Genomic DNA, 72,089 nt, shown 5'->3' with positions numbered 1-72,089 from the left:
GGTAATTTTTCGTTTTTTGCAATTTTCGGCCATTTCTGATGAAAATTTTAATATAACGCCAATAGAACTTTTTGTTCAGAAGGTAATGCAATGTTCTTCCTATGGTGTTTTCGAGTCGATCAGAATTACGCTCGCGGAGATATTCGCGCATGTTTTTTAAGTGCTGTTTTGCTGCGCAGGGCTAACCGTAAGGCGAAATCTGGCATGTTTGGTATCGTTGGACTCGGCGACTATTCAGGACTCCTAAAAATCAAGTCCCGTCAAAATACGTTGATCACAGCCAAAGTTATAGGTGTAAAAAACATCTGTCTGGCCACTAGGTGGCGCTGCAACGAAACTGTGCATGCACACTCAGTTCCTGACTGGCATCACAACTACCAAGTGTCGTGTCAATAGGCCTAAGTTTGACGAAGATACAGCCTAAAATCTGTTTTTTTGCACTCTACGTAAAATTTGTTAACGCGCTATACGACAACGGATTGGTTTATCGAAATTCTTTTGATAACTTTTTGCCGTGAGGGTCTCTAGATGCTACATACCAATTTTCGCGACAATCGGGTAAAAACTCTAGGACGAGTTCGCAAAAGTAGGTTTTACGAATAATTCAAAATGGCGGAAAAATTTTCATGACGGAAAATGACGTCATAGGGTCCAATCGAATCGTCTTGAGCCAAGGAATCAGAGGAAACAAGAATTTCGTTTCTAGGACTTACGGATCAGAAGTTATAAGCAAAAACATAAGTTCAACTTTGGACTGTTGGTGGCGCTAGCGGGTTAGAGATAGAGACTCCAAATTTGCTGTGGGGACACATTGGACTGTCCTTTATCAGTGTGCCAAATTTCATAACTTTCCTACGTACGGTTCTATGGGCTGCCATAGACCGCAATGGCGGAAGAAGAATAACTAATAATAATAATAAAAAGAAAACTAACGGATACAATAGGGGTCTTCGCCCCTTCGGGGCTTGACCCCTAATAATAATAAGAAAACTAACAATAACAATAGGGTTCTACGCCCCTTCGGGGCTTGACCCCTAAATATAGCTGCAAGCAGCAATGCCGGGGTCAAGCCAAAAAGGGCACATAAGAAAGTAAAGTTGAATTCGGATGAGCAGTTTAAAGAACCTGGGAAAATCTCTTGATTTCAGACTAAATAATATAACAGTTATCAGCAAAAAAGCTGTGTTTTCATTCAGTGTCATCTCTCCCTCTCTTTTCGAGGAGCATTGACAACTAGAACACTGAAGAAAATGTGAGTGGTGCTTGCAGTGGCAATTCTCAGCTCACAAAATGTTACAGTGGTGTTAATGAGTCAAAAGAGACCACCCCCATGTCTCTACGATGTTCTCATGCAGAGATATAGCTCTTGTAAAAAGGATTGATAAGGTATCCTAATTGGTTGCTAAGGAGTTAATTGGCATGCATCAATGATCTCCAAGCCATGAAAGGAATAATACATGATGACCCAAGATTTTAGATGTACTGTTGGAGTAGTTTTAGGCAAAAATGCCATATTCTATCTCAAAACCAGTAGGTGGCGCAATGACAAAATTCGTGCATGCAACCTCAGGTCATAACTGTGTTACATCTAGCTAGTTTTATGACTATACACTTTAGTTTAGTGAAGAAACAGTTGTATGACCATAGGGTGGCTTGATTTCAAAGGTTTTGTTCAATTATAAGGCCAACTAGTGGTGCAACCATACAATTTTTTTTGTGTAGCCTCAGACTGTGGTCGTACATCAGCGTATCAAATATGGTGAAAAAATCTCTTTGCGTTACGAAGTTATAAGCATTTATGTGTAAAAACAGAAAATTTAAAGGTAATTTTTCGTTTTTTGCAATTTTCGGCCATTTCTGATGAAAATTTTAATACAACGCCAATAGAACTTTTTGTTCAGAAGGTAATGCAATATTCTTCCTATGATGTTTTCGAGTCGATCAGAATTACGCTCGCGGAGATATTCGCGCGTGTTTTTTAAGTGCTGTTTTGCTGCGCAGGGCTAACCGTAAGGCGAAATCTGGCATGTTTGGTATCATTGGACTCGGCGACTATTCAGGACTCCTAAAAATCAAGTCCCGTCAAAATACGTTGATCACAGCCAAAGTTATAGGTGTAAAAAACATCTGTCTGGCCACTAGGTGGCGCTGCGACGAAACTGTGCATGCACACTCAGTTCCTGACTGGCATCACAAGTACCGAGTGTCGTGTCAATAGGCCTAAGTTTGACGAAGATACAGCCTAAAATCTGTTTTTTTGCGCTCTACGAAAATTTTGTTGACGCGCTATACGACAACGGATTGGTTTATCGAAATTCTTTTGATAACTTTTTGCCGTGAGGGTCTCTAGATGCTACATACCAATTTTCGTGGAAATCGGGTAAAAGCTCTAGGACGAGTTCGCAAAAGTAGGTTTTACGAATAATTCAAAATGGCGGAAAAAATTTCATGACGGAAAATGACGTCATAGGGTCTATTCGAATCGTCTTGAGCCAAGGAATCAGACGAAACAAGAATTTCGTTTCTAGGACCTACGGATCAGAAGTTATAAGCAAAAACATAAGTGCAACTTTGGACTGTTGGTGGCGCTAGAGGGTTAGAGATAGAGACTCCAAATTTGCTGTGGGGACACATTGGACTGTCCTTTATCAGTGTGCCAAATTTCATAACTTTCCTACGTACGGTTCTATGGGCTGCCATTGACTTTCGGCGGAAGAACGAGGAAGAAAAATAATAATAATAATAATAATAATAATAATAATAATAATAAGAAAACTAACAATAACAATAGGGTTCTACGCCCCTTCGGGGCTTGACCCCTAAATATAGCTGCAAGCAGCGATACCGGGGTCAAGCCGAAAAGGGCACAGAAGGGTGTAAAGTTGAGTTTGGATAAGCAGACCAAAGAACCTAAGTAAACCTAATGATTTCAGATGAAAAAACGCAAAAGTAATCAACAAAAATAATCTATGTTCTAATCCACTGCAATCGTCCTTCTGTTATTGACAGTCATGGAACATTAGAGCACAGAAGGATATGTGAGTGATGTTTGCAGTGGCATAACATGGGTCACAACATGTTACAACAAGTTAAATCAGTCAAAAGAGACCATCCCCATGTCTCTACGATGTTCTGATGCAGAGAAAAAGCTCTTTCAAAAACGGTTGATAAGGTATTCTCATTGGTTGCTAAAGAGTAAATTCACATCCACCAGTAATTACAGACCAAGCCATATGAAATGAAGAATCCATGATGATTCATGGTTTTAGATGTGTTGTTGCAGTAGTTTTAGGCAAATATAGCTATTTTCTATCTCCAAACCACTAGGTTGCGCTATGACAGAATCGTGCATGCAACCTCGGGTCATATCTGCCTTACATCTAGCTAGTTTCATGACTATACACTTTAGTTCAGCAAAGAAATAGTTGTATGACCATAGGGCTTGCTTGATATGAAAGATTTTGTTCAATTATAGGGCCACCTAGTGGTTCAGGCATACCAATTTTTTTGTGTGGCCTCAGACTCTGCTCATACATCAGCGTATCAAATCTGGTGAAAAAATCTCTTTTCGTTACGAAGTTATAACCATTTATGTGTAAAAAACACAAAATGTAAAGGTAATTTTTCGTTTTTTGCAATTTTCGGCCATTTCTGATGAAAATTTTAATATAACGCTAATAGAGTTTTTTGTTCAGAAGGTAATGCAATGTTCTTCCTATGGCATTTTCGAGTCGATCGGAATAACGCTCGCGGAGATATTCGCGCATGTTTTTTAAGTGCTATTTTGCCGCGCAGGGTTAACCGTAAGTCGAATTCTGGCATGTTTGGTATCGTTGGACTCGGCAACTATTCAGAACTCCAAAGAAACAAGTCCCGTGAAAATACGTCAATCGGAGCCAAAGTTATAGGCGTGTAAAGCATAAGTCTGACCACTAGGTGGCACTGTGACGAAACTCTGCATGCACTCGTAGTTCCTGACTGGCATCACAAGTACCAAGTATCGTGTCAATAGGCTTAAGTTTGCCGAAGATACAGCCTCAAATCCGATTTTTTACGCTCTACGTAAAATTTGTTGACGCGGCTTACGAAAACAAATTGACGAATTGACATGAATTCCATAACTTTTTGCCGTGAGGGTCTGTAGATGCTACATACCGATTTTCGTGGAAATCGGGCAAAAGCTCTAGGACGAGTTCGCAAAAGTAGGTTTTACGAATAAATCAAAATGGCGGAAAAATTTTCATGACGGAAAATGACGTAATAGGGTTCAATCGAATCGTCTTGAGCCAAGGAATCATAGGAAGCAAGAATTTTGTTTCTAGGACTTACGAATCAGAAGTTATAAGCAAAAACATAAGTGCAACTTTGGACTGTTGGTGGCGCTAGCGGGTTAGAGATAGAGACTCCAATTTTGCTATGGGGACACATTGGACTGTCCTCTATCAGTGTGCCAAATTTCATAACTTTCCTACGTACGGTTCTATGGGCTGCCATAGACCGCAATGGCGGAAGAAGAAGCAGAATAATAATAATAAATATAGCTGCAAGCAGCGATACCGGGGTCAAGCCAAACATGGCAAAAAATGATTCATATGTGATGACTGTCATGGTTTAAGATCTAAGTTTGCATTATTTTTTTGAAAAAAAGCATTTTTTTCGTATCTTGAGACCACTAGGTGGCACTGTGCCGAAAGAATAGATGGTGCCTCAGGTCATGACTGTGATGACACATACCAAATTTAGTGTAAATACAATAAAGCGATACGGAGATATAGCCTTAAATGACTTGACCACTAGGGGGCACTGACCAAAAAATAAATTGTGAGTCAGATCTTGATTGTGATGACACCCACCAAATTTGGTGTAAATACAATAAAGAGATGCAGAGATATAGCCTTAAATGACTTGACCACTAGGGGGCACTGACCAAAAAATTAATTGTGACTCAGGTCTTGATTGTGATGACACCCACCAAATTTGGTGTAAATACGATAAAGAGATGCAGAGATATAGCTTCAAAACTCTTGACCACTAGGGGGCACCGGAAAGTTTACAAGTCCTCCCAGAACATGTTGCTGATGAACCATACCAAGTTTCATAACAATACGCAATTGCGTTTCTGAAATACTTTTAATTCTGAAAAATTCTAAGTGGCCGACACACAAAATGGCCGACCAAAAAACATTTGGTATCGTTTGACTCGCCATGCCTCACGAAATCTAACAAGACCAGTCTTATAATTTTACATTCAAATTTGCAGTAGTTATAAGCAAAAATAGACATTTTTTATATCTCGTGACCAGTAGGGGGCAGTGTGACGAAATGGTGCATGCACCCTCAGGTCATCACTGTTATGACATATACCAAGTCTCATATTAATACGCAAAAGTTTTGCGAAGATACAGGCTCAAACACATTTTGGCGTGCTCGCCCTCGCATTCTTTGATGCGTTATACGACAACGGATAGGTCTCCCGAAAATCTTTTGATAACTTTTTGTCTAGAGTGTCTCTAGATGATGCATACCAAAAATCAAGCCAATCACACAAGCGCTCTAGGAGGAGTTCGAAAAAGTAGGTGTTCAATATAATTCAAAATGGCCGACAGGAAGTAGGTTTGACTCAGACGTATTTGGTACAGTCGGACTCAGCATGAGCCAAGGAATCAATAGAGTGAAGTCTTATGTCATAGTGGCAATTTAATCAAATGATATAAAGATTTAAAAAATTTTTTTTACATATCCTGACCACTAGGTGGCGCCGTCCTAAAGATTTATAGGTGCGCTCAGAACATGTCACTGATGAACCATGCCAAATTTCGTAGCGATACGCCATTCTGTTTGTGAAATACTGAACTTAATGAGAAAATTCAAAATGGCCGACACCCAAAATGGCCGACCGAAAACCGTTTGGTATCGTTTGACTCGGCATGCTTCAAGGAATCTAACAAGACCACCTCGATGATTTTAGACTCAAGTTTGAAGTAGTTATAAGCGAAAATAGGCATTTTTCGAATCTCGTGACCACTAGGTGGCGCTGTGACGAAACGTTGCAGGCACCCTCAGGTCATGACTGTTATGACATATACCAAGTTTCGTGTCGATACAATAAAGTTTTGTGAAGATAAGGCCTCACGTCCGTTTTGGCGTGCTCGCCGCCATATATGTTGTCAATTTATACGAGAACGCATTGGTCTATCAAAAAGCTTTTGATAACTTTTTGTCTTGGGTGTCTCTAGATGCTACATACCAAAGGACATGCAAATCGGACAAACGGTTTAGGAGGAGTTCGAAAAAGTAGGTTTTACGAAAAATTCAAAATGGCGGAAAGATGTGCATGACACAAATGACATCAATGTGTGCATTTGAATCATCATGAGCCAAGGATTCAGAGGAAACAAGAATTTAGTTTCTAGGACTCACGGGTCAGAAGTTATGAGCATGAACATAAGTGGATTTTTGGACTGTTGGTGGCGCTAGAGGGTTTTAGTCAGATACACCAATGTTGCTATAGTAACTTCTAAGACCGTCCTCTACATGTGTGCCAAATTTCATAACTTTCCTATGTACGGTTCTATGGGCTGCCATTGACTTCAATGGCGGAAGAACTAGGATGAATAATAATAAGAAAACTAACAATAACAATAGGTGTCTACGCCACTTCGTGGCTTGACCCCTAATAATAAGAAAACTAACAAATACAATAGGGGTCTTCGCCCCTTCGGGGCTTGACCCCTAATAATAATAATAATAAGAAAACTAACAATAACAATAGGGTTCTACGCCCCTTCGGGGCTTGACCCCTAAATATAGCTGCAAGCAGCAATACCGGGGTCAAGCCGAAAAGGGCACAGAAGGATGTAAAGTTGCGTTTGGATAAGCAGACTGAAGAACCTAGGTAAACCTAATGATTTCAGATGAAAAAATGCAAAGGTAATCAACAAAAATAATCTATATTCTTGTCTACTGCAACTGTCCTTCGGTTATTGACAATCATGGAACATTAGAGCACTGAAGGACATGTATGTGATGCTTACAGTGGGCAAACATGGGTCACAACATGTTACAACAAGTTAAAAGAGTCAAAAGAGACCATCCCCATGTCTCTGTGATGTTCTGATACAGAGAAAAAGCTCTTGCAAAAACAGTTGATAACGTATTCTCATTGGTTGCTAGAGAGTAAATGGACATCCTCTAGTGATTATAGTCAAAGCCATGAAAGGAATAATCCATGATGACTCATGGTTTTAGATGTGTTGTTGCAGTAGTTTTAGGCAAAAAATGCCATATTCTATCTCAAAACCAGTAGGTGGCGCAATGACAAAATTCGTGCATGCAACCTCAGGTCATAAATGTGTTACATCTAGCTAGTTTTATGACTATACACTTTAGTTTAGTGAAGAAACAGTTGTATGACCATAGGGTGGCTTGATTTCAAAGGTTTTGTTCAATTATAAGGCCAACTAGTGGTGCAACCATACAATTTTTTTTGTGTAGCCTCAGACTGTGGTCGTACATCAGAGTATCAAATATGGTGAAAAAATCTCTTTGCGTTACGAAGTTATAACCAATTTTGTTATTAAAACACAAAATTTAAAGGTAATTTTTCGTTTTTTGCAATTTTCGGCCATTTCTGATGAAAATTTTAAAATAGTGCCAATAGAACTTTTTGTTCAGAAGGTAATGCAATATTCTTCCTATGATGTTTTCGAGTCGATCAGAATAACGCTCGCGGAGATATTCGCGCGTGTTTTTTAAGTGCTGTTTTGCTGCACAGGGCTAACCTTAAGGCGAAATCTGGCATGTTTGGTATCGTTGGACTCGGCGACTATTCAGGACTCCTAAAAATCAAGTCCCGTCAAAATACGTTGATCACAGCCAAAGTTATAGGTGTAAAAAACATCTGTCTGGCCACTAGGTGGCGCTGCGACGAAACTGTGCATGCACACTCAGTTCCTGACTGGCATCACAAGTACCAAGTGTCGTGTCAATAGGCCTAAGTTTGACGAAGATACAGCCTAAAATCTGTTTTTTTGCGCTCTACGTAAAATTTGTTAACGCGCTATACGACAACGGATTGGTTTATCGAAATTCTTTTGATAACTTTTTGCCGAGAGGGTCTCTAGATGCTACATACCAAATTTCGCGACAATCGGGTAAAAACTCTAGGACGAGTTCGCAAAAGTAGGTTTTACGAATAATTCAAAATGGCGGAAAAATTTTCATGACGGAAAATGACGTCATAGGGTCCAGTCGAATCGTCTTGAGCCAAGGAATCAGAGGAAACAAGAATTTCGTTTCTAGGACTTACGGATCAGAAGTTATAAGCAAAAACATAAGTTCAACTTTGGACTGTTGGTGGCGCTAGCGGGTTAGAGATAGAGACTCCAAATTTGCTGTGGGGACACATTGGACTGTCCTTTATCAGTGTGCCAAATTTCATAACTTTCCTACATACGGTTATATGGGCTGCCATAGACCGCAATGGCGGAAGAAGAATAATAATAAATATAGCTGCAAGCAGCAATACCGGGGTCAAGCCGAAAAGGGCACAGAAGGATGTAAAGTTGCATTTGGATAAGCAGACTGAAGAACCTAGGTAAACCTAATGATTTCAGATGAAAAAATGCAAAGGTAATCAACAAAAATAATCTATATTCTTGTCTACTGCAACTGTCCTTCGGTTATTGACAATCATGGAACATTAGAGCACTGAAGGACATGTATGTGATGCTTACAGTGGGCAAACATGGGTCACAACATGTTACAACAAGTTAAAAGAGTCAAAAGAGACCATCCCCATGTCTCTGTGATGTTCTGATGCAGAGAAAAAGCTCTTGCAAAAACAGTTGATAACGTATTCTCATCGGTTGCTAGAGAGTAAATGGACATCCTCTAGTGATTATAGTCAAAGCCATGAAAGGAATAATCCATGATGACTCATGGTTTTAGATGTGTTGTTGCAGTAGTTTTAGGCAAAAAATGCCATATTCTATCTCAAAACCAGTAGGTGGCGCAATGACAAAATTCGTGCATGCAACCTCAGGTCATAAATGTGTTACATCTAGCTAGTTTTATGACTATACACTTTAGTTTAGTGAAGAAACAGTTGTATGACCATAGGGTGGCTTGATTTCAAAGGTTTTGTTCAATTATAAGGCCAACTAGTGGTGCAACCATACAATTTTTTTTGTGTAGCCTCAGACTGTGGTCGTACATCAGCGTATCAAATATGGTGAATAAATCTCTTTGCGTTACGAAGTTATAACCATTTATGTGTAAAAACAGAAAATTTAAAGGTAATTTTTCGTTTTTTGCAATTTTCGGCCATTTCTGATGAAAATTTTAATATAGTGCCAATAGAACTTTTTGTTCAGAAGGTAATGCAATATTCTTCCTATGATGTTTTCGAGTCGATCAGAATTACGCTCGCGGAGATATTCGCGCGTGTTTTTTAAGTGCTGTTTTGCTGCGCAGGGCTAACCGTAAGGCGAAATCTGGCATGTTTGGTATCGTTGGACTCGGCGACTATTCAGGACTCCTAAAAATCAAGTCCCGTCAAAATACGTTGATCACACCCAAAGTTATAGGTGTAAAAAACATCTGTCTGGCCACTAGGTGGCGCTGCGACGAAACTGTGCATGCACACTCAGTTCCTGACTGGCATCACAAGTACCAAGTGTCGTGTCAATAGGCCTAAGTTTGACGAAGATACAGCCTAAAATCTGTTTTTTTGCGCTCTACGTAAAATTTGTTAACGCGCTATACGACAACGGATTGGTTTATCGAAATTCTTTTGATAACTTTTTGCCGTGAGGGTCTCCAGATGCTACATACCAAATTTCGCGACAATCGGGTAAAAACTCTAGGACGAGTTCGCAAAAGTAGGTTTTACGAATAATTCAAAATGGCGGAAAATTTTTCATGACGGAAAATGACTTCATAGGGTCCAATCGAATCGTCTTGAGCCAAGGAATCAGAGGAAACAAGAATTTCGTTTCTAGGACTTACGGATCAGAAGTTATAAGCAAAAACATAAGTTCAACTTTGGACTGTTGGTGGCGCTAGCGGGTTAGAGATAGAGACTCCAAATTTGCTGTGGGGACACATTGGACTGTCCTTTATCAGTGTGCCAAATTTCATAACTTTCCTACGTACGGTTCTATGGGCTGCCATAGACCGCAATGGCGGAAGAAGAATAATAATAATAAATATAGCTGCAAGCAGCAATACCGGGGTCAAGCCGAAAAGGGCCCAAAAGGATGTAAAATTGAGATTGGATAAGCAGACTGAAGAACCTAGTTAAACCAAGTTTAATTAGTGAAAAGAGCACACCCCCATGTCTCTACGGTGTTCCGATGCAGAGATATAGCTTTTGCAAAAACGGTTGATAAGGTATTCTCATTGGTTGCTAGGGAGTGAATTGGCAACCATCAGTGATTATAGTCAAAGCCATGAAAGGAATAATCCATGATGACTCATGGTTTTAGAAGTGTTGTTGCAGTAGTTTTAGGCAAAAAATGCGTTATTCTATCTCAAAACCAGTAGGTGGCGCAATGACAAAATTGTGCATGCAACCTCAGGTCATAACTGTGTTACATCTAGCTAGTTTTATGACTATACACTTTAGTTTAGTGAAGAAACAGTTGTATGACCATAGGGCTGGCTTGATATCAAAGGTTTTGTTCAATTATAGGGCCACCTAGTGGTGCAAGCATACAATTTTTTTTGTGTGGCCTCAAAATATGCTCATACATCAGGGAATCAAATATGGTAAAAAAATCTCTTTGCGTTACAAAGTTATAGCCATTTATGTGTAAAAACACAAAATTTAAAGGTAATTTTTAGTTTTTTGCAATTTTCAGCCATTTCTGATGAAAATTTTAATACAATGCCAATAGAACTTTTTGTTCAGAAGGTAATGCAATATTCTTCCTATGATGTTTTCGAGTCGATCAGAATTACGCTCGCGGAGATATTCGCGCGTGTTTTTTAAGTGCTATTTTGCCGCGCAGGGTTAACCGTAAGGCCAATTCTGGCATGTTTGGTATCGTTGGACTCGGCAACTATTCAGGACTCCAAGGAAACAAGTCCCATGAAAATACGTCGATCACAGCCAAAGTTATAGGTGTGTAAAACATTCGTCTTACCACTAGGTGGCGCTGCGACGAAACTGGGCATGCGCTCTCAGTTCCTGACTGGCATCACAAGTACCAAGTGTCGTTTCAATAGGCTTAAGTTTGGCGAAGATACAGCCTCAAATCCGTTTTTTTGCACTCTACGTAAAATTTGTTGACGCGGTTTACGCAAACAGATTGGCGAATCGACATGAATTCCATAACTTTTTGCCGTGAGGGTCTGTAGATGCTACATACCGATTTTCGTGGAAATCGGGCAAAAGCTCTAGGACGAGTTCGCAAAAGTAGGTTTTACGAATAATTCAAAATGGCGGAAAAAATTTCATGACGGAAAATGACGTCATAGGGTCCAGTCGAATCGTCTTGAGCCAAGGAATCAGAGGAAACAAGAATTTCGTTTCTAGGACGTACGGGTCAGAAGTTATAAACAAAAACGTAAGTGCAACTTTAGACTGTTGGTGGCGCTAGAGGGTTGGAGTTAGAGACTCCAAATTTGCTGTGGGGACACATTGGACTGTCCTTTATCAGTGTGCCAAATTTCATAACTTTCCTACGTACGGTTCTATGGGCTGCCATAGACCGCAATGGCGGAAGAAGAAGAAGAAGAAGAATAATAATAATAATAATAATAAGAAAACTAACAAATACAATAGGGGTCTTCGCCCCTTCGGGGCTTGACCCCTAACAAGCCAAACATGGCAAAAAATGATTCATACGTGATGACTGCCATGATTTAACATCTAAGTTTGCATTAGTTTTATGAAAAAAACAATTTATTCGTATCTTGAGACCACTAGGTGGCACTGTGCTGAAAGAATAGATGGTGCCTCAGGTCATGACTGTGATGACACAAACCAAATTTAGTGTAAATACAATAAAGCGATACGGAGATATAGCCTTAAATGACTTGACCACTAGGGGGCACTGCCCAAAAATAAATTGTGACTCAGGTCTTGATTGTGATGACACCCACCAAATTTGGTGTGAATACAATAAAGAGATGCAGAGATATAGCCTTAAATGACTTGACCACTAGGGGGCACTGACCAAAAAATAAATTGTGACTCAGGTCTTGTTTGTGATGACACCCACCAAATTTGGTGTAAATACGATAAAGAGATGCAGAGATATAGCTTCAAATCTCTTGACCACTAGGGGGCACCGAAAAGTTTACAAGTCCTCCCAGAACATGTTGCTGATGAACCATACCAAGTTTCATAACAATACGCAATTGCGTTTCTGAAATACTTAAACTTAAAGAAAAATTCAAAATGGCCGACACACAAAATGGCCGACCAAAAACCATTTGGTATCGTTTGACTCGGCATGCCTCATGAAATCTAACAAGACCAGTCTCATAATTTTACATTCAAATTTGCAGTAGTTATAAGCAAAAATAGACATTTTTTTATATATCGTGACCAGTAGGGGGCAGTGTGGCGAAATGGTGCATGCACCCTCAGGGCATCACTGTTATGACATTTACCAAGTCTCATATTAATACGCATAAGTTTTGCGAAGATACAGGCTCAAACACATTTTGACGTGCTCGCTCTCGCATTCTTTGATGCGTTATACGACAACGGATAGGTCTACCGAAAATCTTTTGATAACTTTTTGTATAGAGTGTCTATAGACGATGCATACCAAAAATCAAGCCAATCACACGAGCGCTCTAGAAGGAGTTCGAAAAAGTAGCTGTTCAATATAATTCAAAATGGCCGACAGGAAGTAGGTTTGACTCAGACATATTTGGTACAGTCGGACTCAGCATGAGCCAAGGAATCAATAGAGTGAAGTCTTATGTCATAGTGGCAATTTAATCAAATGATATAAAGATTTAAAAAAATTGTTTTACATATCCTGACCACTAGGTGGCGCCGTCCTAAAGATTTATAGGTGCGCTCAGAACATGTCACTGATGAACCATGCCAAATTTCGTAGCGATACGCCATTCTGTTTGTGAAATACTGAGCTTAATGAGAAAATTCAAAATGGCCGACACCCAAAATGGCCGAGCGAAAACCGTTTGGTATCGTTTGACTCGGCATGCCTCAAGGAATCTAACAAGACCACCTTCATGATTTTAGACTCAAGTTTGAAGTAGTTATAAGCGAAAATAAGCATTTTTCGAATCTCGTAACCACTAGGTGGCGCTGTGACGAAACGTTGCAGGCACCCTCAGGTCATGACTGTTATGACATATACCAATTTTCGTGTCGATACAATAAAGTTTTGCGAAGATAAGGCCTCACGTCCGTTTTGGCGTGCTCGCCGCCATATATTTTGTCAATTTATATGAGAACGCATTGGTCTATCAAAAAGCTTTTGATAACTTTTTGTCTTGGGTGTCTCTAGATGCTACATACCAAAGGACATGCAAATCGGACAAACGGTCTAGGAGGAGTTCGAAAAAGTAGGTTTTTCAAAAAATTCAAAATGGCGGAAAGATGTGCATGACACAAATGACATCAATGTGTGCATTTGAATCACCATGAGTCAAGGATTCAGAGGAAACAAGAATTTTGTTTCTAGGACTCATGGGTCAGAAGTTATGAGCATGAACATAAGTGGATTTTTGGACTGTTGGTGGCGCTAGAGGGTTTGAGTCAGACACACCAATGTTGCTATAGTAACTTCTGAGACTGTCCTCTACATGTGTGCCAAAATTCATAACTTTCCTATGTACGGTTCTATGGGCTGCCATTGACTTTCGGCGGAAGAACGAGGAAGAAAAATAATAATAATAATAATAATAATAATAATAAGAAAACTAACAATAACAATAGGGTTCTACGCCCCTTCGGGGCTTGACCCCTAATAATAAAAAGAAAAAGAAAACTAACGGATACAATAGGGGTCTTCGCCCCTTCGGGGCTTGACCCCTAAATATAGCTGCAAGCAGCAATCACCGGGGTCAAGCCAAAAAGGCACAGCAGAAAGTAAAGTTGACTTCGGATGAGCAGTTTAAAAAACCTAGGAAAATCTCTTGATTTCAGACAAAACAATATAACAGTTATCAGCAAAAAAGCTGTGTTCTCATTTAGTGACATTTCTCCCTCTCTTTCAACGAGCATTGATAACTAGAACACTGAAGTAAAAATGAGTGGTGCTTGCAGTGGCAATACTCAGCTCACAAAATGTTACAGTGGTGTTAATGAGTCAAAAGAGCCCACCCCCATGTCTCTACGATGTTCTGACGCAGAGATATAGCTCTTGCAAAAACGGTTGATAAGGTATTCTCATTGGTTGCTAGGGAGTGAATTGGCAACAACAAGTGATTATAGTCAAAGCCATGAAAGGAATAATCCATGATGACTCATGGTTTTAGATGTGTTGTTGCAGTAGTTTTAGGCAAAAAATGCCATATTTCTATCTCAAAACCAGTAGGTGGCGCTATGACAAAATTGTGCATGCAACCTCAGGTCATAACTGTGTTACATCTAGCTAGTTTAATGACTATACACTTTAGTTTATTGAAGAAACAGTTGTATTACCATAGGGTGGCTTGATTTCAAATGTTTTGTTTAATTATAAGGCCAACTAGTGGTGCAAGCATACATTTTTTTTGTGTAGCCTCAGACTGTGGTCGTACATCAGCGTATCAAATCTGGTGAAAAAATCTCTTTTTGTTGCGAAGTTATAACCATTTATGTGTAAAAAATGCAAAATTTAAAGGTAATTTTTCGTTTTTTGCATTTTTCGGCCATTTCTGATGAAAATTTTAATATAACGCCAATAGAACTTTTTGTTCAGAAGGTAATGCAATGTTCTTCCTATGGTGTTTTCGAGTCGATCGGAATAACGCTCGCAGAGATATTCGCACGTGTTTTTTAAGTGCTATTTTGCTGCACAGGGCTAACCGTATAACAAAACCTGGCATGTTTGGTATCGTTGGACTCGACGCCTACTCAGGACTCCAAAAAATCAAGTCCCGTGAAAATACTTTTATCGCAGCCAAAGTTATAGGCGTATAGAACATTCGTCTGGCCACTAGGTGGCGCTGCAACGAAACTGTGCATGCACCCTCCGTTCCTGACTGGCATCTCAAGTACCAAGTGTCGTGTCAATAGGCCTAAGTTTGGCGAAGATACAGCCTAAAATCTGTTATTGTGCGCTCTACCTAAAATTCGTTGACGCGCTATACGACAACGGATTGGTTTATCGAAATTCTTTTAATAACTTTTTGCCTTGAGTGTCTCTAGATGCTGCATACCGATTTTTGAGGCAAACGGGCAAAAACTCTAGGACGAGTTTGCAAAAGTAGGTTTAACGAATAATTCAAAATGGCGGAAAAATTTTCATGACGGAAAATGACGTCATAGGGTCCTATCGAATCGGCTTGAACCAAGGAATCAGACGAAACAAGAATTTCGTTTCTAGGACCTACGGTTCAGAAGTTATAAGACAAAACGTAAGTGCAAATTTGGACTGTTGGTGGCGCTAGTGGGCTTGAGATAGAGACTCCAAATTTGCTGTGGATATTATTTGGACTGTCCTCTATCAGTGTGCCAAATTTCATAACTTTCCTACGTACGGTTCTATGGGCTGCCATAGACCGCAATGGCGGAAGAAGAAAAATTTACTAACAGAAACAATTGCCAATATAGCTGCTAGCAGCGATTACCGGGGTTCAAGCCATTTAGATCACAAGACGTTTAAGGACATGGCCATATAGATATTCTGCATTGTATATTGTACACACACACGTTTATCTGAGAAAGGAGAAACAAGACTGTTAAAGAACAAGACTTAATATTGACATGGTTACACACTCATTTGGTATGTTTTTTTTATAAAAAACTAAAAATATATAATTCTTACTGCAAATGTCGTGTAAGTGCCTCCAAAATTATGTTCACGTTTCACAGCTTTCATAAAATGACATGAGTGTTAAAACCGATAACTCAGAACAATTGAAGTGGTAGTCTTTAACTAAATGTGATTTTAATATTATAACAGTAAAATCATGAAGTTAAAAGTGCAGTGTGTACATTTTAGCGGCGTCTAGTGGTGAGGTCACGAATTGCAACCAATGGCTTAGTCCACTGCTCACCCCTCGCTTTTGAAACACATAGAGAAGCTACGGTAGCCGCCACCAGACAAACATGTCATCGTCGGAGACAACTTAGTAAAAAAAATGTCCGTTAGGGGCTTCTGTAGAAAAATGGCGCCACAAAATGGTGACTTCCATGTAAGGGGACACTCGGTGTATGTAGATAAAAAGGTCTCGTTCTAAGGTAATAAACACATACCGGTTCATTATGAAAGGTCTTTATACACCCCTGATAATATAGTTTTTTATATCATTTTGCATTTCTGTCAAGAGATCCTTCTAAAATTTACACACTGCACCTTTAAATGTGAACAGATTTCTATTAATAGTAAACTTAGTTAAAGAGTAATCATCATCTGTGTTTTCTGTGAGTGCAAATGTCAGCCAGTGATTGATCCTCTTCTACCATCTAGTGGACATAACGGAAAATTGCACCTAAAAACCACAATAAGGAATTTGAGTATATTGCCTGATCTCAATAATACATTGTATGCTTTGTCATAAGCTTTAGGGGCCGTTCGTCAGAGCCGTTTTCAAAATGACTGTGTGATAGCTATACTTCTGCAAAGTTGTTTTTGTATTTGATATATATATATATTTATACAGTGTAGAGAAAATTGTACTGCACTGGCTTTACTGTTGTTGAGTGTAAGAACTGAAACAATTTAATAAAACATAACCAGATACTTTATCTGAATGGTGGATGATGTTATTAAATCGTGTCAATAACAAATATCATTTCATTTAGCAGATTCATGTTCATGTCCTTTAATCGAGTACCATGAAGGCTTTCTGTTTTAATTAGGTAAATAAAGTGAGGTATGCAAGTTATTAAACCGTATATATTTTTATGGACAAAAGGAACATATACACAAACATGCTCTGCACATTTTGTATGTTTCTCTCATCTGAAACAGTCATTTTAGTTCATAGAGATATATTCTGTAGGTCTTACTAAATGGTTGCTTGTTTAAATCTTTTAGACTATTTTTTTATTAACAAACGTAATTGTTCTTATAGAACATATATATTCTTTGACATAAATATTATGTGCAAACATACAAGTATTTCAGATGACAGCCTCTGTCATATTATAGTAGGCCTAAACATAACAAATCCAGATGTGTTGTTTATATCAAATGGAGTTAATAACAAATATGATGTCATTAAGCAAATGTCAGTCAGATTTGCTATTAAGCACTTATTTGTGTTCACACATGTGCTGTGCTAGAGTAAGTTTTCAGTAAATCATTTACATTTAAAACAACCAATTGTATCATTACATTACAATTTCATTGCAATAATTCTTTAAACAATTATTAAAAACTTTATAAGACACATCATGACATGTTTATGTCATGGAAAATAGATTAGAATACTAAAGCTACTGATAACCAAATATATATTCTCTTTATGTATGATTATTAGTTATTATTTCTAATGTTGGCCTGTTCTTTAAGGATCCACATATTTACAGCAATCTTTTTCATACCTTTAGGATTTGAAGAATTCTAAGACAACATTTGAAGCTTTATAACTTTATTGGGTTGTTTCCCACAGGTTTAAATTGATGCATGACTAGCCATTAGTTATGTATTGACATTAAAAAGTCAATTATAAGCAATCCAGTTGAGGAAGGAGGTTAAAATGTACTAGATTTTAAAAACTGTTTTTAAAAATAAGTGGATAAAAAGTAACTGAAGTTGGAAAGGTAGTATATGGAACATCATACTAGAAATGATTTTTAAGAAATTGGGTGGTTTGGAATTTTTTTTGCGATTCAATTTTGATATAAACAAGGTTCCCATAAAACTGTCAGGTTTCCATAAACAGGTTTGTTTATCTTGGATGCTCATATATAAACATAACTTTTCTCCACATAGATCTGTTATTTGGAATAACAAGAATATTCTATACAAAAACAAATCCTTATTTTATAGAAATTGGTATGATAATAATATAATATTAGTGAGGCAGTTATTTAAAGATGATGGTCACCTCTTTAATTATTGTGAAATTCCTCAATCACTATAAGATTCCAGTAACTGCTAAGGAATTTGCAGTTGTATTTGATGTCATACCTAGTGGACTTATTCAACTCTTTCAAGGTTATACATCTTATGATTGTAACTCCTTACATAATGCTCAGTTATGTATTAATGGAGTAAATATTCTAGAAAAAAAATGTAATAACTTATAAGAACACTATGTAGAAATGAATATTTGCCTAGATGTAAACCATACTGGAACTCCTTATATAGTCAACTTGTATGGAAAGAGGTTTGGAGTTTATTAAATATATACTGTCTCACGAATAAGGTTAAAGAAATTATGTCACGACCGGGAACATGAGATCAGGAAGTAGGACGCATGTGCAGAGTTCGAGATGAATAAATAACATTTAATAATAACCAAGAAACAAAACACTAGAATCAAACAACAGGCAGGTAAATAAACACAGGACCACTAAAACGTAGAACACAGGAACAGACAGGGAATCAGCGACAATCATCCGGCAAGTGAACATACAACAGGCAGGGGTATATATACAAACAGACTAACGATACACAGGTGTGATGAGGCAGGTAATTAATTAACAAGAGTCCAGGTGACGACAATCGGAACAGACACAAAACATGACACGGATTCCACCGTGACAAATTACTTATAAATTGGTTCATTTAATGTATCCAGTTAAACAAGTAGTCTCCAGATTTTTAAGAGATATGGAGGTTACTTGTATTTGCAATTTGGAAGTAGAATCCATAAAACATTTATTTTATCAATGTATATTTACTCAATCTTTTTGGATTGATGTGGAATGCTTGATATTTAAACTCACAAAATAATAATTCGGTTATCTGGTAAGGATATATTTTTGTATTATAAAAGTAAATGTGTGGAGAAAGACTTGTTAATCAACTTATTGATTATATATGGAAAATTTCACATCCATAAACAAAAATGGGCAAATAATAAACCCAATAGCATTTTATTTAGAACGGAATTAAGAAATTATTTTGAAACTGTTAAAAGTCAAAAAAAGCAAAGCAAATATATAACATTTTTGAAACCTTTTGTTTTATTGAATTATTGTAGAATATCCCCATGTTATTGTTAATTTATTTTTTTATTTTTATTTTATTTGATCCATTGTTATGTTAAATGTTAAATAAGCACATTGTAATCCTCTTGTATGTATGCAATGTTCTTGTTCTTGAAATGAATAATGAAAAAAGCTAAATAGTACTAAAGCTCTACATATTTTTATATTTAACTCTTTCCCCGCCATTGACGAGATATCTCGTCAATTAAGAGAAAACGCTTCCCCGCCAATGACGAGATCCGTCTTTCCGCAATACCGCTATTATCCACCAGTTGGCGCCCTTTCGCAACTTTTTAAAACCGGAAGTATTGCCCTATGCCAAGCTGCTGCATGTCCGTGTCTGTTTTAAAGATCGCTCTGAATGGGATCTCTATGAAAAGTCCGTCAAAAAAATGAAATTGTCTCTGCTTTTTGCTCAAAATATGGTGTTTTTGCAAAAACCTACCCATATTCAAAAGCTGATTGCAAAAGAACCACTAAAGGTAAGATGAAACGTTTTTTTCTGTTTGAAAGCAGAGGGTCTGTTCTTTCATTTGGTATATTATATGTTTATATATTTAAAGAAGAACATTTTCTGGAAGGCAATAAACTTTGGTGAAAATCATGAAAAACGCTGGCGCTGGCTGGCAACTTTTTTTAAAAACGCTGGCGGTGAAAGAGTTAACCACTGGCTATGCCCATACATAACTGATCCAGATGTGTTGTTTATATCCAATGGAGTTAATAACAAATATGATGTCATTAAGCAAATGTCAGTCAGATTTGCTATTAAGCACTTATTTGTGTTCACACATGTGCTGTGCTTGAGTAAGTTTTCAGTAAATCATTTACATTTAAAACAACCAATTATATCATAACATTACAATTTCATTGCAATAATTCTATAAACAATTATTAAAAACTTTATAAGACACATCATGACATGTTTATGTCATGGAAAATAGATTAAAATACTAAAGCTACTGATAACCAAATATATATTCTCTTTATGTGTGATTATTAGTAATTATTTCTAATGTTGGCCTGTTCTTTAAGGATCCACATATTTACAGCAATCTTTTTCATACCTTTAGGATTTGAAGAATTCTAAGACAACATTTGAAGCTTTATAACTTTATTGGGTTGTTTCCCACAGGTTTAAATTGATGCATGACTAGCCATTAGTTATTTAAAAACATTTAGGTACTTTTTACAAACAAACCTTTTAAAAACATTACTGGTGTACATCTTAAGACAAAACTATGGCCCTGATATATTTAAAGATAGGCCATTGTAAGCTATTTTCAAGTAAGACAACTAAAACATAAACCTAAATTTTAGTCTGTAACTACACTTAAACCAATGGTCAGTAACATTAATCTCTAAGACTAGTCTTAAAAGTTAGTCATACATTTTTGTCTTCATGACTGAACATAACTGCTTTAAGTATCATGTGAAAAAATATTTAAATTATTTAAATTATATTTAAATCCAAATAGTAAGACTGATTAGCCCTAACTAACTACTAGTTCTTCAGACTAGTCCTTAAAACACAGTTTTAACTTAATTATTCAACCAGCCCTAGTCTTGGAAAGACATATATTGTCTGATCTTAATAAAACTATTAATATTTTGTCATAAGCTTCACATTACTAGTTAATTGGTTAGATATACTTAGTCTGGCCCATTTTGAAAATGTCACATTTCAAAATGCTTGAATTGATAACCTCAAGTCTTTTAGTTTTAATGAGGTAAATGACTGCAGATCATTGAATCTTATAATAATTTTCATGCAGATGCAAACCCATGGACAAAAGGAACATAACAGCAGTTACAAATGAAATAACGAATACAGGTTAGAAATGGTTCCCACATCACTGTGAGACATCATATCAAATCTAGGAATACAACGGCAAAAGTTTATTTTATGTTTCATATTGATATTTGCCCAGATAGTACAGCAAATTCACAAAAATTGTTTTTCATATAAACATAAACATCTAGAGCAGTACTTTCAACTAAGTGAAACACAGTGGTTTCTCCAGACCCAATGCTCAGCACATTTTGTATGATTCCCTCATCTGACACAATCAGTTCAGTTCATACAAATCTCTACTGATGATTAAAGTGGATTTGTTTAAAATAGAAGACTTTTGTATATGTGCAGAGCAGTGGGCTTCCAGGAATACTTTTGAAAACCACTGATCTAGGGGACAGTTAACGTTACACCCATTGTTCTAGATGCAAATATTTCCGGAATGATGAGCCAAAAATCCTCAGAGACACTTGAGAACATAAGACAAAAAAGCCCATCAGTTTAGTTGTAATCGCTGGACTCGTACATGGTTAATGCTGGCTGGCTGTTGGTCGGCATGTTTTCTAAGATATGTAATTATCCTAATAGACCCTTATAAGAATCTGAAAGCAGATGTTATGTGCAAAATAGTAGGTGAGACAAATATTTATGTGTCGTATACATATGCTATAGTCATCGTTCTTTGTTCTTAGGTTATTGCGCCACCTAGTGGACAATCTCTGCTATTTTTTGCATGTGAACTCAGTCTAGGTCTATACATATGTGTACCAAGTTTCGTGTTGATATCTCATTCCTATCATAAATGATAGCCATTTAAGTATTTGTGATACCGCCTCTTCGTACTTTTGACCGTGGTGTTGCGACGACGAGTGCAAAGTTCAACTTTTTTTTGATAATTATTGATATTCAATGTCTAAGGAATATTCCAGCACTGTATTGGTTCAGATTGGTCAAAAAACCTAGGACTAGTTCGCAAAAGTAGGTTTAAAAGAAAATGATGAATATCTAACAAACGATTCTACTGAGACAGTTGCTTCTTGAGGGAAAGTTGTTCATTGTAAGTACCTCTATTAAATGATATGAGGATCTTGTGGATATCTAAAACACTACATAATACACAATAATTTAAACACTAAAAAAACGTGATAGCGCCCCCCGGAGGCCGAATTTTTTCTTACTCTGCACAGACCTTCATGGCCAAGAGACAAACAGGCCCACCGCGTTTCGTTTCGATCGGCCTTCGTTAACCCTGTCTAATAGCTGCTTTTTCTTGATTGGCCGATGGCGGCCATGTTTCTTGAGCCATGCAAAATTCCTTTTAGACATTAATAGTACCCTAGACCAAGAGCAACCGTGCCAAATTTCAAGTTGATCGGTCCTACACTTTTGTAGCTACAGCCCTTCAAAGGTTGAGGTGGTGTTATAACGCCAACTAGTGGTCAAGCGGCGCAATTATTTGAACGTGAGCCCAGAATAGTCCCCTGTATATATACACCAAATTTGGTGTCGATACCTCTTTCTAATCCCAAGTTATAGCCATTTAAGGCCTAGAGGCTCCGCCCATAGGGGGCGTTTGGGCGTGGCTTTACGACGGTGAGTCGAAAGTTCAACTTTTTTTTGATAACTTTTGATATTCACGCTCCAAGGAATATTACAGCACTGGAATGGTTCCGATCGGTCGAAAAACCTAGGACTAGTTCGTTTTTATTTTTTTCGACAAAATCGAAAATAGCGAAAAAAAATTCTAGGCGCAAATAAAATCGGAGATATACGTTTTGTTCGTCTTGACGCAAGGATTCCAGTGATATAAGACACTTGACATTTGGACAAGCTTTCTGGGAGTTATGAGCATAAACGTGATTTCCGTCGTTATAGCGCCACCTATAGGCCAATCGGGTTGATACTCTGTCAACCTCTCCCCAAATTGGGTCCTACCATTTGGCCAAGTTTCAAGTCTCTAGGCCTTACGGTTTGGTCTGCACGTTCCGTTTTACGGCAGAATAATAATAATAAAAATCTTAACAATTACAATAGGGTTTCAGCGCTTCGCGCTTGAACCCCTAAATATAGCTGCAAGCAGCAATCACCGGGGTCAAGCCAAAAAGGGCACAGCAGAAAGTAAAGTTGACTTCGTATGAGCAGTTTAAAAAACCTAAGAAAATCTCTTGATTTCAGACAAAACAATATAACAGTTATCAGCAAAAAAGCTGTGTTATCATTTAGTGAAATCTCTCCCTCTCTTTCGACGAGCATTGATAACTAGAACACTGACGTAAAAATGAGTGGTGCTTGCAGTGGCAATTCTCAGCTCTCAAAATGTTAGTGTTGTTAATGAATCAAAAGAGCCCACCCCCGTGTCTCTACGATGTTCTGACGCAGAGTTATAGCTCTTGCAAAACGGTTGATAAGGTATTCTCATTGGTTGCTAGGGAGTGAAATGGCAACCACCAGTGATTATAGTCAAAGCAATGAAAGGAATAATCCATGATGACTCATGGTTTTAGATGTGTTGTTGCAGTAGTTTTAGGCAAAAAATGCCATATTTCTATCTCAAAACCAGTAGGTGGCGCAATGACAAAATTGTGCATGCAACCTCAGGTCATAACTGTGTTACATCTAGCTAGTTTTATGACTATACACTTTAGTTTAGTGAAGAAACAGTTGTATGACCATAGGGTGGCTTGATTTCAAAGGTTTTGTTCAATTATAAGGCCAACTAGTGGTGCAAGCATACATTTTTTTTTGTGTAGCCTCAGACTGTGGTCGTACATCAGCATATCAAATATGGTGAAAAAATCTCTTTGCGTTACGAAGTTATAACCATTTATGTGTAAAAAATGCAAAATTTAAAGGTAATTTTTCGTTTTTTGCATTTTTCGGCCATTTCTGATAAAAATTTTAGTATAACGCCAATAGAACTTTTTGTTCAGAAGGTAACGCAATGTTCTTCCTATGGTGTTTTCGAGTCGATCGGAATAACGCTCGCCGAGATATTCGCGCGTGTTTTTTTTGTGCTATTTTGCTGCGCAGGGCTAACCGTATGACGAATCCTGGCATGTTTGGTATCGTTGGACTCGGCGACTACTCAGGACTCCAAAAAAATCAAGTCCCGTGAAAATACTTTTATCGCAGCCAAAGTTATAGGCGTATAGAACATTCGTCTGGCTACTAGGTGGCACTGCAACGAAACTGTGCATGCACCCTCAGTTCCTGACTGGCATCTCATGTACCAAGTGTCGTATCAATAGGCCTAAGTTTGGCGAAGATACAGCCTAATATCTGTTTTTTTGCGCTCTATGTAAAATTTGTTGACGCGCTATACGACAACGGATTGGTTTATCGAAATTGTTTTAATAACTTTTTGCCTTGAGTGTCTCTAGATGCTGCACACCGATTTTCGTAGCAATCGGGTAAAAACTCTAGGACGAGTTCGCAAAAGTAGGTTTTACGAATAATTCAAAATGGCGGAAAAATTTTCATGACGGAAAATGACGTCATAGGGTCTAATCGAATCGTCTTGAGCCAAGGAATCAGAGGAAACAATAATTTCGTTTCTAGGACTTACTTATCAGAAGTTATAAGCAAAAACGTAAGTGCAACTTTGGACTGTTGGTGGCGCTAGCGGGTTTGAGATAGAGACTCCAAAATTGCTATGGATATTATTTGGACTGTCTTCTGTCAGTGTGCCAAATTTCATAACTTTCCTACATACGGTTCTATGGGCTGCCATAGACCGCAATGGCGGAAGAAGAAAAATTTATTAACAGAAACAATTACCAATATAGCTGCTAGCAGCGATTACCGGGGTTCAAGCCATTTAGATCACAAGACGTTTAAGGACATGGCCATATAGATATTCTGCATTGTATATTGTACACACACACGTTTATCTGAGAAAGGAGAAACAAGACTGTTAAAGAACAAGACTTAATATTGACATGGTTACACACTCATTTGGTATGTTTTTTTTATAAAAAACTAAAAATATATAATTCTTACTGCAAATGTCGTGTAAGTGCCTCCAAAATTATGTTCACGTTTCACAGCTTTCATAAAATGACATGAGTGTTAAAACTGATAACTCAGAACAATTGAAGTGGTAGTCTTTAACTAAATGTGATTTTAATATTATAACAGTAAAATCATGAAGTTAAAAGTGCAGTGTGTACATTTTAGCGGCGTCTAGTGGTGAGGTCACGAATTGCAACCAATGGCTTAGTCCACTGCTCACCCCTCGCTTTTGAAACACATAGAGAAGCTACGGTAGCCGCCACCAGACAAACATGTCATCGTCGGAGACAACTTAGTAAAAAAAATGTCCGTTAGGGGCTTCTGTAGAAAAATGGCGCCACAAAATGGTGACTTCCATGTAAGGGGACACTCGGTGTATGTAGATAAAAAGGTCTCGTTCTAAGGTAATAAGCACATACCGGTTCATTATGAAAGGTCTTTATACACCCCTGATAATATAGTTTTTTATATCATTTTGCATTTCTGTCAAGAGATCCTTCTAAAATTTACACACTGCACCTTTAAATGTGAACAGATTTCTATTAATAGTAAACTTAGTTAAAGAGTAATCATCATCTGTGTTTTCTGTGAGTGCAAATGTCAGCCAGTGATTGATCCTCTTCTACCATCTAGTGGACATAACGGAAAATTGCACCTAAAAACCACAATAAGGAATTTGAGTATATTGCCTGATCTCAATAATACATTGTATGCTTTGTCATAAGCTTTAGGGGCCGTTCGTCAGAGCCGTTTTCAAAATGACTGTGTGATAGCTATACTTCTGCAAAGTTGTTTTTGTATTTGATATATATATATATATTTATACAGTGTAGAGAAAATTGTACTGCACTGGCTTTACTATTGTTGAGTGTAAGAACTGAAACAATTTAATAAAACATAACCAGATACTTTATCTGAATGGTGGATGATGTTATTAAATCGTGTCAATAACAAATATCATTTCATTTAGCAGATTCATGTTCATGTCCTTTAATCGAGTATCATGAAGGCTTTCTGTTTTAATTAGGTAAATAAAGTGAGGTATGCAAGTTATTAAACCGTATATATTTTTATGGACAAAAGGAACATATACACAAACATGCTCTGCACGTTTTGTATGTTTCTCTCATCTGAAACAGTCATTTTAGTTCATAGAGATATATTCTGTAGGTCTTACTAAATGGTTGCTTGTTTAAATCTTTTAGACTATTTTTTTATTAACAAACGTAATTGTTCTTATAGAACATATATATTCTTTGACATAAATATTATGTGCAAACATACAAGTATTTCAGATGACAGCCTCTGTCATATTATAGTAGGCCTAAACATAACAAATCCAGATGTGTTGTTTATATCAAATGGAGTTAATAACAAATATGATGTCATTAAGCAAATGTCAGTCAGATTTGCTATTAGGCACTTATTTGTGTTCACACATGTGCTGTGCTAGAGTAAGTTTTCAGTAAATCATTTACATTTAAAACAACCAATTGTATCATTACATTACAATTTCATTGCAATAATTCTTTAAACAATTATTAAAAACTTTATAAGACACATCATGACATGTTTATGTCATGGAAAATAGATTAGAATACTAAAGCTACTGATAACCAAATATATATTCTCTTTATGTATGATTATTAGTTATTATTTCTAATGTTGGCCTGTTCTTTAAGGATCCACATATTTACAGCAATCTTTTTCATACCTTTAGGATTTGAAGAATTCTAAGACAACATTTGAAGCTTTATAACTTTATTGGGTTGTTTCCCACAGGTTTAAATTGATGCATGACTAGCCATTAGTTATTTAAAAACATTTAGGTACTTTTTACAAACAAACCTTTTAAAAACATTACTGGTGTACATCTTAAGACAAAACTATGGCCCTGATATATTTAAAGATAGGCCATTGTAAGCTATTTTCAAGTAAGACAACTAAAACATAAACCTAAATTTTAGTCTGTAACTACACTTAAACCAATGGTCAGTAACATTAATCTCTAAGACTAGTCTTAAAAGTTAGTCATACATTTTTGTCTTCATGACTGAACATAACTGCTTTAAGTATCATGTGAAAAAATATTTAAATTATTTAAATTATATTTAAATCCAAATAGTAAGACTGATTAGCCCTAACTAACTACTAGTTCTTCAGACTAGTCCTTAAAACACAGTTTTAACTTAATTATTCAACTAGCCCTAGTCTTGGAAAGACATATATTGTCTGATCTTAATAAAACTATTAATATTTTGTCATAAGCTTCACATTACTAGTTAATTGGTTAGATATACTTAGTCTGGCCCATTTTGAAAATGTCACATTTCAAAATGCTTGAATTGATAACCTCAAGTGTTTTAGTTTTAATGAGGTAAATGACTGCAGATCATTGAATCTTATAATAATTTTCATGCAGATGCAAACCCATGGACAAAAGGAACATAACAGCAGTTACAAATGAAATAACGAATACAGGTTAGAAATGGTTCCCACATCACTGTGAGACATCATATCAAATCTAGGAATACAACGGCAAAAGTTTATTTTATGTTTCATATTGATATTTGCCCAGATAGTACAGCAAATTCACAAAATTGTTTTTCATATAAACATAAACATCTAGAGCAGTACTTTCAACTAAGTGAAACACAGTGGTTTCTCCAGACCCAATGCTCAGCACATTTTGTATGATTCCCTCATCTGACACAATCAGTTCAGTTCATACAAATCTCTACTGATGATTAAAGTGGATTTGTTTAAAATAGAAGACTTTTGTATATGTGCAGAGCAGTGGGCTTCCAGGAATACTTTTGAAAACCACTGATCTAGGGGACAGTTAACGTTACACCCATTGTTCTAGATGCAAATATTTCCGGAATGATGAGCCAAAAATCCTCACAGACACTTGAGAACATAAGACAAAAAAGCCCATCAGTTTAGTTGTAATCGCTGGACTCGTACATGGTTAATGCTGGCTGGCTGTTGGTCGGCATGTTTTCTAAGATATGTAATTATCCTAATAGACCCTTATAAGAATCTAAAAGCAGATGTTATGTGCAAAATAGTAGGTGAGACAAATATTTATGTGTCGTATACATATGCTATAGTCATCGTTCTTTGTTCTTAGGTTATTGCGCCACCTAGTGGACAATCTCTGCTATTTTTTGCATGTGAACTCAGTCTAGGTCTATACATATGTGTACCAAGTTTCGTGTTGATATCTCATTCCTATCATAAATGATAGCCATTTAAGTATTTGTGGCACCGCCTCTTCGTACTTTTGACCGTGGTGTTCCGACGACGAGTGCAAAGTTCAACTTTTTTTTGATAATTATTGATATTCAATGTCTAAGGAATATTCCAGCACTGGATTGGTTCAGATTGGTCAAAAAACCTAGGACTAGTTCGCAAAAGTAGGTTTAAAAGAAAATGATGAATATCTAACAAACGATTCTACTGAGACAGTTGCTTCTTGAGGGAAAGTTGTTCATTGTAAGTACCTCTATTAAATGATATGAGGATCTTGTGGATATCTAAAACACTACATAATACACAATAATTTAAACAATAAAAAAACGTGATAGCGCCCCCCGGAGGCCGAATTTTTTCTTACTCTGCACAGACCTTCATGGCCAAGAGACAAACAGGCCCACCGCGTTTCGTTTCGATCGGCCTTCGTTAACCCTGTCTAATAGCTGCTTTTTCTTGATTGGCCGATGACGGCCATGTTTCTTGAGCCATGCAAAATTCCTTTTAGACATTAATAGTACCCTAGACCAAGAGCAACCGTGCCAAATTTCAAGTTGATCGGTCCCACACTTTTGTAGCTACAGCCCTTCAAAGGTTGAGGTGGTGTTATAACGCCAACTAGTGGTCAAGCGGCGCAATTATTTGAACGTGAGCCCAGAATAGTCCCCTGTATATATACACCAAATTTGGTGTCGATACCTCTTTCTAATCCCAAGTTATAGCCATTTAAGACCTAGAGGCTCCGCCCATAGGGGGCGTTTGGGCGTGGCTTTACGACGGTGAGTCGAAAGTTCAACTTTTTTTTGATAACTTTTGATATTCACGCTCCAAGGAATATTACAGCACTGGAATGGTTCCGATCGGTCGAAAAACCTAGGACTAGTTCGTTTTTATTTTTTTCGACAAAATCGAAAATAGCGAAAAAAAATTCTAGGCGCAAATAAAATCGGAGATATACGTTTTGTTCGTCTTGACGCAAGGATTCCAGTGATATAAGACACTTGACATTTGGACAAGATTTCTGGGAGTTATGAGCATAAACGTGATTTCCGTCGTTATAGCGCCACCTATAGGCCAATCGGGTTGATACTCTGTCAACCTCTCCCCAAATTGGGTCCTACCATTTGGCCAAGTTTCAAGTCTCTAGGCCTTACGGTTTGGTCTGCACGTTCCGTTTTACGGCAGAATAATAATAATAAAAATCTTAACAATTACAATAGGGTTTCAGCGCTTCGCGCTTGAACCCCTAAATATAGCTGCAAGCAGCAATACCGGGGTCAAGCCGAAAAGGGCACAGAAGGATGTAAAGTTGCGTTTGGATAAGCAGACTGAAGAACCTAGGTAAACCTAATGATTTCAGATGAAAAAATGCAAAGGTAATCAACAAAAATAATCTATATTCTTGTCTACTGCAACTGTCCTTCGGTTATTGACAATCATGGAACATTAGAGCACTGAAGGACATGTATGTGATGCTTACAGTGGGCAAACATGGGTCACAACATGTTACAACAAGTTAAAAGAGTCAAAAGAGACCATCCCCATGTCTCTGTGATGTTCTGATACAGAGAAAAAGCTCTTGCAAAAACAGTTGATAACGTATTCTCATTGGTTGCTAGAGAGTAAATGGACATCCTCTAGTGATTATAGTCAAAGCCATGAAAGGAATAATCCATGATGACTCATGGTTTTAGATGTGTTGTTGCAGTAGTTTTAGGCAAAAAATGCCATATTCTATCTCAAAACCAGTAGGTGGCGCAATGACAAAATTCGTGCATGCAACTTCAGGTAATAAATGTGTTACATCTAGCTAGTTTTATGACTATACACTTTAGTTTAGTGAAGAAACAGTTGTATGACCATAGGGTGGCTTGATTTCAAAGGTTTTGTTCAATTAAAAGGCCAACTAGTGGTGCAAGCATACAATTTTTTTTGTGTAGCCTCAGACTGTGGTCTTACATCAGTGTATCAAATATGGTGAAAAAATATCTTTGCGTTACGAAGTTATAACCATTTATGTGTAAAAAAACACAAAATTTAAAGATTATTTTTCGTTTTTTGCAATTTTCGGCCATTTCTGATGAAAACTTTAATATAACCCCAATAGAACTTTTTGTTCAGAAGGTAATGCATTGTTCTTCCTATGGTGTTTTCGGGTCGATCGGAATTACCCTCGCGGAGATATTCGCACATGTTTTTTAAGTGCTGTTTTGCTGCGCAGGGCTAACCGTAAGGCGAAATCTGGCATGTTTGGTATCTTTGGACTCGGCAACTATTCAGGACTTCAAGGAAACAAGTCCCGTAAAAATATGTCGATCAGGGCCAAAGTTATAGGTGTATAAAACATTTCTCTGGCCGCTAGGTGGCGCTGCGACAAAATGATGCATGCACAATCAGATCCTGACTGGCATCACAAGTACCAAGTGTCGTGTCAATAGGCCTAAGTTTTACGAAGATACAGCCTAAAACCTGTTTTTTTGCACTCTTCGTAAAATTCGTTAAGGCAGTATACGACAACGGATTGATGTATCAAAATTCTTTTGATAACTTTTTGCCGTGAGTGTCTCTAGATGCTGCACACCGATTTTCGTGGCAATCGGGTAAAAACTCTAGGACGAGTTCGCAAAAGTAGGTTTTACGAATTATTCAAAATGGCGGAAAAATGTTCATGACGGAAAATGACGTCATAGGGTCCAATCGAATCGTCTTGAGCCAAGGAATCAGAGGAAACAAGAATTTCGTTTCTAGGACATACGGATCAGAAGTTATAAGCAAAAACGTAAGTGCAACTTTGGACTGTTGGTGGCGCTAGCGGGTTTGAGATAGAGACTCCAAATTTGCTGTGGATATTATTTGGACTGTCCTCTGTCAGTGTGACAAATTTCATAACTTTCCTACGTACGGTTCTATGGGCTGCCATAGACCGCAATGGCGGAAGAAGAAAAATGTATTAACAGAAACAATTACCAATATAGCTGCAAGCAGCAATACCGGGGTCAAGCCGAAAAGGGCACAGAAGGGTGTAAAGTTGCGTTTGGATAAGCAGACTGAAGAACCTACGTAAACCTAATGATTTCAGATGAAAAAATGCAAAGGTAATCAACAAAAATAATCTATATTCTTGTCTACTGCAACTGTCCTTCGGTTATTGACAATCATGGAACATTAGAGCACTGAAGGACATGTATGTGATGCTTACAGTGGGCAAACATGGGTCACAACATGTTACAACAAGTTAAAAGAGTCAAAAGAGACCATCCCCATGTCTCTGTGATGTTCTGATACAGAGAAAAAGCTCTTGCAAAAACAGTTGATAACGTATTCTCATTGGTTGCTAGAGAGTAAATGGACATCCTCTAGTGATTATAGTCAAAGCCATGAAAGGAATAATCCATGATGACTCATGGTTTTAGATGTGTTGTTGCAGTAGTTTTAGGCAAAAAATGCCATATTCTATCTCAAAACCAGTAGGTGGCGCAATGACAAAATTCGTGCATGCAACCTCAGGTCATAAATGTGTTACATCTAGCTAGTTTTATGACTATACACTTTAGTTTAGTGAAGAAACAGTTTTATGACCATAGGGTGGCTTGATTTCAAAGGTTTTGTTCAATTATAAGGCCAACTAGTGGTGCAACCATACAATTTTTTTTGTGTAGCCTCAGACTGTGGTCGTACATCAGCGTATCAAATATGGTGAATAAATCTCTTTGCGTTACGAAGTTAAAACCATTTATGTGTAAAAACACAAAATTTAAAGGTAATTTTTCGTTTTTTGCAATTTTCGGCCATTTCTGATGAAAATTTTAATATAGTGCCAATAGAACTTTTTGTTCAGAAGGTAATACAATATTCTTCCTATGATGTTTTCGAGTCGATCAGAATTACGCTCGCGGAGATATTCGCGCGTGTTTTTTAAGTGCTGTTTTGCTGCGCAGGGCTAACCGTAAGGCGAAATCTGGCATGTTTGGTATCGTTGGACTCGGCGACTATTCAGGACTCCTAAAAATCAAGTCCCGTCAAAATACGTTGATCACAGCCAAAGTTATAGGTGTAAAAAACATCTGTCTGGCCACTAGGTGGCGCTGCGACGAAACTGTGCATGCACACTCAGTTCCTGACTGGCATCACAAGTACCAAGTGTCGTGTCAATAGGCCTAAGTTTGACGAAGATACAGCCTAAAATCTGTTTTTTTGCGCTCTATGTAAAATTTGTTAACGCGCTATACGACAACGGATTGGTTTATCGAAATTCTTTTGATAACTTTTTGCCGTGAGGGTCTCTAGATGCTACATACCAAATTTCGCGACAATCGGGTAAAAACTCTAGGACGAGTTCGCAAAAGTAGGTTTTACGAATAATTCAAAATGGCGGAAAAATTTTCATGACGGAAAATGACGTCATAGGGTCCAATCGAATCGTCTTGAGCCAAGGAATTAGAGGAAACAAGAATTTCGTTTCTAGGACTTATGGATCAGAAGTTATAAGCAAAAACATAAGTTCAACTTTGGACTGTTGGTGGCGCTAGCGGGTTAGAGATAGAGACTCCAAATTTGCTGTGGGGACACATTGGACTGTCCTTTATCAATGTGCCAAATTTCATAACTTTCCTACGTACGGTTCTATGGGCTGCCATAGACCGCAATGGCGGAAGAAGAATAACTAATAATAATAATAATAATAATAATAATAATAATAATAAAAAGAAAACTAACGGATACAATAGGGGTCTTCGCCCATTCTGGGCTTGACCCCTAAATATAGCTGCAAGCAGCGATACCGGGGTCAAGCCAAACATGGCAAAAAATGATTCATACGTGATGACTGCCATGATTTAACATCTAAGTTTGCATTAGTTTTATGAAAAAAACAATTTATTCGTATCTTGAGACCACTAGGTGGCACTGTGCTGAAAGAATAGATGGTGCCTCAGGTCATGACTGTGATGACACAAACCAAATTTAGTGTAAATACAATAAAGCGATACGGAGATATAGCCTTAAATGACTTGACCACTAGGGGGCACTGCCCAAAAATAAATTGTGACTCAGGTCTTGATTGTGATGACACCCACCAAATTTGGTGTGAATACAATAAAGAGATGCAGAGATATAGCCTTAAATGACTTGACCACTAGGGGGCACTGACCAAAAAATAAATTGTGACTCAGGTCTTGTTTGTGATGACACCCACCAAATTTGGTGTAAATACGATAAAGAGATGCAGAGATATAGCTTCAAATCTCTTGACCACTAGGGGGCACCGAAAAGTTTACAAGTCCTCCCAGAACATGTTGCTGATGAACCATACCAAGTTTCATAACAATACGCAATTGCGTTTCTGAAATACTTAAACTTAAAGAAAAATTCAAAATGGCCGACACACAAAATGGCCGACCAAAAACCATTTGGTATCGTTTGACTCGGCATGCCTCATGAAATCTAACAAGACCAGTCTCATAATTTTACATTCAAATTTGCAGTAGTTATAAGCAAAAATAGACATTTTTTTATATATCGTGACCAGTAGGGGGCAGTGTGGCGAAATGGTGCATGCACCCTCAGGGCATCACTGTTATGACATTTACCAAGTCTCATATTAATACGCATAAGTTTTGCGAAGATACAGGCTCAAACACATTTTGACGTGCTCGCTCTCGCATTCTTTGATGCGTTATACGACAACGGATAGGTCTACCGAAAATCTTTTGATAACTTTTTGTATAGAGTGTCTATAGACGATGCATACCAAAAATCAAGCCAATCACACGAGCGCTCTAGAAGGAGTTCGAAAAAGTAGCTGTTCAATATAATTCAAAATGGCCGACAGGAAGTAGGTTTGACTCAGACATATTTGGTACAGTCGGACTCAGCATGAGCCAAGGAATCAATAGAGTGAAGTCTTATGTCATAGTGGCAATTTAATCAAATGATATAAAGATTTAAAAAAATTGTTTTACATATCCTGACCACTAGGTGGCGCCGTCCTAAAGATTTATAGGTGCGCTCAGAACATGTCACTGATGAACCATGCCAAATTTCGTAGCGATACGCCATTCTGTTTGTGAAATACTGAGCTTAATGAGAAAATTCAAAATGGCCGACACCCAAAATGGCCGAGCGAAAACCGTTTGGTATCGTTTGACTCGGCATGCCTCAAGGAATCTAACAAGACCACCTTCATGATTTTAGACTCAAGTTTGAAGTAGTTATAAGCGAAAATAAGCATTTTTCGAATCTCGTAACCACTAGGTGGCGCTGTGACGAAACGTTGCAGGCACCCTCAGGTCATGACTGTTATGACATATACCAATTTTCGTGTCGATACAATAAAGTTTTGCGAAGATAAGGCCTCACGTCCGTTTTGGCGTGCTCGCCGCCATATATTTTGTCAATTTATATGAGAACGCATTGGTCTATCAAAAAGCTTTTGATAACTTTTTGTCTTGGGTGTCTCTAGATGCTACATACCAAAGGACATGCAAATCGGACAAACGGTCTAGGAGGAGTTCGAAAAAGTAGGTTTTTCAAAAAATTCAAAATGGCGGAAAGATGTGCATGACACAAATGACATCAATGTGTGCATTTGAATCACCATGAGTCAAGGATTCAGAGGAAACAAGAATTTTGTTTCTAGGACTCATGGGTCAGAAGTTATGAGCATGAACATAAGTGGATTTTTGGACTGTTGGTGGCGCTAGAGGGTTTGAGTCAGACACACCAATGTTGCTATAGTAACTTCTGAGACTGTCCTCTACATGTGTGCCAAAATTCATAACTTTCCTATGTACGGTTCTATGGGCTGCCATTGACTTTCGGCGGAAGAACGAGGAAGAAAAATAATAATAAATATAGCTGCAAGCAGCAATGCCGGGGTCAAGCCGAAAAGGGCACAGAAGGATGTAAAATTGAGTTTGGATAAGCAGATTAAAGAACCTAGGTAAACCTAATGATAACAGATAAAAAACCGGCAATGTAATCAACCAAAATAATCTATGTTCATGTCTACTGTGAACCTCCTTCTATTATTGACAATCATGGAACATTAGAGCACTGAAGGAGATGTGAGTGGTGTTTGCAGTGGTAAAACGTATGTCACATTATGTTACAGCAAGTTTAATGAGTCAAAAAAGACCACCTCCATATCTCTACGATGTTCTGATGCAGAGATATAGCTCTTGCAAAAACGGTTGATAAGGTATTCTCGTTGGATGCTAGGGAGTGAATTGGCAACCACCAGTGATAATAGTCATAGCCATGAAATGAATAATCCATGATGACTCATGGTTTTAGATGTGTTGTTGCAGTAGTTTTAGGCAAAAAATGCCATATTCTATCTCAAAACCAGTAGGTGGCGCAATGACAACATTGTGCATGCAACATCAGGTCATGATTGTGTTACATCTAGCTAGTTTTATAACTATACACTTAGTTTAGTGAAGAAACAGTTGTATGACCATAGGGCTGGCTTGTTATCAAAGGTTTTGTTCAATTATAAGGCCATCTAGTGGTGAAAGCATCCAATTTTTTGTGTGGCCTCAGACTCTGCTCATACATCAGCATATCAAATATGGTGACTAAATTTCTTTTCGTTGCGAAGTTATAACCATTTATGTATAAAAACACAAATTGTAAAAGGTAATTTTTCGTTTTTTGCAATTTTCGGTCATTTCTGATGAAAATTTTAATATAACCCCAATAGAACTTTTTGTTCAGAAGGTAATGCAATGTTCTTCCTATGGTGTTTTCGAGTCGATCGGAATAACGCTTGCGGAGATATTTGCGCATGTTTTTTAAGTGCTGTTTTGCTGCGCAGGGCTAACTGTAAGGCGAAATCTGGCATGTTTGGTATCGTTGGACTCGGCGACTATTCAGGACTCCTAAAAATCAAGTCCTGTCAAAATACGTTGATCACAGCCAAAGTTATAGGTGTAAAAAACATCTGTCTGGCCACTAGGTAGCGCTGCGACGAAACTGTGCATGCACACTCAGTTCCTGACTGGCATCACAAGTACCAAGTGTCGTGTCAATAGGCCTAAGTTTGACGAAGATACAGCCTAAAATCAGTTTTTTTGTGCTCTACGTAAAATTTGTTGACGCGCTATACGACAACGGATTGGTTTATCGAAATTCTTTTGATAACTTTTTGCCGTGAGGGTCTCTAGATGCTACATACCAATTTTCGCGGCAATCGGGCAAAAGCTCTAGGACGAGTTCGCAAAAGTAGGTTTTACGAATAATTCAAAATGGCGGAAAAATTTTCATGACGGAAAATGACGTCATAGGGTCCAATCGAATCGTCTTGAGCCAAGGAATCAGAGGAAACGAGAATTTCATTTCTAGGACGTACGGATCATAAGTTATAAGCAAAAACATAAGTTCAACTTTGGACTGTTGGTGGCGCTAGCGGGTTAGAGATAGAGACTCCAAATTTGCTGTGGGGACACATTGGACTGTCCTTTATCAGTGTGCCAAATTTCATAACTTTCCTACATACAGTTCTATGGGCTGCCATAGACCGCAATGGTGGAAGAAGAAAAATTTACTAACAGAAACAATTGCCAATATAGCTGCAAGCAGCAATCACCGGGGTCAAGCCGAAAAGGGCACAGAAGGATGTAAAGTTGCGTTTGGATAAGCAGACTGAAGAACTTATGTAAACCTAATGATTTCAGATGAAAAAATGCAAAGTAATCAACAAAAATAATCTATGTTCTTGTCTACTGCAACTGTCCTTCGGTTATTGACAATCATGGGACATTAGAGCACTGAAGGACATGTATGTGATGCTTACAGTGGGCAAACATGGGTCACAACATGTTACAACAAGTTAAAAGAGTCAAAAGAGACCATCCCCATGTCTCTGCGATGTTCTGATGCAGAGAAAAAACTCTTGCAAAAACAGTTGATAAGGTATTCTCATTGGTTGCTAGAGAGTAAATGGACATCCACTAGTGATTATAGTCAAAGCCATGAAAGGAATAATCCATGATGACTCATGGTTTAAGATGTGTTGTTGCAGTAGTTTTAGGCCAAAAAAATGCCATATTCTGTCTCAAAACCAGTAGGTGGCGCAATGACAAAATTCGTGCATGCAACCTCAGGTCATAACTGTGTTACATCTTGCTAGTTTTATGACTATACACTTTAGTTTAGTGAAGAAACAGTTGTATGACCATAGGGTGGCTTGATTTCAAAGGTTTTATTCAATTATAAGGCCAACTAGTGGTGCAAGCATACAATTTTTTTTGTGTAGCCTCAGACTGTGGTCGTACATCAGCGTATCAAATATGGTGAAAAAATCTCTTTGCGTTACGAAGTTATTACCATTTATGTGTAAAAACAGAAAATTTAAAGGTAATTTTTCGTTTTTTGCAATTTTCGGCCATTTCTGATGAAAATTTTAATACAACGCCAATAGAACTTTTTGTTCAGAAGGTAATGCAATATTCTTCCTATGATGTTTTCGAGTCGATCAGAATTACGCTCGCGGAGATATTCGCGCATGTTTTTTAAGTGCTGTTTTGCTGCGCAGGGCTAACCGTAAGGCGAAATCTGGCATGTTTGGTAAGGTTGGACTCGGCAACTATTCTGGACTTCAGCGAAACAAGTCCCGTGAAAAAACACAGATCAGAGCCAAAGTTATAAGCATGCACAACATTCGTATGACCACTAGGTGGTGCTGTGACGAAACTCTGCATGCCCCCTCAGATCCTCACTGGCATCACAACTACCAAGTGTGGCGTCAATAGACATAAGATTGGCGAAGATACACACTAAAACCTGTTTTTTGGGCTCTACGTAAAATTTGTTGACGCGCTATACGAAAACGGAATGGTTTATCAAAATTCTTTTAATAACTTTTTGCCCTGAGTGTCTCTAGATGCTACATACCATTTTTCGTGGCAATTGGGCAAAAGCTCTAGGACAAGTTCGCAAAAGTAGGTTTTATGAATAAATCAAAATGGCGGAAAATTTTTCATGACGGAAAATGACGTCATAGGGTCCAATCGAATCGTCTTGAGCCAAGGAATCAGAGGATACAAGAATTTAGTGTCTAGGACTTACGGGTCAGAAGTTATAGGCAAATACATAAGTGCAAATTTGGACTGTTGGTGGCGCTAGCGGGTTAGAGATACAGACTTCAAATTGGCTGTGGAGACTTTTTGGACAGTCCTCTATCAGTGTGCCAAATTTCATAACTTTCCTACGTACGGTTCTATAGGCTGCCATAGACCGCAATGGCGGAGGAAGAAAAAGAAAAAGAAAAAGAAAAAGAAAAAGAAAAAGAAAACTAACAGAAACAATAGGGGTCTTCGCCCATTCTGGGCTTGACCCCTAATTATTATAAATATAGCTGCAAGCAGCGATACCGGGGTCAAGCCAAACATGGCAAAAAATGATTCATACGTGATGACTGCCATGATTTAACATCTAAGTTTGCATTAGTTTTTTGAAAAAAAGCAATTTATTCGTATCTTGAGACCACTAGGTGGCACTGTGCCGAAAGAATAAATGGTGCCTCAGGTCATGACTGTGATGACACAAACCAAATTTAGTGTAAATACAATAAAGCGATACGGAGATATAGCCTTAAATGACTTGACCACTAGGGGGCACTGACCAAAAAATAAATTGTGACTCGGGTCTTGATTGTGATGACACCCACCAAATTTGGTGTGAATACAATAAAGAGATGCAGAGATATAGCCTTAAATGACTTGACCACTAGGGGGCACTGACCAAAAAATAAATTGTGACTCAGGTCTTGATTGTGATGACACCCACCAAATTTGGTGTAAATACGATAAAGAGATGCAGAGATATAGCTTCAAATCTCTTGACCACTAGGGGGCACCGAAAAGTTTACAAGTCCTCCCAGAACATGTTGCTGATGAACCATACCAAGTTTCATAACAATACGCAATTGCGTTTCTGAAATACTTAAACTTAAAGAAAAATTCAAAATGGCCGACACACAAAATGGCCGACCAAAAACCATTTGGTATCGTTTGACTCGGCATGCCTCATGAAATCTAACAAGACCAGTCTCATAATTTTACATTCAAATTTGCAGTAGTTATAAGCAAAAATAGACATTTTTTATATCTCGTGACCAGTAGGGGGCAGTGTGGCGAAATGGTGCATGCACCCTCAGGTCATCACTGTTATGACATTTACCAAGTCTCATATTAATACGCATAAGTTTTGCGAAGATACAGGCTCAAACACATTTTGGCGTGCTCGCCCTCGCATTCTTTGATGCGTTATACGACAACGGATAGGTCTACCGAAAATCTTTTGATAACTTTTTGTATAGAGTGTCTATAGACGATGCATACCAAAAATCAAGCCAATCACACGAGCGCTCTAGAAGGAGTTCGAAAAAGTAGCTGTTCAATATAATTCAAAATGGCCGACAGGAAGTAGGTTTGACTCAGACATATTTGGTACAGTCGGACTCAGCATGAGCCAAGGAATCAATAGAGTGATGTCTTATGTCATAGTGGCAATTTAATCAAATGATATAAAGATTTTAAAAAATTGTTTCACATATCCTGACCACTAGGTTGCGCCGTCCTAAAGATTTATAGGTGCGCTCAGAACATGTCACTGATGAACCATGCCAAATTTCGTAGCGATACGCCATTCTGTTTGTGAAATACTGAACTTAATGAGAAAATTCAAAATGGCCGACACCCAAAATGGCCGACCGAAAACCGTTTGGTATCGTTTGACTCGGCATGCCTCAAGGAATCTAACAAGACCACCTTCATGATTTTAGACTCAAGTTTGAAGTAGTTATAAGCGAAAATAAGCATTTTTCGAATCTCGTAACCACTAGGTGGCGCTGTGACGAAACGTTGCAGGCACCCTCAGGTCATGACTGTTATGACATATACCAAGTTTCGTGTCGATACAATAAAGTTTTGCGAAGATAAGGCCTCACGTCTGTTTTGGCGTGCTCGCCGCCATATATGTTGTCAATTTATATGAGAACGCATTGGTCTATCAAAAAGCTTTTGATAACTTTTTGTCTTGGGTGTCTCTAGATGCTACATACCAAAGGACATGCAAATCGGACAAACGGTCTAGGAGGAGTTCGAAAAAGTAGGTTTTACAAAAAATTCAAAATGGCGGAAAGATGTGCATGACACAAATGACATCAATGTGTGCATTTGAATCATCATGAGCCAAGGATTCAGAGGAAACAAGAATTTAGTTTCTAGGACTCATGGGTCAGAAGTTATGAGCATAAACATAAGTAGATTTTTGGACTGTTGGTGGCGCTAGAGGGTTTGAGTCAGACACACCAATGTTGCTATAGTAACTTCTGAGACTGTCCTCTACATGTGTGCCAAAATTCATAACTTTCCTATGTACGGTTCTATGGGCTGCCATTGACTTTCGGCGGAAGAACGAGGAAGAAAAATAATAATAATAATAATAATAAGAAAACTAACAATAACAATAGGGTTCTACGCCCCTTCGGGGCTTGACCCCTAATAATAATAATAATAATAATAATAATAATAAGAAAACTAACAATAACAATAGGGTTCTACGCCCCTTCGGGGCTTGACCCCTAAATATAGCTGCAAGCAGCAATACCGGGGTCAAGCCGAAAAGGGCACAGAAGGATGTAAAGTTGCGTTTGGATGAGCAGACTGAAGAACCTAGGTAAACCTAATGATTTCAGATGAAAAAATGCAAAGGTAATCAACAAAAATAATCTATATTCTTGTCTACCTCAACTGTCCTTCGGTTATTGACAATCATGGAACATTAGAGCACTGAAGGACATGTATGTGATGCTTACAGTGGGCAAACATGGGTCACAACATGTTACAACAAGTTAAAAGAGTCAAAAGAGACCACCCCCATGTCTCTGTGATGTTCTGACGCAGAGATATAGCTCTTGCAAAAACGGTTGATAAGGTATTCTCATTGGTTGCTAGGGAGTGAATTGGCAACCACCAGTGATTATAGTAAAAGCCATGAAAGGAATAATCCATGATGACTCATGGTTTTAGATGTGTTGTTGCAGTAGTTTTAGGCAAAAAATGCCATATTTCTATCTCAAAACCAGTAGGTGGCGCAATGACAAAATTGTGCATGCAACCTCAGGTCATAACTGTGTTACATCTAGCTAGTTTTATGACTATACACTTTAGTTTGGTGAAGAAACAGTTGTATGACCATAGGGTGGCTTGATTTCAAAGGTTTTGTTCAATTATAAGGCCAACTAGTGGTGCAAGCATAAATTTTTTTTTGTGTAGCCTCAGACTGTGGTCGTACATCAGCGTATCAAATCTGGTGAAAAAATCTCCTTTCGTTGCGAAGTTATAACCATTTATGTGTAAATAATGCAAAATTTAAAGGTAATTTTTCGTTTTTTGCATTTTTCGGCCATTTCTGATAAAAATTTTAATATAACGCCAATAGAACTTTTTGTTCAGAAGGTAACGCAATGTTCTTCCTATGGTGTTTTCGAGTCGATCGGAATAACGCTCGCTGAGATATTCGCGCATGTTTTTTAAGTGCTGTTTTGCTGCGCAGGGCTAACCGTAAGGCGAAATCTGGCATGTTTGGTATCTTTGGACTCGGCGACTATTCAGGACTCCTAAAAATCAAGTCCCGTCAAAATACGTTGATCACAGCAAAAGTTATAGGTGTAAAAAACATCTGTCTGGCCACTAGGTGGCGCTGCGACGAAACTGTGCATGCACACTCAGTTCCTGACTGGCATCACAAGTACCAAGTGTCGTGTCAATAGGCCTAAGTTTGACGAAGATACAGCCTAAAATCTGTTTTTTGCGCTCTACGTAAAATTTGTGGACGCGCTATACGACAACGGATTGGTTTATCGAAATTCTTTTGATAACTTTTTGCCGTGAGGGTCTCTAGATCCTACATACCAATTTTCGTGGCAATCGGGTAAAAGCTCTAAGACGAGTTCGCAAAAGTAGGTTTTACGAATAATTCAAAATGGCGGAAAAATTTTCATGACGGAAAATGACGTCATAGGCTCTATTCGAATCGTCTTGAGCCAAGGAATCAGACGAAACAAGAATTTCGTTTCTAGGACCTACGGATCAGAAGTTATAAACAAAAACATAAGTGCAAATTTGGACTGTTGGTGGCGCTAGAGGGTTAGAGATAGAGACTCCAAATTTGCTGTGGGGACACATTGGACTGTCCTTTATCAGTGTGCCAAATTTCATAACTTTCCTACGTACGGTTCTATGGGCTGCCATTGACTTTCGGCGGAAGAACGAGGAAGAAAAATAATAATAATAATAATAAATATAGCTGCAAGCAGCGATACCGGGGTCAAGCCAAATATGGCAAAAAATGATTCATACGTGATGACTGCCATGATTTAACATCTAAGTTTGCATTAGTTTTATGAAAAAAAGCAATTTTTTCGTATCTTGAGACCACTAGGTGGCACTGTGCCGAAAGAATAGATGGTGCCTCAGGTCATCACTGTGATGACACATTTCAAATTTAGTGTAAATACAATAAAGCGATACGGAGATATAGCCTTAAATGACTTGACCACTAGGGGGCACTGACCAAAAAATAAATTGTGACTCAGGTCTTGATTGTGATGACACCCACCAAATTTGGTGTGAATACAATGAAGAGATGCAGAGATATAGCCTTAAATGACTTGACCACTAGGGGGCACTGACCAAAAAATAAATTGTGACTCAGGTCTTGATTGTGATGACACCCACCAAATTTGGTGTAAATACGATAAAGAGATGCAGAGATATAGCTTCAAATCTCTTGACCACTAGGGGGCACCGAAAAGTTTACAAGTCCTCCCAGAACATGTTGCTGATGAACCATACCAAGTTTCATAACAATACGCAATTGCGTTTCTGAAATACTTGAACTTAAAGAAAAATTCAAAATGGCCGACACACAAAATGGCCGACCAAAAACCATTTGGTATCGTTTGACTCGGCATGCCTCATGAAATCTAACAAGACCAGTCTCATAATTTTACATTCAAATTTGCAGTAGTTATAACCAAAAATAGACATTTTTTATATCTCGTGACCAATAGGGGGCAGTGTGACGAAATGGTGCATGCACCCTCAAGTCATCACTGTTATGACATATACCAAGTCTCATATTAATACGCAAAAGTTTTGCGAAGATACAGGCTCAAACACATTTTGGCGTGCTCGCCCTTGCATTCTTTGATGCGTTATACGACAACGGATAGGTCTACCGAAAATCTTTTGATAACTTTTTGTCTAGAGTGTCTCTAGATGATGCATACCAAAAATCAAGTCAATCACACGAGCGCTCTAGGAGGAGTTCGAAAAAGTAGCTGTTCAATATAAATCAAAATGGCCGACAGGAAGTAGGTTTGACTCTGACATATTTGGTACAGTCGGACTCAGCATGAGCCAAGGAATCAATAGAGTGAAGTCTTATGTCATAGTGGCAATTTAATCAAATGATATAAAGATTTTAAAAATTTATTTTACATATCCTGACCACTAGGTGGCGCCGTCCTAAAGATTTATAGGTGCGCTCAGAACATGTCACTGATGAACCATGCCAAATTTCGTAGCGATACGCCAATCTGTTTGTGAAATACTAAACTTAATGAGAAAATTCAAAATGGCCGACACCCAAAATGGCCGACCGAAAACCGTTTGGTATCGTTTGACTCGGCATGCCTCAAGGAATCTAACAAGACCACCTTCATGATTTTAGACTCAAGTTTAAAGAAGTTATAAGCGAAAATAGGCATTTTTCGAATCTCGTGACCACTAGGTGGCGCTGCGACGAAACGTTGCAGGCACCCTCAGGTCATGACTGTAATGACATATACCAAGTTTCGTGTCGATACAATAAAGTTTTGCGAAGATACGGCCTCACGTCCGTTTTGGCGTGCTCGCCGCCATATATGTTGTCAATTTATACGAGAACGCATTGGTCTATCAAAAAGCTTTTGATAACTTTTTGTCTTGGGTGTCTCTAGATGCTACATACCAAAGGACATGCAAATCGGACGAACGCTCTAGGAGGAGTTCGAAAAAGTAGGTTTTACGGAAAATTCAAAATGGCGGAAAGATTAGCATGACACAAATGTCATCAATGTGTGCAATTGAATCATCATGAGCAAAGGATTCAGAGGAACCAAGAATTTAGTTTCTAGGACTCACGGGTCAGAAGTTATGAGCATGAACATAAGTGGACTTTTGGACTGTTGGTGGCGCTAGAGGGTTTGAGTTAGACACACCTATGTTGCTATAGTAACTTCTAAGACTGTCCTTAACATGTGTGCCAAATTACATAACTTTCCTACGTACGGTTCTATGGGCTGCCATTGACTTCAATGGCGGAAGAGGAAACATAATAATAATAATAATAATAATAATAATAATAAGAAAACTAACAATAACAATAGGTGTCTACGCCACTTCGTGGCTTGACCCCTAATAATAATAAGAAGAAAACTAACAATAACAATAGGGTTCTACGCCCCTTCGGGGCTTGACCCCTAAATATAGCTGCAAGCAGCAATCACCGGGGTCAAGCCAAAAAGGGCCCAAAAGGATGTATAATTGAGATTGGATAAGCAGACTGAAGAACCTAGATAAACCAAGTTTAATTAGTGAAAAGAGCCCACCCCCGTGTCTCTACGGTGTTCCGATGCAGAGATATAGCTTTTGCAAAAACGGTTGATAAGGTATTCTCATTGGTTGCTAGGGAGTGAATTGGCAACCATCAGTGATTATAGTCAAAGCCATGAAAGGAATAATCCATGATGACTCATGGTTTTAGAAGTGTTGTTGCAGTAGTTTTAGGCAAAAAATGCGTTATTCTATCTCAAAACCAGTAGGTGGCGCAATGACAAAATTGTGCATGCAACCTCAGGTCATAACTGTGTTACATCTAGCTAGTTTTATGACTATACACTTTAGTTTAGTGAAGAAACAGTTGTATGACCATAGGGCTGGCTTGATATCAAAGGTTTTGTTCAATTATAGGGCCACCTAGTGGTGCAAGCATACAATTTTTTTTGTGTGGCCTCAAAATATGCTCATACATCAGGGTATCAAATATGGTAAAAAAATCTCTTTGCGTTACGAAGTTATAGCCATTTATGTGTAAAAACACAAAATTTAAAGGTAATTTTTCGTTTTTTGCAATTTTCAGCCATTTCTGATGAAAATTTTAATACAATGCCAATAGAACTTTTTGTTCAGAAGGTAATGCAATATTCTTCCTATGATGTTTTCGAGTCGATCAGAATTACGCTCGCGGAGATATTCGCGCGTGTTTTTTAAGTGCTATTTTGCCGCGCAGGGTTAACCGTAAGGCCAATTCTGGCATGTTTGGTATCGTTGGACTCGGCAACAATTCAGGACTCCAAGGAAACAAGTCCCATGAAAATACGTCGATCACAGCCAAAGTTATAGGTGTGTAAAACATTCGTCTTACCACTAGGTGGCGCTGCGACGAAACTGGGCATGCGCTCTCAGTTCCTGACTGGCATCACAAGTACCAAGTGTCGTTTCAATAGGCTTAAGTTTGGCGAAGATACAGCCTCAAATCCGTTTTTTTGCACTCTACGTAAAATTTGTTGACGCGGTTTACGCAAACAGATTGGCGAATCGACATGAATTCCATAACTTTTTGCCGTGAGGGTCTGTAGATGCTACATACCGATTTTCGTGGAAATCGGGCAAAAGCTCTAGGACGAGTTCGCAAAAGTAGGTTTTACGAATAATTCAAAATGGCGGAAAAATTTTCATGACGGAAAATGACGTCATAGGGTCCAGTCGAATCGTCTTGAGCCAAGGAATCAGAGGAAACAAGAATTTCGTTTCTAGGACGTACGGGTCAGAAGTTATAAACAAAAACGTAAGTGCAACTTTAGACTGTTGGTGGCGCTAGAGGGTTGGAGTTAGAGACTCCAAATTTGCTGTGGGGACACATTGGACTGTCCTTTATTAGTGTGCCAAATTTCATAACTTTCCTACGTACGGTTCTATGGGCTGCCATAGACCGCAATGGCGGAAGAAGAAGAAGAAGAAGAAGAAATATAGCTGCAAGCAGCAATCACCGGGGTCAAGCCGAAAAGGGCCCAAAAGGATGTAAAATTGAGATTGGATAAGCAGACTGAAGAACCTAGTTAAACCAAGTTTAATTAGTGAAAAGAGCCCACCCCCGTGTCTCTACGGTGTTCCGATGCAGAGATATAGCTTTTGCAAAAACGGTTGATAAGGTATTCTCATTGGTTGCTAGGGAGTGAATTGGCAACCATCAGTGATTATAGTCAAAGCCATGAAAGGAATAATCCATGATGACTCATGGTTTTAGAAGTGTTGTTGCAGTAGTTTTAGGCAAAAAATGCGTTATTCTATCTCAAAACCAGTAGGTGGCGCAATGACAAAATTGTGCATGCAACCTCAGGTCATAACTGTGTTACATCTAGCTAGTTTTATGACTATACACTTTAGTTTAGTGAAGAAACAGTTGTATGACCATAGGGCTGGCTTGATATCAAAGGTTTTGTTCAATTATAGGGCCACCTAGTGGTGCAAGCATACATTTTTTTTTGTGTGGCCTCAAAATATGCTCATACATCAGGGTATCAAATATGGTAAAAAAATCTCTTTGCGTTACGAAGTTATAGCCATTTATGTGTAAAAACACAAAATTTTAAGGTAATTTTTCGTTTTTTGCAATTTTCAGCCATTTCTGATGAAAATTTTAATACAATGCCAATAGAACTTTTTGTTCAGAAGGTAATGCAATATTCTTCCTATGATGTTTTCGAGTCGATCAGAATTACGCTCGCGGAGATATTCGCGCGTGTTTTTTAAGTGCTATTTTGCCGCGCAGGGTTAACCGTAAGGCCAATTCTGGCATGTTTGGTATCGTTGGACTCGGCAACTATTCAGGACTCCAAGGAAACAAGTCCCATGAAAATACGTCGATCACAGCCAAAGTTATAGGTGTGTAAAACATTCGTCTGACCACTAGGTGGCGCTGCGACGAAACTGGGCATGCGCTCTCAGTTCCTGACTGGCATCACAAGTACCAAGTGTCGTTTCAATAGGCTTAAGTTTGGCGAAGATACAGCCTCAAATCCGTTTTTTTGCACTCTACGTAAAATTTGTTGACGCGGTTTACGCAAACAGATTGGCGAATCGACATGAATTCCATAACTTTTTGCCGTGAGGGTCTGTAGATGCTACATACCGATTTTCGTGGAAATCGGTCAAAAGCTCTAGGACGAGTTCGCAAAAGTAGGTTTTACGAATAATTCAAAATGGCGGAAAAATTTTCATGACGGAAAATGACGTCATAGGGTCCAGTCGAATCGTCTTGAGCCAAGGAATCAGAGGAAACAAGAATTTCGTTTCTAGGACGTACGGGTCAGAAGTTATAAACAAAAACGTAAGTGCAACTTTAGACTGTTGGTGGCGCTAGAGGGTTGGAGTTAGAGACTCCAAATTTGCTGTGGGGACACATTGGACTGTCCTTTATCAGTGTGCCAAATTTCATAACTTTCCTACGTACGGTTCTATGGGCTGCCATAGACCGCAATGGCGGAAGAAGAAGAAGAAGAAGAATAATTATTATAATAATAATAAGAAAACTAACAAATACAATAGGGGTCTTCGCCCCTTCGGGGCTTGACCCCTAATAAATATAGCTGCAAGCAGCAATGCCGGGGTCAAGCCAAAAAGGGCACAGAAGGATGTAAAGTTGAATTTGGATGAGCAGTTTAAAGAACCTGGGAAAATCTCTTGATTTCAGACTAAATAATATAACAGTTATCAGCAAAAAAGCTGTGTTTTCATTCAGTGTCATCTCTCCCTCTCTTCTCGAGGAGCATTGACAACTAGAACACTGAAGAAAATGTGAGTGGTGCTTGCAGTGGCAATTCTCAGCTTACAAAATGTTACAGTGGTGTTAATGAGTCAAAAGAGACTGCCCCCATGTCTCTACGATGTTCTGATGCAGAGATATAGCTCTTGTAAAAAGGAATGATAAGGTATCCTAATTGGTTGCTAAGGAGTTAATTGGCATGCACCAATGTTCTCCAAGCCATGAAAGGAATAATACATGATGACCCAAGATTTTAGATGTACTGTTGGAGTAGTTTTAGGCAAAAATACCATATTTCTATCTCAAAACCACTAGGTGGCGCAATGACAAAGTTGTGCATGCAACCTCAGTTCATAACTGTGTTACATCTAGCTAGTTTTATGACTATACACTTTAGTTTAGTGAAGAAATAGTTGTATGACCATAGGGCTTGCTTGATATGAAAGATTTTGTTCAATTATAGGGCCACCTAGTGGTTCAGGCATACCAATTTTTTTGTGTGGCCTCAGACTCTGCTCATACATCAGCGTATCAAATCTGGTGAAAAAATGTCTTTTCGTTGCGAAGTTATAACCATTTATGTATAAAAACACAAATTGTAAAAGGTAATTTTTCGTTTTTTGCAATTTTCGGCCCTTTCTGATGAAAATTTTAATATAATGCCAATAGAACTTTTTGTTCAGAAGGTAATGCAATGTTCTTCCTATGGTGTTTTCGAGTCGATCGGAATAACGCTCGCGGAGATATTCGCGCATGTTTTTTAAGTGCTGTTTTGCTGCGCAGGGCTAACCGTAAAGCGAAATCTGGCATGTTTGGTATCGTTGGACTCGGCGACTTTTCAAGACTCCTAAAAATCAAGTCCCGTCAAAATACGTTGATCACAGCCAAAGTTATAGGTGTAAAAAACATCTGTCTGGCCACTAGGTGGCGCTGTGACGAAACTGTGCATGCACACTCAGTTCCTGACTGGCATCACAAGTACCAAGTGTCGTGTCAATAGGCCTAAGTTTGACGAAGATACAGCCTAAAATCAGTTTTTTTGCGCTCTATGTAAAATTTGTTGACGCGCTATACGACAACGGATTGGTTTATCGAAATTCTTTTGATAACTTTTTGCCGTGAGGGTCTCTAGATGCTACATACCAATTTTTGCGGCAATCGGGTAAAAACTCTAGGACGAGTTCGCAAAAGTAGGTTTTACGAATAATTCAAAATGGCGGAACAATTTTTATGACGGAAAACAACGACATAGGGGCCAATCGAATCGTCTTGAGCCAAGGAATCAGACGAAGTAAGAATTTTGTTTCTAGGGCTTACGGATCAGAAGTTATAAGCAAAAACATAAGTGCAACTTTGGACTGTTGGTGGCGCTAGTGGGTTAGACATAGAGACTCCAAATTTGCTGTGGGGACACATTGGACTGTCCTCTATCAGTGTGCCAAATTTCATAACTTTCCTACGTACGGTTCTATGGGCTGCCATTGACTTTCGGCGGAAGAACGAGGAAGAAAAATAATAATAATAATAATAATAATAATAATAATAATAATAAGAAAACTAACAATAACAATAGGGTTCTACGCCCCTTCGGGGCTTGACCCCTAATAATAATAATAAATATAGCTGCTAGCAGCGATACCGGGGTCAAGCCAAACATGGCAAAAAATGATTCATATGTGATGACTGTCATGGTTTAAGATCTAAGTTTGCATTATTTTTATGAAAAAAAGCATTTTTTTCGTATCTTGAGACCACTAGGTGGCACTGTGCCGAAAGAATAGATGGTGCCTCAGGTCATGACTGTGATGACACATACCAAATTTAGTGTAAATACAATAAAGCGATACGGAGATATAGCCTTAAATGACTTGACCACTAGGGGGCACTGACCAAAAAATAAATTGTGACTCAGGTCTTGATTGTGATGACACCCACCAAATTTGGTGTAAATACAATAAAGATATGGAGAGATATAGCCTTAAATGACTTGACCACTAGGGGGCACTGACCAAAAAATAAATTGTGACTCAGGTCTTGATTGTGATGACACCCACCAAATTTGGTGTAAATACGATAAAGAGATGCAGAGATATAGCTTCAAATCTCTTGACCACTAGGGGGCACCGGAAAGTTTACAAGTCCTCCCAGAACATGTTGCTGATGAACCATACCAAGTTTCATAACAATACGCAATTGCGTTTCTGAAATACTTGAACTTAAAGAAAAATTCTAAGTGGCCGACACACAAAATGGCCGACCAAAAACCATTTGATATCGTTTGACTCGCCATGCCTCACGAAATCTAACAAGACCAGTCTCATAATTTTACATTCAAATTTGCAGTAGTTATAAGCAAAAATAGACATTTTTTATGTCTCGTGACCAGTAGGGGGCAGTGTGACGAAATGGTGCATGCACCCTCAGGTCATCACTGTTATGACATATACCAAGTCTCATATTAATACGCAAAAGTTTTGCGAAGATACAGGCTCAAACACATTTTGGCGTGCTCGCCCTCGCATTCTTTGATGCGTTATACGACAACGGATAGGTCTCCCGAAAATCTTTTGATAACTTTTTGTCTAGAGTGTCTCTAGATGATGCATACCAAAAATCAAGCCAATCACACAAGCGCTCTAGGAGGAGTTCGAAAAAGTAGGTGTTCAATATAATTCAAAATGGCCGACAGGAAGTAGGTTTGACTCAGACGTATTTGGTACAGTCGGACTCAGCATGAGCCAAGGAATCAATAGAGTGAAGTCTTATGTCATAGTGGCAATTTAATCAAATGATATAAAGATTAAAAAAATTTTTTTACATATCCTGACCACTAGGTGGCGCCGTCCTAAAGATTTATAGGTGCGCTCAGAACATGTCACTGATGAACCATGCCAAATTTCGTAGCGATACGCCATTCTGTTTGTGAAATACTGAACTTAATGAGAAAATTCAAAATGGCCGACACCCAAAATGGCCGACCGAAAACCGTTTGGTATCGTTTGACTCGGCATGCTTCAAGGAATCTAACAAGACCACCTCCATGATTTTAGACTCAAGTTTGAAGTAGTTATAAGCGAAAATAGGCATTTTTCGAATCTCGTGACCACTAGGTGGCGCTGTGACGAAACGTTGCAGGCACCCTCAGGTCATGACTGTTATGACATATACCAAGTTTCGTGTCGATACAATAAAGTTTTGCGAAGATAAGGCCTCACGTCCGTTTTGGCGTTCTCGCCGCCATATATGTTGTCAATTTATACGAGAACGCATTGGTCTATCAAAAAGCTTTTGATAACTTTTTGTCTTGGGTGTCTCTAGATGCTACATACCAAAGGACATGCAAATCAGACAAACGGTCTAGGAGGAGTTCGAAAAAGTAGGTTTTATGAAAAATTCAAAATGGCGGAAAGATGTGCATGACACAAATGACATCAATGTGTGCATTTGAATCATCATGAGCCAAGGATTCAGAGGAAACAAGAATTTAGTTTCTAGGACTCACGGGTCAGAAGTTATGAGCATGAACATAAGTGGATTTTTGGACTGTTGGTGGCGCTAGAGGGTTTGAGTCAGATACACCAATGTTGCTATAGTAACTTCTAAGACCGTCCTCTACATGTGTGCCAAATTTCATAACTTTCCTATGTACGGTTCTATGGGCTGCCATTGACTTCAATGGCGGAAGAACAAGAAGAAGAATAATATATAATAATAAATATAGCTGCAAGCAGCAATGCCGGGGTCAAGCCAAAAAGGGCACAGAAGGATGTAAAGTTGAATTTGGATGAGCAGTTTAAAGAACCTGGGAAAATCTCTTGATTTCAGACTAAATAATATAACAGTTATCAGCAAAAAAGCTGTGTTTTCATTCAGTGTCATCTCTCCCTCTCTTCTCGAGGAGCATTGACAACTAGAACACTGAAGAAAATGTGAGTGGTGCTTGCAGTGGCAATTCTCAGCTTACAAAATGTTACAGTGGTGTTAATGAGTCAAAAGAGACTGCCCCCATGTCTCTACGATGTTCTGATGCAGAGATATAGCTCTTGTAAAAAGGAATGATAAGGTATCCTAATTGGTTGCTAAGGAGTTAATTGGCATGCACCAATGTTCTCCAAGCCATGAAAGGAATAATACATGATGACCCAAGATTTTAGATGTACTGTTGGAGTAGTTTTAGGCAAAAATACCATATTTCTATCTCAAAACCACTAGGTGGCGCAATGACAAAGTTGTGCATGCAACCTCAGTTCATAACTGTGTTACATCTAGCTAGTTTTATGACTATACACTTTAGTTTAGTGAAGAAATAGTTGTATGACCATAGGGCTTGCTTGATATGAAAGATTTTGTTCAATTATAGGGCCACCTAGTGGTTCAGGCATACCAATTTTTTTGTGTGGCCTCAGACTCTGCTCATACATCAGCGTATCAAATCTGGTGAAAAAATGTCTTTTCGTTGCGAAGTTATAACCATTTATGTATAAAAACACAAATTGTAAAAGGTAATTTTTCGTTTTTTGCAATTTTCGGCCCTTTCTGATGAAAATTTTAATATAATGCCAATAGAACTTTTTGTTCAGAAGGTAATGCAATGTTCTTCCTATGGTGTTTTCGAGTCGATCGGAATAACGCTCGCGGAGATATTCGCGCATGTTTTTTAAGTGCTGTTTTGCTGCGCAGGGCTAACCGTAAAGCGAAATCTGGCATGTTTGGTATCGTTGGACTCGGCGACTTTTCAAGACTCCTAAAAATCAAGTCCCGTCAAAATACGTTGATCACAGCCAAAGTTATAGGTGTAAAAAACATCTGTCTGGCCACTAGGTGGCGCTGTGACGAAACTGTGCATGCACACTCAGTTCCTGACTGGCATCACAAGTACCAAGTGTCGTGTCAATAGGCCTAAGTTTGACGAAGATACAGCCTAAAATCAGTTTTTTTGCGCTCTATGTAAAATTTGTTGACGCGCTATACGACAACGGATTGGTTTATCGAAATTCTTTTGATAACTTTTTGCCGTGAGGGTCTCTAGATGCTACATACCAATTTTTGCGGCAATCGGGTAAAAACTCTAGGACGAGTTCGCAAAAGTAGGTTTTACGAATAATTCAAAATGGCGGAACAATTTTTATGACGGAAAACAACGACATAGGGGCCAATCGAATCGTCTTGAGCCAAGGAATCAGACGAAGTAAGAATTTTGTTTCTAGGGCTTACGGATCAGAAGTTATAAGCAAAAACATAAGTGCAACTTTGGACTGTTGGTGGCGCTAGTGGGTTAGACATAGAGACTCCAAATTTGCTGTGGGGACACATTGGACTGTCCTCTATCAGTGTGCCAAATTTCATAACTTTCCTACGTACGGTTCTATGGGCTGCCATTGACTTTCGGCGGAAGAACGAGGAAGAAAAATAATAATAATAATAATAATAATAATAAATATAGCTGCAAGCAGCGATACCGGGGTCAAGCCAAATATGGCAAAAAATGATTCATACGTGATGACTGCCATGATTTAACATCTAAGTTTGCATTAGTTTTATGAAAAAAAGCAATTTTTTCGTATCTTGAGACCACTAGGTGGCACTGTGCCGAAAGAATAGATGGTGCCTCAGGTCATCACTGTGATGACACATTTCAAATTTAGTGTAAATACAATAAAGCGATACGGAGATATAGCCTTAAATGACTTGACCACTAGGGGGCACTGACCAAAAAATAAATTGTGACTCAGGTCTTGATTGTGATGACACCCACCAAATTTGGTGTGAATACAATGAAGAGATGCAGAGATATAGCCTTAAATGACTTGACCACTAGGGGGCACTGACCAAAAAATTAATTGTGACTCAGGTCTTGATTGTGATGACACCCACCAAATTTGGTGTAAATATGATAAAGAGATGCAGAGATATAGCTTCAAATCTCTTGACCACTAGGGGGCACCGAAAAGTTTACAAGTCCTCCCAGAACATGTTGCTGATGAACCATACCAAGTTTCATAACAATACGCAATTGCGTTTCTGAAATACTTGAACTTAAAGAAAAATTCAAAATGGCCGACACACAAAATGGCTGACCAAAAACCATTTGGTATCGTTTGACTCGGCATGCCTCATGAAATCTAACAAGACCAGTCTCATAATTTTACATTCAAATTTGCAGTAGTTATAACCAAAAATAGACATTTTTTATATCTCGTGACCAGTAGGGGGCAGTGTGACGAAATGGTGCATGCACCCTCAAGTCATCACTGTTATGACATATACCAAGTCTCATATTAATACGCAAAAGTTTTGCGAAGATACAGGCTCAAACACATTTTGGCGTGCTCGCCCTTGCATTCTTTGATGCGTTATACGACAACGGATAGGTCTACCGAAAATCTTTTGATAACTTTTTGTCTAGAGTGTCTCTAGATGATGCATACCAAAAATCAAGTCAATCACACGAGCGCTCTAGGAGGAGTTCGAAAAAGTAGCTGTTCAATATAAATCAAAATGGCCGACAGGAAGTAGGTTTGACTCTGACATATTTGGTACAGTCGGACTCAGCATGACCCAAGGAATCAATAGAGTGAAGTCTTATGTCATAGTGGCAATTTAATCAAATGATATAAAGATTTTAAAAATGTATTTTACATATCCTGACCACTAGGTGGCGCCGTCCTAAAGATTTATAGGTGCGCTCAGAACATGTCACTGATGAACCATGCCAAATTTCGTAGCGATACGCCAATCTGTTTGTGAAATACTAAACTTAATGAGAAAATTCAAAATGGCCGACACCCAAAATGGCCGACCGAAAACCGTTTGGTATCGTTTGACTCGGCATGCCTCAAGGAATCTAACAAGACCACCTTCATGATTTTAGACTCAAGTTTAAAGAAGTTATAAGCAAAAATAGGCATTTTTCGAATCTCGTGACCACTAGGTGGCGCTGCGACGAAACGTTGCAGGCACCCTCAGGTCATGACTGTAATGACATATACCAAGTTTCGTGTCGATACAATAAAGTTTTGCGAAGATACGGCCTCACGTCCGTTTTGGCGTGCTCGCCGCCATATATGTTGTCAATTTATACGAGAACGCATTGGTCTATCAAAAAGCTTTTGATAACTTTTTGTCTGGGGTGGCTCTAGATGCTACATACCAAAGGACATGCAAATCGGACGAACGCTCTAGGAGGAGTTCGAAAAAGTAGGTTTTACGGAAAATTCAAAATGGCGGAAAGATTAGCATGACACAAATGTCATCAATGTGTGCAATTGAATCATCATGAGCAAAGGATTCAGAGGAACCAAGAATTTAGTTTCTAGGACTCACGGGTCAGAAGTTATGAGCATGAACATAAGTGGACTTTTGGACTGTTGGTGGCGCTAGAGGGTTTGAGTTAGACACACCTATGTTGCTATAGTAACTTCTAAGACTGTCCTGTACATGTGTGCCAAATTTCATAACTTTCCTATGTACGATTCTATAGGCTGCCATTGACTTCAATGGCGGAAGAGGAAACATAATAATAATAATAATAATAATAATAATAATAAGAAAACTAACAATAACAATAGGTGTCTACGCCACTTCGTGGCTTGACCCCTAATAATAATAATAAGAAAACTAACAATAACAATAGGGTTCTACGCCCCTTCGGGGCTTGACCCCTAATAATAATAATAAATATAGCTGCTAGCAGCGATACCGGGGTCAAGCCAAACATGGCAAAAAATGATTCATATGTGATGACTGTCATGGTTTAAGATCTAAGTTTGCATTATTTTTATGAAAAAAAGCATTTTTTTCGTATCTTGAGACCACTAGGTGGCACTGTGCCGAAAGAATAGATGGTGCCTCAGGTCATGACTGTGATGACACATACCAAATTTAGTGTAAATACAATAAAGCGATACGGAGATATAGCCTTAAATGACTTGACCACTAGGGGGCACTGACCAAAAAATAAATTGTGACTCAGGTCTTGATTGTGATGACACCCACCAAATTTGGTGTAAATACAATAAAGATATGGAGAGATATAGCCTTAAATGACTTGACCACTAGGGGGCACTGACCAAAAAATAAATTGTGACTCAGGTCTTGATTGTGATGACACCCACCAAATTTGGTGTAAATACGATAAAGAGATGCAGAGATATAGCTTCAAATCTCTTGACCACTAGGGGGCACCGGAAAGTTTACAAGTCCTCCCAGAACATGTTGCTGATGAACCATACCAAGTTTCATAACAATACGCAATTGCGTTTCTGAAATACTTGAACTTAAAGAAAAATTCTAAGTGGCCGACACACAAAATGGCCGACCAAAAACCATTTGATATCGTTTGACTCGCCATGCCTCACGAAATCTAACAAGACCAGTCTCATAATTTTACATTCAAATTTGCAGTAGTTATAAGCAAAAATAGACATTTTTTATGTCTCGTGACCAGTAGGGGGCAGTGTGACGAAATGGTGCATGCACCCTCAGGTCATCACTGTTATGACATATACCAAGTCTCATATTAATACGCAAAAGTTTTGCGAAGATACAGGCTCAAACACATTTTGGCGTGCTCGCCCTCGCATTCTTTGATGCGTTATACGACAACGGATAGGTCTCCCGAAAATCTTTTGATAACTTTTTGTCTAGAGTGTCTCTAGATGATGCATACCAAAAATCAAGCCAATCACACAAGCGCTCTAGGAGGAGTTCGAAAAAGTAGGTGTTCAATATAATTCAAAATGGCCGACAGGAAGTAGGTTTGACTCAGACGTATTTGGTACAGTCGGACTCAGCATGAGCCAAGGAATCAATAGAGTGAAGTCTTATGTCATAGTGGCAATTTAATCAAATGATATAAAGATTAAAAAAATTTTTTTACATATCCTGACCACTAGGTGGCGCCGTCCTAAAGATTTATAGGTGCGCTCAGAACATGTCACTGATGAACCATGCCAAATTTCGTAGCGATACGCCATTCTGTTTGTGAAATACTGAACTTAATGAGAAAATTCAAAATGGCCGACACCCAAAATGGCCGACCGAAAACCGTTTGGTATCGTTTGACTCGGCATGCTTCAAGGAATCTAACAAGACCACCTCCATGATTTTAGACTCAAGTTTGAAGTAGTTATAAGCGAAAATAGGCATTTTTCGAATCTCGTGACCACTAGGTGGCGCTGTGACGAAACGTTGCAGGCACCCTCAGGTCATGACTGTTATGACATATACCAAGTTTCGTGTCGATACAATAAAGTTTTGCGAAGATAAGGCCTCACGTCCGTTTTGGCGTTCTCGCCGCCATATATGTTGTCAATTTATACGAGAACGCATTGGTCTATCAAAAAGCTTTTGATAACTTTTTGTCTTGGGTGTCTCTAGATGCTACATACCAAAGGACATGCAAATCAGACAAACGGTCTAGGAGGAGTTCGAAAAAGTAGGTTTTATGAAAAATTCAAAATGGCGGAAAGATGTGCATGACACAAATGACATCAATGTGTGCATTTGAATCATCATGAGCCAAGGATTCAGAGGAAACAAGAATTTAGTTTCTAGGACTCACGGGTCAGAAGTTATGAGCATGAACATAAGTGGATTTTTGGACTGTTGGTGGCGCTAGAGGGTTTGAGTCAGATACACCAATGTTGCTATAGTAACTTCTAAGACCGTCCTCTACATGTGTGCCAAATTTCATAACTTTCCTATGTACGGTTCTATGGGCTGCCATTGACTTCAATGGCGGAAGAACAAGAAGAAGAATAATATATAAATATAGCTGCAAGCAGCAATGCCGGGGTCAAGCCGAAAAGGGCACAGAAAGATGAAAAATTTAGTTTGGATTAGCAGATTAAAGAACCTAGGTAAACCTAATGATAACAGATAAAAAACGGCAATGTAACCAACAAAAATAATCTATGTTCTTGTCTACTGTGATCGTCCTTCTGTTATTGACAATCATGGAACATTAGAGCACTGAAGGACTTGTGAGTGCTGTTTGCAGTGGTAAAACATAGGACACATCATGTTACAGCAAGTTTAATGAGTCAAAAGAGACCACCCCCGTGTCTCTACGATGTTCTGATGCAGAGATATAGCTCTTGCAAAATACGGTTGATAAGGTATTCTCATTGGTTGCTAGGGAGTGAATTGGCAACCACCAGTGATTATAGTCAAAGCCATGAAATGAATAATCCATGATGACTCATGGTTTTAGATGTGTTGTTGTTGTAGTTTTAGGCAAAAAATGCCATATTCTATCTCAAAACCAGTAGGTGGCGCAATGACAAAATTGGCATGCAACATCAGGGGCCCTATCTTGCACCCAGCGCAATTGACTTTGTCAATGACGCATGTATCATTCGTATTTTGCGCCGGCGCACAGCGGGGTTTTTCCCTCCACAGATGCACGTCAGCAAACTAGGGAATGAACTTGCGCTCCCTGGGCGGTTCAGCGCAAAAAGGAGGCGTGTTGCGGCGCAAACCATCTCTTATGCAATTTTGCAGTTTGAAAAAACAATTGCGCTACTAACCAAAAAAAACTAGTCTAAAGTCAGTGGCGCGTTGCGCGTGGTTCATTATGCTATTTTAAGGGCGCATGCTTGACCATAATGTATAGTGTGCACAACGCGCATACACTTTGCTTATCTAATCTACACAGATGCAACAGTTATTTTTGCAAATCATAAATTGTTACACTTAAAAATATTAATACACGAGATAAGGGGAATCATAGTGGTGAGCATTGTGGTGATAGTTTTTATTTATTCTCATGCAAATAACGATTAAAATATTTTCATAACTTTGTTGTGTGGCTGTATTACGTTTATTTTATGTAAATAATAGTTAAAATGTTTTCATAAGAAACCTTAATGTATATGAACTTGATTTGTAAGAGTACTTTTAGGGTTGGACCTTGCTTGCGTTTCTTGGGTCCGATTTCAAAGCCCCCAAACCCTTTCAGCGGTGAGGGTGGACGCAGCGATGTCCTCTGCTGGCGTCAAGTCCTGAGGCAGATCCACCTCCCGTTACACGGCGTGCCCGATTTATGCTGGCAAGCGTGGGATTCCCCCGTACAAGGACGTCGGTCTCCTCGGCTGTGAACCGCTCCTGGCGTGCGCCTGGTAAATCCGTCATAATAATAGCAACCCGCCATGGAACTTGCGCCATTGCGTTTAAAGGGAATGTTGGCTAGCGTTCTGATTGGTTTATTTGACATTACGCCCTAACCACACCTATGAATAATGAACCTACTTCAGACCAACCCCTTATTGATTTGCGCCCGGCGCAAGAGTTATTTCTCACGCCGGGAAAATAGCAACAGCGCCCAAGATCCGCCCACAAACTCACTTGCGCGTTGCGCTTCGCACTTGCGTTTCAGATCGTTAAAATAGAGCCCCAGGTCATGATTGTGTTCCATCTAGCTAGTTTTATGACTATACACTTTAGTTTAGTGAAGAAACAGTTGTATGACCATAGGGCTGGCTTGATATCAAAGATTTTGTTTAATTATAAGGCCAACTAGTGGTGCAAGCATACAACTTTTTTTTGTGTGGCTTTAGAATGTGTTCATACATCAGCGTATCAAATCTGGTGAAAAAATCTATTTTCGTTACGAAGTTACAACCATTTATGTGTAAAAACACAAAATTAGAAGGTAATTTTTCGTTTTTTGCAATTTTCGGCCATTTCTGATGAAAATTTTAATATAACGCCAATAGAACTTTTTGTTCAGAAGGTAATGCAATGTTCTTCCTATGGTGTTTTCGAGTCGATCGGAATAACGCTCGCGGAGATATTCGCACGTGTTTTTTAAGTGCTGTTTTGCTGCGCAGGGCTAACCGTAAGGCGAAATTTGGCATGTTTGGTATCGTTGGACTCAGCGACTATTCAGGACTCCTAAAAATCAAGTCCCGTCAAAATACGTTGATCACAGCCAAAGTTATAGGTGTAAAAAACATCTGTCTGGCCACTAGGTGGCGCTGCGACGAAACTGTGCATGCACACTCAGTTCCTGACTGGCATCACAAGTACCAAGTGTCGTGTCAATAGGCCTAATTTTGACGAAGATACAGCCTAAAATCTGTTTTTTTGCGCTCTACGTAAAATTTGTTAATGCGCTATACGACAACGGATTGGTTTATCAAAATTCTTTTGATAACTTTTTGCCGTGAGGGTCTCTAGATGCTACATACCAATTTTCGCGGCAATCGGGTAAAAACTCTAGGACGAGTTCGCAAAAGTAGGTTTTACGAATAATTCAAAATGGCGGAAAAAATTTCATGACGGAAAATGACGTCATAGGGTCCAATCGAATTGTCTTGAGCCAAGGAATCAGAGGAAACAAGAATTTAATTTCTAGGACGTACGGATCAGAAGTTATAAGCAAAAACATAAGTTCAACTTTGGACTGTTGGTGGCGCTAGCGGGTTAGAGATAGAGACTCCAAATTTGCTGTGGGGACACATTGGACTGTCCTTTATCAGTGTGCCAAATTTCATAACTTTCCTACGTACGGTTCTATGGGCTGCCATAGACCGCAATGGCGGAAGAAGAATAACTAATAATAAATATAGCTGCAAGCAGCAATGCCGGGGTCAAGCCAAAAAGGGCACATAAGAAAGTAAAGTTGAATTCGGATGAGCAGTTTAAAGAACCTGGGAAAATCTCTTGATTTCAGACTAAATAATATAACAGTTATCAGCAAAAAAGCTGTGTTTTCATTCAGTGTCATCTCTCCCTCTCTTCTCGAGGAGCATTGACAACTAGAACACTGAAGAAAATGTGAGTGGTGCTTGCAGTGGCAATTCTCAGCTCACAAAATGTTACAGTGGTGTTAATGAGTCAAAAGAGACCACCCCCATGTCTCTACGATGTTCTGATGCAGAGATATAGCTCTTGTAAAAAGGGTTGATAAGGTATCCTAATTGGTTGCTAGGGAGTTAATTGGCATGCACCAATGATCTCCAAGCCATGAAAGAATAATACATGATGACCCAAGATTTTAGATGTACTGTTGGAGTAGTTTTAGGCAAAAATACCATATTTCTATCTCAAAACCAGTAGGTGGCGCAATGACAAAGTTGTGCATGCAACCTCAGTTCATAACTGTGTTACATCTAGCTAGTTTTATGACTATACACTTTAGTTTAGTGAAGAAATAGTTGTATGACCATAGGGTGGCTTGATTTCAAAGGTTTTGTTCAATTATAAGGCCAACTAGTGGTGCAACCATACAATTTTTTTTGTGTAGCCTCAGACTGTAGTCGTACATCAGCGTATCAAATATGGTGAAAAAATCTCTTTGCGTTACGAAGTTATAACCATTTATGTGTAAAAACACAAAATTTAAAGGTAATTTTTTGTTTTTTGCCATTTTCGGCCATTTCTGATGAAAATTTTAATATAGTGCCAATAGAACATTTTGTTCAGAAGGTAATGCAATATTCTTCCTATGATGTTTTCGAGTCGATCAGAATTACGCTCGCGGAGATATTCGCGCGTGTTTTTTAAGTGCTGTTTTGCTGCTCAGGGCTAATCGTAAGGCGAAATCTGGCATGTTTGGTATCGTTGGACTCGGCGACTATTCAGGACTCCTAAAAATCAAGTCCCGTCAAAATACGTTGATCACAGCCAAAGTTATAGGTGTAAAAAACATCTGTCTGGCCACTAGGTGGCGCTGCGACGAAACTGTGCATGCACACTCAGTTCCTGACTGGCATCACAAGTACCAAGTGTCGTGTCAATAGGCCTAAGTTTGACGAAGATACAGCCTAAAATCTGTTTTTTTGCACTCTACGAAAATTTTGTTGACGCGCTATACGACAACGGATTGGTTTATCGAAATTCTTTTGATAACTTTTTGCCGTGTGGGTCTCTAGATGCTACATACCAATTTTCGCGGCAATCGGGTAAAAACTCTAGGACGAGTTCGCAAAAGTAGGTTTTACGAATAATTCAAAATGGCGGAAAAAATTTCATGACGGAAAATGACGTCATAGGGTCCAATCGAATCGGCTTGAGCCAAGGAATCAGAGGAAGCAAGAATTTTGTTTGTGGGACTTACGGATCAGAAGTTATAAGCAAAAACATAAGTGTAACTTTGGACTGTTGGTGGCGCTAGCGGGTTAGACATAGAGACTCCAAATTTGCTGTGGGGACACATTGGACTGTCCTTTATCAGTGTGCCAAATTTCATAACTTTCCTACGTACGGTTCTATGGGCTGCCATAGACCGCAATGGCGGAAGAAGAATAACTAATAATAATAATAATTATTATAAAAAGAAAACTAACGGATACAATAGGGGTCTTCGCCCCTTCGGGGCTTGACCCCTAATAATAATAAGAAAACTAACAAATACAATAGGGGTCTTCGCCCCTTCGGGGCTTGACCCCTAAATATAGCTGCAAGCAGCAATACCGGGGTCAACCCGAAAAGGGCACAGAAGGATGTAAAGTTCCGTTTGGATAAGCAGACTGAAGAACCTAGGTAAACCTAATGATTTCAGATGAAAAAATGCAAAGGTAATCAACAAAAATAATCTATATTCTTATATACTGCAACTGTCCTTCGGTTATTGACAATCATGGAACATTAGAGCACTGAAGGACATGTATGTGATGCTTACAGTGGGCAAACATGGGTCACAACATGTTACAACAAGTTAAAAGAGTCAAAAGAGACCATCCCCATGTCTCTGTGATGTTCTGATACAGAGAAAAAGCTCTTGCAAAAACAGTTGATAACGTATTCTCATTGGTTGCTAGAGAGTAAATGGACATCCTCTAGTGATTATAGTCAAAGCCATGAAAGGAATAATCCATGATGACTCATGGTTTTAGATGTGTTGTTGCAGTAGTTTTAGGCAAAAAATGCCATATTCTATCTCAAAACCAGTAGGTGGCGCAATGACAAAATTCGTGCATGCAACCTCAGGTCATAAATGTGTTACATCTAGCTAGTTTTATGACTATACACTTTAGTTTAGTGAAGAAACAGTTGTATGACCATAGGGTGGCTTGATTTCAAAGGTTTTGTTCAATTATAAGGCCAACTAGTGGTGAAGGCGTACCAATGTTTTTGTGTGACCTCAGACTCTGCTCGTACATCAGCGTATCAAATCTGGTGAAAAAATCTGTTTTCGTTGCGAAGTTATAACCATTTATGTGTAAAAACACAAAATTTAAAGGTAATTTTTCGTTTTTTGCAATTTTCGGCCATTTCTGATGAAAATTTTAATATAGTGCCAATAGAACTTTTTGTTCAGAAGGTAATGCAATATTCTTCCTATGATGTTTTCGAGTCGATCAGAATTACGCTCGCGGAGATATTCGCGCGTGTTTTTTAAGTGCTGTTTTGCTGCGCAGGGCTAACCGTAAGGCGAAATCTAGCATGTTTGGTATCGTTGGACTCGGCGACTATTCAGGACTCCTAAAAATCAAGTCCCGTCAAAATACGTTTATCACAGCCAAAGTTATAGGTGTAAAAAACATCTGTCTGGCCACTAGGTGGCGCTGCGACGAAACTGTGCATGCACACTCAGTTCCTGACTGGCATCACAAGTACCAAGTGTCGTGTCAATAGGCCTAAGTTTGACGAAGATACAGCCTAAAATCTGTTTTTTTGCGCTCTACGAAAATTTTGTTGACGCGCTATACGACAACGGATTGGTTTATCGAAATTCTTTTGATAAATTTTTGCCGTGAGGGTCCCTAGATGCTACATACCAATTTTTGCGGCAATCGGGTAAAAACTCTAGGACGAGTTCGCAAAAGTAGGTTTTACGAATAATTCAAAATGGCGGAAAAAGTTTCATGACGGAAAATGACGTCATAAGGTCCAATCGAATCGTCTTGAGCCAAGGAATCAGAGGAAACAAGAATTTCATTTCTAGGACGTACGGATCAGAAGTTATAAGCAAAAACATAAGTTCAAATTTGGACTGTTGGTGGCGCTAGCGGGTTTGAGATAGAGACTCCAAATTTGCTGTGGATAATATTTGGACTGTCCTTTATTAGTGTGCCAAATTTCATAACTTTCCTATGTACGGTTCTATGGGCTGCCATAGACCGCAATGGCGGAAGAATAATAATAATAAATACCGGGGTCAAGCCAAACATGGCAAAAAATGATTAAAACGTGATGACTGTCATGATTTAAGATCTAAGTTTGCATTAGTTTTATGAAAAAAATAGCATTTTTTTGTATCTTGAGACCACAAGGTGGCGCTGTGCCGAAACAATAGATTGTGCCTCAGGTCAAGACTGTGATGACATATACCAAATTTAGTGTAAATTCGATAAAGCGATTCGAAGATATAGCCTTAAATGACTTGACCACTAGGGGGCACTAACCAAACAATAAATTGTGACTCAGGTCATGATTGTGGTGACACCCACCAAATTTGGTGTAAATACGATAAAGAGATGCAGAGATATAGCTTCAAATCTCTTGACCACTAGGGGGCGCCGAAAAGTTTACAAGCCCTCTCAGAACATGTTGCTGATTAACCATACCAAGTTTCATAACAATACGCAATTGCGTTTCTGAAATTGAACTTAAAGAAAAAATTCAAAATGGCCGACACAAAATGGCCGACCAAAAACCATTTGGTATCGTTTGATTCGGCATGCCTCACGAAATCTAACAAGACTATTCTCCTAATTTTACATTCAAGTTTGCAGTAGTTATAAGCAAAAATAGACATTATTTATATCTCGTGACCACTAGGGGGCGCTGTGACGAAACGGTGCATGCACCCTTACATCATTACTGTTGTGACATATACCAAGTCTCATATCAATACGCAAAAGTTTTGCGAAGATACAGGCTCAAACACATTTTGGCGTGCTCGCCCTCGCATTCTTTGATGCGTTTTACGACAACGGATTGGTCTACCGAAAAGCTTTTGATAACTTTTTGTCTGGAGTCTCTCTAGATGATGCATACCAAAAATCAAGCCAATCACAGGAGCGCTCTAGGAGGAGTTCGAAAAAGTAGGTGTTCAATATAATTCAAAATGGCCGACAGGAAGTAGGTTTGACTCAGACATATTTGGTACAGTCAGACTCAACATGAGCCAAGGAATCAATAGAGTGAAGACTTATGTCAGTGTGGTAATTTATTCAACAGATATAAACATTTTAAACAATTTATTTACATATCCTGACCACTAGGTGGCGCCGTCCTAAAGATTTATAGGTACGCTCAGAACATGTCACTGATGAACCATGCCAAATTTCGTAGCGATACGCCAATCTGTTTGTGAAATACTGAACTTAATGAGAAAATTCAAAATGGCCGACACCCAAAATGGCCGACCGAAAACCGTTTGGTATCGTTTGACTCGGCATGCCTCAAGGAATCTAACAAGACCAACTTCATGATTTTAGACTCAAGTTTGAAGTAGTTATAAGCGAAAATAGGCATTTTTCAAATCTCGTGACCACTAGGTGGCGCTGTGACGAAACGTTGCAGGCACCCTCAGGTCATGACTGTAATGACATATACCAAGTTTCATGTCGATACAGTAAAGTTTTGCGAAGATAAGGCCTCACGTCCGTTTTGGCGTGCTCGCCGCCTTATATGTTGTCACTGTATACGAGAACGCATTGGTCTATCAAAAAGCTTTTGATAACTTTTTGTCTGGGGTGTCTCTAGATGCTACATACCAAATGACATGCAAATCGGACAAACGCTCTAGGAGGAGTTCGAAAAAGTAGGTTTTACGGAAAATTCAAAATGGCGGAAAGATGTGCATGACACAAATGACATCAATGTGTGCAATTGAATCATCATGAGCCAAGGATTCAGAGGAAACAAGAATTTATTGTCTAGGACTCACGGGTCAGAAGTTATGAGCATGAACATAAGTGGATTTTTGGACTGTTGGTGGCGCTAGAGGGTTTGAGTTAGACACACCAATGTTGCTATAGTAACTTCTAAGACTGTCCTCTACATGTGTGCCAAATTACATAACTTTCCTACGTACGGTTCTATGGGCTGCCATTGACTTCAATGGCGGAAGAACTAGGATGAATAATAATAAGAAAACTAACAATAACAATAGGTGTCTACGCCACTTCGTGGCTTGACCCCTAAATATAGCTGCAAGCAGCAATACCGGGGTCAAGCCGAAAAGGGCACAGAAGGATGTAAAGTTGCGTTTGGATAAGCAGACTGAACAACCTAGGTAAACCTAATGATTTCAGATGAAAAAATGCAAAAGTAATCAACAAATATAATCTATGTTCTTGTCTACTGCAACTGTCCTTCGGTTATTGACAATCATGGAACATTAGAGCTTTGAAGGACATGTATGTGATAATTGCAGTGGGCAAACATGGGTCACAACATGTTACAACAAGTTAAAAGAGTCAAAAGAGACCATCCCCATGTCTCTGCGATGTTCTGATGCAGAGAAAAAGCTCTTGCAAAAACAGTTGATAACGTATTCTCATTGGTTGCTAGAGAGTAAATGGACATCCACTAGTGATTATAGTCAAAGCCATGAAAGGAATAATCCATGATGACTCATGGTTTTAGATGTGTTGTTGCAGTAGTTTTAGGCAAAAATAGCTATTTTCTATCTCAAAACCAGTAGGTGGCGCAATGACAAAATTCGTGCATGCAACCTAAGGTCATAACTGTGTTACATCTAGCTAGTTTTATGACTATACACTTTAGTTTAGTGAAGAAACAGTTGTATGACCATAGGGTGGCTTGATTTCAAAGTTTTTATTCAATTATAAGGCCAACTAGTGGTGCAAGCATACAATTTTTTTTGTGTAGCCTCAGACTGTGATCGTACATCAGCGTATCAAATATGGTGAAAAAATCTCTTTGCGTTACAAAGTTATAACCATTTATGTGTAAAAACACAAAATTTAAAGGTAATTTTTCGTTTTTTGCAATTTTCGGCCATTTCTGATAAAAATTTTAATATAACGCCAATAGAACTTTTTGTTCAGAAGGTAACGCAATGTTCTTCCTATGGTGTTTTCGAGTCGATCGGAATAACGCTCGCCGAGATATTCGCGCATGTTTTTTAAGTGCTGTTTTGCTGCGCAGGGCTAACCGTAAGGCGAAATCTGGCATGTTTGGTATCGTTGGACTCGGCGACTATTCAGGACTCCTAAAAATCAAGTCCCGTCAAAATACGTTGATCACAGCAAAAGTTATAGGTGTAAAAAACATCTGTCTGGCCACTAGGTGGCGCTGCGACGAAACTGTGCATGCACACTCAGTTCCTGACTGGCATCACAAGTACCAAGTGTCGTGTCAATAGGCCTAAGTTTGACGAAGATACAGCCTAAAATCAGTTTTTTTGCGCTCTACGTAAAATTTGTGGACGCGCTATACGACAACGGATTGGTTTATCGAAATTCTTTTGATAACTTTTTGCCGTGAGGGTCTCTAGATCCTACATACCAATTTTCGTGGCAATCGGGTAAAAGCTCTAGGACGAGTTCGCAAAAGTAGGTTTTACGAATAATTCAAAATGGCGGAAAAAATTTCATGACGTAAAATGACGTCATAGGCTCTATTCGAATCGTCTTGAGCCAAGGAATCAGACGAAACAAGAATTTCGTTTCTAGGACCTACGGATCAGAAGTTATAAACAAAAACATAAGTGCAACTTTGGACTGTTGGTGGCGCTAGAGTGTTAGAGATAGAGACTCCAAATTTGCTGTGGGGACACATTGGACTGTCCTTTATCAGTGTGCCAAATTTCATAACTTTCCTACGTACGGTTCTATGGGCTGCCATTGACTTTCGGCGGAAGAACGAGGAAGAAAAATAATAATAATAATAATAATAAGAAAACTAACAATAACAATAGGGTTCTACGCCCCTTCGGGGCTTGACCCCTAATAATAATAATAATAAATATAGCTGCAAGCAGCAATGCCGGGGTCAAGCCGAAAAGGGCACAGAAGGATGTAAAGTTGCGTTTGGATAAGCAGACTGAAGAACCTAGGTAAACCTAATGATTTCAGATGAAAAAATCCAAAGGTAATCAACAAAAATAATCTATATTCTTGTCTACTGCAACTGTCCTTCGGTTATTGACAATCATGGAACATTAGAGCACTGAAGGACATGTATGTGATGCTTACAGTGGGCAAACATGGGTCACAGCATGTTACAACAAGTTAAAAGAGTCAAAAGAGACCATCCCCATGTCTCTGTGATGTTCTGATACAGAGAAAAAGCTCTTGCAAAAACAGTTGATAACGTATTCTCATTGGTTGCTAGAGAGTAAATGGACATCCTCTAGTGATTATAGTCAAAGCCATGAAAGGAATAATCCATGATGACTCATGGTTTTAGATGTGTTGTTGCAGTAGTTTTAGGCAAAAAATGCCATATTTCTATCTCAAAACCAGTAGGTGGCGCAATGACAAAATTGTGCATGCAACCTCAGGTCATAACTGTGTTACATCTAGCTAGTTTTATGACTATACACTTTAGTTTGGTGAAGAAACAGTTGTATGACCATAGGGTGGCTTGATTTCAAAGGTTTTGTTCAATTATAAGGCCAACTAGTGGTGCAAGCATAAATTTTTTTTTGTGTAGCCTCAGACTGTGGTCGTACATCAGCGTATCAAATCTGGTGAAAAAATCTCTTTTCGTTGCAAAGTTATAACCATTTATGTGTAAAAAATGCAAAATTTAAAGGTAATTTTTCGTTTTTTGCATTTTTCGGCCATTTCTGATAAAAAATTTAATATAACGCCAATAGAACTTTTTGTTCAGAAGGTAACGCAATGTTCTTCCTATGGTGTTTTCGAGTCGATCGGAATAACGCTCGCCGAGATATTCGCGCATGTTTTTTAAGTGCTGTTTTGCTGCGCAGGGCTAACCGTAAGGCGAAATCTGGCATGTTTGGTATCGTTGGACTCGGCGACTATTCAGGACTCCTAAAAATCAAGTCCCGTCAAAATACGTTGATCACAGCAAAAGTTATAGGTGTAAAAAACATCTGTCTGGCCACTAGGTGGCGCTGCGACGAAACTGTGCATGCACACTCAGTTCCTGACTGGCATCACAAGTACCAAGTGTCGTGTCAATAGGCCTAAGTTTGACGAAGATACAGCCTAAAATCAGTTTTTTTGCGCTCTACGTAAAATTTGTGGACGCGCTATACGACAACGGATTGGTTTATCGAAATTCTTTTGATAACTTTTTGCCGTGAGGGTCTCTAGATCCTACATACCAATTTTCGTGGCAATCGGGTAAAAGCTCTAGGACGAGTTCGCAAAAGTAGGTTTTACGAATAATTCAAAATGGCGGAAAAATTTTCATGACGTAAAATGACGTCATAGGCTCTATTCGAATCGTCTTGAGCCAAGGAATCAGACGAAACAAGAATTTCGTTTCTAGGACCTACGGATCAGAAGTTATAAACAAAAACATAAGTGCAACTTTGGACTGTTGGTGGCGCTAGAGGGTTAGAGATAGAGACTCCAAATTTGCTGTGGGGACACATTGGACTGTCCTTTATCAGTGTGCCAAATTTCATAACTTTCCTACGTACGGTTCTATGGGCTGCCATTGACTTTCGGCGGAAGAACGAGGAAGAAAAATAATAATAATTAAAGCTGCAAGCAGCATTTACCGGGTTTCGAGCATTAAAGCACATCAGAGACGTCAGACGTCGTCGACCAGGCTGATACACCACATCGCATCCAGAAAAACGAAAGAGATGGTCAGAAACGGTTCATACAGACTATGTATGCTTACACACAGGTGCACCTATAGGACAAATAGGTCACATCCTTAATGTTAAGTCATTCCGATAATTTGTTAACGAGAATAAGTTTATCAGATTTATACCGTAACTTACAATTCAGAAATGGCAGTGTTTAGTTGAACTACAAGGCCATTGAGTCGTGGTATGGTGCAATGGTGTAAACAGACTGCAGACGTGCACATAAGGCACACACACAGCAACGCAACAAACCGCAAGGACCTACAGTGGACAGCAAACACAGCTGGAAAGATAATGCTTGACTTATTTAATGTCCTCCTTGATTGTGTTCTGATAACTCCAGGACTAAGCATAAGGCAAAACCTGGCATGTTTGGTATCGTTGGACTCTGCAACAATTCAGGACTCCTGTGAAAAAAGTCACATGAAAATACGGTAACTGCAGCCAAAGTTCTAGGCGTGTAAAATATGCGTCCGACCACTAGGTGGCGGTGCAACGAAACTGCAGGCTCCCTCAGGCCCTGACTGCCATCAGAATTACCGAGTACCATGTCATTACGCATACGTTTGGAGAAGATACAACCTTAAATACATTAGTTATCAGCAATAAACGGCTCTCATTCAGTGAAATCTCTCCGCTCTCTACTCACTTTTAAGTGAAAATAACAAATAACCACAGGATGGCGCTATGACAAAATTGTGCATGCAACGTCAGGTCATGACTTTGTTACATCTAGCTAGTATCATGGCTGCACACTTTAGTTTAGTAAAAAACAGTTGTAAGACCATTGGGCTCGATCAACGTCAAAGGTTTTGTTCAATTATGAGGCCAACTGCAGGCATACCATTTTTTTTGTATTGCCCCAGACTCTTCTTAAACATCAGCGTATCAAATCTGTTGAAAAAAGTCATTTTGTTGCGGAGGTATAACCATTTATGTGTAAAAAACGACAAATTTTGAGGTAATTTTTCGTTTTTTGTAATTTTCGGCCATTTCTGATGAAAATTTTAACATAATGCCAATAGACTTTTTTGTTCAGAAGGTAATGCAATGTTCTTCCTATGGTCGTTTCGAGTCGATCAGAATAACCCTCGCGGAGTTATTCGCGCGTGTTTTTTAAGCGCTATTTTCCTGTGCAGAACTAATTGTAAGGCAAAACCTGGCATGCTTGGTATCGTTGGACCCGGCAACAATTCAGGATGCTAAAAAACAACTCCCATGAAAATCTCTTGACCACAGATAAAGTTATAGGCGTAAAAGTTGTAACCATTGCATAATCACAGTATTTAGTGCCATTTTCCCCGTTATAGCGCCATCTAGTTTCCGATCGGCAAGCTTTTTATATCACGACCTTAGACCGATGGCCTACACATATTATTCAAGCCCCATGATGATATCTAAAACCCCTCTCAAGTTATGGCCGTTTAAATGTTCTAAGCTCCGCCCAGTTCGGTTTTTGGCCACTCCTTGCGTGTATGAATACAAATTTCAACTTTTTTTTGATAATTATTCATATTCACACTCCACAGAGTCAATCAACCTTGGTTAGGTTCAGATCGGACGAAAAACCTAGGACTAGTTCGCAAAAGTAGGTTTGAACGTTATCGCCAATAACTAACGAACCGTTTGATTGACAGCAATGCTTCAAGAGGCAAAGTTTTTCGTCATGAGCCGATCTATCAAATGATGTCATGTTTGTGTGTGTATGTCAAACGTCACGTGATACAGGCACCAAAATACGGTATTATGCCCCCTAGTGGCCAAATGACACCGTAATTCTTACAGGCCTTCAGGAGCAGTACACGAAGAAGCACAGTGCGTTTCGTTCCAATCGACCTTTGTTAACCCTGTCAAATCAGTCCTCAACCTTCATTGGCCGATGACGGCCATGTTTTTGGAGATACGCCAATGTCCTTATATACCCTCATGGTACATTGCACAAAGACACACCATACCAAATATGAAGTGTATCGGGCTTACGGTTGTGTAGTGATAGCCATTTTCGACCTCAAGCTTATTATAGCGCCACCTAGTGGCCAAAATCCGCGTGTTTTTTTCCTGTGACCCCGGAGTGAGCTGATACACATGTGTACCAAACCGTGTTAAGATATCTCTAACCGTTCACGAGTTATAGCCATTTTCCT

This window comes from Paramisgurnus dabryanus, chromosome 18 (genome assembly GCF_030506205.2).
Source record: "Paramisgurnus dabryanus chromosome 18, PD_genome_1.1, whole genome shotgun sequence".
Lineage (NCBI taxonomy): Eukaryota > Metazoa > Chordata > Actinopteri > Cypriniformes > Cobitidae > Paramisgurnus > Paramisgurnus dabryanus.
Note: the sequence above shows the minus strand (reverse complement) of the source record.